The sequence below is a fragment of the Apium graveolens genome, chromosome 9 (genome assembly GCF_009905375.1).
Source record: "Apium graveolens cultivar Ventura chromosome 9, ASM990537v1, whole genome shotgun sequence".
NCBI classification, from domain to species: Eukaryota; Viridiplantae; Streptophyta; class Magnoliopsida; order Apiales; family Apiaceae; genus Apium; species Apium graveolens.
The window spans coordinates 182,018,423-182,090,511 of NC_133655.1; positions in this window are offsets into that span (position 1 = coordinate 182,018,423).

Genomic DNA, 72,089 nt, shown 5'->3' on the forward strand with positions numbered 1-72,089 from the left:
AGTATTACACACACGAATTTCCCTTGTGACAAGGTTGAAAATAGCAAGGACCCAATGATTATGCTCATTCAACCATAGTGGTATCAAAACAAACTCCACAGATGACCACGAAGTACCATAGGGCATCGAAGATCCATTAATAATATCTAAAATATGCTTCCTTGAACAGATTTTCGACTCAACAATATTGTCACAATCAGGAATATCAGAATAAAGTGATATGTAAATAGATTTTAAACATATTCTTCGCGCGAAGTCTAGTGTCCAGCCACTCATAATTCTCTGCACTTAAGTCTAACTCTAGAAGCTTCCCAATATCTTCATCAAATGAAAAAATTGAAACCACTTTTTCAACTTTCAAATTACCAGCAAATGTTTTTGAGCTTGAACCAAAATGTTATAAAACGGAGATCTCAGAAAGGCAGGAAGCCTAATCTATCTTTTGGGCAAAGGAGTGGTAAAACTAGAATCCCCAACACAACAACTTTAGATGCATGCTACAAACAAAATTAAATCAGGAAATATAACTAAATCATTAGAATAAGAAAACATAAATGAAAGCCAAAATAAAAGCATTCTTAGAAAAATTGTAAAAATATAGAAAGTTACCATTCCTGCATCTTTCATATCGTCATGACTAGATTTCTTGAAACTAGTTGCCAAATCATCCATTCCCTCATCACATATGGAATTATTCAAAGCCTCTCGTGAAACTTCAAGAATTTTATCATCAACATTGTCACGGTCAACTACAGATAAATCTGTACCCGACGGATTCTTACACAATGTTGCAACTTCAACTTCAATTCCTGGCACATCTGCAATAACTAAAATAACATCTTCTGCACCTTCAACTTCAACTCCTGGAACATCTGCAACAATTGAAACAATATCTTTTGCAACTTATTTAGATTTACTTTCACTTTTTACAACAGCCTCCACATCACTTGCAACTTCCCCCACATCATATTTATCAAATAATTCATCAAATTCTTCATTGGGTAATGCATCCTCAACAACTTCTTCAATATTGTTCAACATTTGTCCAATAGGAGCACCCTGATTAATTTTTCCATATGAGGACCTATTATCAAACTTTGTCATCTCAAATTCATTTCACTCAACGTATTAGGAGACATTTCATCCACAAAAACACCTTCAACCCCAAGTCCAATACAAATATCAGCCATTTTATCGTCACATAAAACTTCATTTCTGTCATTCGTTATATGTTCGACCTCGTCACCTTTTTCACAAAAAGAACCATCAATTCGTCCACCAGTTGCTCGAACAACTTCATTATCTGAAACCTATTTTTCACATTTCAAATGTAAATTAAAATTTATTCCAAGCTATAAATAACAAAAAAAAGAAAATAATAAAGTATCAACCTCATTCTGAACATTAACTTCATCTACGAAGCTATCAATATTCTCAGCTGGAGTATCTTTATCACCATCATCATTATCAACACAAATCTGCAGAAAAAAAGAAAATACAACAAAAATAAATTTAAAATAAGGGGACTATAAGTAACACAAATTCTACATTAAAAACTTAAAACTAACAAATAACAACCTCATTTCGAATATTAACTTCAGATATAAATGGATAATTATCTTCAGCAGGAGAATCTTGATCACACTCATCATCATCTACCCAAACCTGTAAATATAAATATATATATAACCATATATTAAACTAAATATGCACTATATGACACTAATTGTACAATAAAATGAAACTAAATATGAAAATACATAATGTCTACATACCTTATTCAATAAAAGAGCACGAAGCTTTAAAATTTTAGAATCAAAGTACGAGCGCTGTTCAGCAACAATAACTTTAACTTGCTCAACTTCAGAATGCAATTTCTTCTGAATAGACTCAAGTCTTTTTAGCTGCTTTTGCATTTTCTTCACGGAATTGTTTAATGAAGAAGAAACAGGATTCACACGTCTTGCAACAGGTTTAACAGAATCGTCATCAGAAATATTAGCACCAATTGCATTCAAGGTAACATGAACATCATTCTGCACAACTAAATTATCCAAACGCAATTCTTCAATCTCTCTTGAACTTGGAGACAAATGTCTAAGTTGCAACTGTTCATGAAGAAAAAATTAAATATATCGCCAAAAAAATAAATAAAGGAGAAATGTAAATGTATAAATACATATATATATATACCTCCTCTGATCCGAGTGACAATAGTCTGGAAATTCTTCAAAATTACCCAAGTAATCATTACTCCAATTAAGGCAACATGGAATGCTAGCACCACTATTAGTACAATACTTTCCGTTGAGATATGGACAACACTCATAAAGCCCTAGCTGAAAAGCATATGGGTAACCACAAAGCCTATAGTAATTGTCTTTCGAATTTGTATTTGGACCATTTTTAAGGGACTCTAAAGTCATAATAAAAACATCATTTCCGAAAGGAAACTCATCAAACTTATTAGCATCCAGTACATCTAGATCACATTTAGGAATATGGGTATTTTTCGTAGAAATCAAAGAAAATAATGTAACAAATACAACTTAGCCATTTTTACAGCATCTCCATTACATGTCCATTTTTTAGCAAAAAACGATTCCATAATAGAACTTTTAAATATTGGATTCACGCCATCAAAGAAACTGCTTATAAAATATTATCCACCTTTAAACAACTCTTTTTATCAGAATTACCAAAACACCTAAGCCCAGTAACAGTAGCATATTCAGCAATGCCAAACTTCAACGTAACACCAGCGACACCTAACCAAATCTCATCACTATTTGGTTGAACTAATTGCCTAACTAACAAATGGTGAATAAGCTAATTCTGAAGTCTAAAGTTAGGCAAATTCAACAAATGGCCAAAGCAGGAATGACTAAAATCACCAAGTCGATCATCAAAAAGAATAGTACGTAACTCAGTCATAGGATCGTATTTGTTAGTAGTAACAATTTTCGCGCCCTAATACTCAACAGTTAACTCATACTACATACCCTACAAATTAAACAACACTAAAAAATAACACAAAAAGTTGCACACAAATTAACAAATAACATACATACACATAGAATGTAAACATGACAATAACAAAATAATTAAAATATATACCTTAGGTGGTGGTATAAACCCTTTAGCAACACGAATTTTACATTTCTTCTTCTTGAATGGAGATGAAACCCTTTTTCCCCTTCTTTTTTTCTACTCTCAATTTAAATTTTGACATCGATTGCGAAGGAGATGCTTCCGACGCAGCAAGACACAACCTAGTCTTAACCATGGCTATAAAGGAAGCTAAAAATAAAACCTAATTATAAACAAAAAATATAATAAACAACTTATTCATAGACTCAAACATAGCATATAGTATGCTATGTCAAACATAACAACAAATAAAACAAAAAAATCACAAAATCAGGGGAAAGATATGTATAAACATGCAACTAAAAAATAAAATCAAAAGCAACCAAATGTACAAAGCCTTAAACCACAGCTAAAATAAAAAATACAGGTAAAATAGATGTTATAGAGAGAGAGAAAGACAGGGGGAGAGAGAGACAGAGAGAGAAAGACTTACAAATCCAACGGAACAAGTAAAAAAAATGGAGAGAGATCGAAAGTCGTAGAGAAACGGAAGAGAGAGATGAAGAAAAGTTGAGAAGAAACAAAAGAGATATGAAAGTGGGAGTGTAAGAAATGGGTTGGGTTATTGCAACATACAATTGAAAATTAAATGTTCCACTTTTTTAAATAAACGGTATATTTTCAATAAATAAGACATGGGGTATTTTTGCAATTTAATACCTACAATTAAGTATTTTTGACATATTCCCTTTAATTTAGATTGAATTTAAATTATATTAAAGTAATTCAAATTATTTATTATATTAATTAAGTATGACTTAACTAATTAGATAAATAATGATATTCAAATTTACTAATACTAATTGTGAAATTCAGTTGTTAAATAATTAAGTGTGACTTAATTATTATACAAATAGGAATTTTGAATTAATAATAACTCCTAATTACTTAAGAGTTATAATTCATTTTTCTACTCTCTATATAATATCTCTTGTGACTGATTTTTAAAATAAGACTTTTACTAAAACCCTAGCCATCAAGAGAGAAGATGGAGAGAGCAAGAAAAAACGAGTTTGTGCTAGTAGACATCCAATCCTTGAGTTCAAGCATTCGTGTGGATACCGATAGAGCATAGATCATGAGAGCGAAATGCGTTGTGATTGAAAAATATTTGTATCTCCATTATTTTACCAATTTGTAAAGCTTCTTAAGGTAAACAATACGATCTACGAATTGAATATCTGTTTTTCACATGGATCCTACGGTGGGTTTCGAAAATTCTGGTTTTTCACGTTTTTAATTACCTTTTCTGTTGCGTTTATGTGCTCAAAACCCTTCAATGGCATCAGAGCTACTTGCAAAAAGTGTTTAGTTCATTTATGTTTTATTAGTTTTACGATGATAGTATGTATACAATCTTCCATGACTGTTGTGCATGCGATTTTGTATATTTTACATGTTTTTATGTTTATATATGCGTATGTATGTATATATTTTGAACATATGATATTCATGAGAGTTATATAATCATATGATGACTATGTAATCTGCATATATACTGATAGATACATGTTTTATGTTTGTTCTTATTATAAGAATCATATTTGATACGATTCTGAAACGGATACAACGGATTTGCTGAAATCTGGGTCTGGTGTCCGATTTTCGCAAACAAATACCCTATTCGATAGGTAATCGAGCGTCTGAACAAAATGGATGGTTAAAGCCATTACCAACTCGTATGTAAGGCATTTGACGCTGTTTAGACCATGTAATCTGCGATTTAATGTTATCAGATTTAATTTCGAATTTTCTAATTTTTTTCATATTTGGTTTTTATGATTAGATCATGATGGGTATGATATGTTAAGATCAGATTATGTGTTCTAACATGTTCTTATATGTTAATTGAGCATGGTGGATGGTTATGGCTTATGACCTTAGGTTAATGGTTTTGTTTTATTTTAAAATATGGCTTGCATGTCGTTCGATCTTGTAATTATTAAATCTCGAATATAACTCGAGTTCTTCTTGTAAGTTCATTAGATTAGTTTTATATTTCATTCTCGTAAGGTACACGAAGACATGAAGATTTTAAGATCAAGGAAGGGTAATCCCACATGGAGGCCATCCAAGGAAGCAATACAAGAAAGAAGATATGTAATAGTTAGCTGTATGTTAGATATATTTGATAATATCATGTCTAATATGATTTGTGTTTAGTTTTCAGATCTTACTTAAACATGACAAATCAGTACTTAACTGGATATCAACACTTATAATGAAGACAGAACTTAAGTTATCAGTACTTAAGGTTCATGAGATATTTATCAGAAGATAATATCAGGACTTAAAGAAGACTTTCAGATAAGAAAGGCAGCTGATTGAAAGGAAAGAAGATCAAGACAAACGTAAGAAGAGATATGCATGAAGAAGGAATTCTATGAAGAATAGAATACTTGGAAGAAAAGATATCTGATTGATATATTTTAGGAAGCGGAATTACATTCCATATCAATTAACGATTATCTTGTAACTGTGTAGTATATAAACACAGACATAGGGTTTACACTATATGTGTTATCATTACCGAGAATAATATTCATTGTAACCCTATCAGCTCTCGTGATATTTTGCTCATCACTGAGAGATGACAGTTCTACATTGTAACAGAGTTTAATAAAGTTTGTTTTCTGTTACTTGTGTTCTTTGAAATCGATTTGTAACAGAGACCAATTGAGTATCTCTAGCAATGAGACTCTCTTGGAAATGCAAGAAAAGCTAGATCTCTCAGAATCTGATGAACTGGAATTCCACAGGCAGCTCCAAAATCAGATTGATGAAAACAACAGAAAGCTTGGAAGAAGATCCAGACCTTCAAGAAACTAGAAAAATCTGCTCAGGCTAGAGGAGCATCTTGAAAATGACTGTGAGCCAAACCTTGTACATTTTGATTATTTGAAGCACTTTCAGTATTATCTGCTTATCTTTAAAGCTGTATGTTTAGGATGTTTTGTTATCATCAAGTATCTCTTAATTTATGGCTACAATTCCAGCGACATAAATCGGGGGAGATTGTTGTGCATATGTTGTGTATTTGATGATTACATAAACAAAACATCTAAGTAGATTTTACTTAGTGAAATAATGTAGCACTCGACGGATAAGAATTATAGTCCCGACGGATAACTCATTATAGTCCCGACGGATGTTAACTCATTATTCATCGAGTGAGTAGCTTATGTAATAATAAGTCTGTAACACAGTTCTGTATACATCTTTGTATAGATTCTGTAGTAGCTTATAAGTCATGTTGACTTTATCTAGATATGCAGAATAGGTTGATTAATTGTATATAAATGATGTCTTGTAATTCTGCATATGTGAAATGAAGTCAGGTGCCAAAATAGCTACCAACAGATGATTAACAAAGCCATCGACGGATGATCAAATGACTATCAACGGATGTTTAATATAGCAGTCGACGGATGATCAATGTAGCCATCAATGGATGTTCAAAAAGTCGACGGATGATCATATATCCAATGGATGTTCATAGAATCCAACGGATGATCATATAAAGAATTCAAACAGCAGTTGAACAGTGAAAGCTGAGCACAGCCGTCGAGATGTATACAAATCTACTGTGGAAGCCCATTAACTGGGTAATAGAGGATCAAAAGCAGCAAAGCTTAAGACTGATAGTTTTTATATTTATTCAGTCTTTTTGACTTTGTAATCTTGATAATATATAAACCAAAAACGTAGCAAATAGAAGAATAATAGTTGAGATACAAAAACAAAGAAATCTTTGTAAGCGGAATCATTAACATTTCCCTGTATTCTCAGTAGTTCGATTTGTAAGCAGCTGTGAGCATTCTTGCACACAGAGTCCTCTCGATATATAATATATATCTCTGGTGGAATTGTTTAAATCCACCAGAAAGTTTTTAAAGACTCTTGTTTTTAATTACTTATGTTTTGATTCAATTAAGTTTCTATTCCGCATTGTGCTAATCAAAACACTTATATCTATATTCGAGTTGAACATTCTTATTTCGAGAAAAAGGTTCAAGAATTCCATTCAACCCCCCTTCTGTAATTCTTGCTATATTGTTAAGGGACTAACAATTGGTATCAGAGCAAGCTCTTAATCTACAAAGAGTTTAAAGATCAAAATAATTCAGCAAGATGAACAAGAAAGACGTTGGAGTCAAGATTCCTTTTCTTGATAAAGATAATTACCATCATTGGAAGGTAAATATGCATCTTCATATGCTTTCTCAAGATAAGACCTATGTGGACTGCATAGAAAGAGGTCCTCATGTTCCAATGAGAGCTGTAATAGGAAACGAGCCATCAGTTCCCAAGCCAAGGCACGAATGGTCTGATCCTGACATTGAACAAGCCAGGAAGGATAAAAAGGCCATGAACATTCCGTTCAATGGAGTTGATGCAGACATGTTTGATAACATTATTAACTGCAAAACTACCAAGGAAGTCTGGGATACTATACAGATAATCTGTGATGGCACTGAGCAAGTTAGAGAAAATAAAATGCATCTCCTGATTCAGCAATATGAGCATTTTCACAATGAGGAAAGTGAGTCACTCACTGACATTTTCAGTAGATTCCAAAAACTACTAAATGCTTTTAAGTTGCATGGAAGAGTCTATCAGACTAAAGACTCTAATCTGAAATTCCTTAGATCTCTTCCAAAGGAATGGAAACCAATGGCAGTCTCATTAAGAAACTCACAAGATTATAAAGAGTTTACTTTGGAGAGACTGTATGGCATCCTGAAGACCTATAAGCTTGAGATAGAGCAGGATGAAAGGATGGAGAGAGGAAAGAAGAAAGGAGGATCCATTGCACTAGTTGCTGATTTAGAAAAGGAGAAGGAAGTGAAGATGGAAGCTGTTGAGTCAACTTCTAAGGTCTGTGAAAGCAAGGGCAAGGGGATTGCAGTAGAAATTAAAGATTCATTGAGTCAAGATGACATGGAGGACATTGATGAGCACCTAGCATTTCTTTCCAGGAGATTTGCCAAGCTCAAGTTCAAGAAGAACTTTGGAGCAGCCAAGCCAAATAGAAACATGGTGGATAAGTCAAAATTCAAATATTTCAAATGTGGCTTGGCAGGGCATTTTACAAATGAGTGTAGAAAGTCAGATTCCAGTAAGAAAAGGTTTGAGTCTGTGGATTATAAGCAAAAATACTTTGATCTATTCAAAAAAAAGGAAATGGCTTTTATTACATAAGAGAATGACTGGGTAGCAGATGATTTGGATGAAGATGAAGATGTCAGCTATGTCAATCTAGCCCTAATGGCCAAGTCTGATAAAACAGAGACAAGTTCCTCAAGCAATCAGGTAATCACTACAAACCTTGCACATTTATCTAAAGCTGCGTGTAATGATGCCATAAATGACATGTCTACAGAATTATATCATTTACGTGTTACACTTAAGTCTCTTACTAAAGAAAATGCTAAAATCAAAGAAAACAACTTGTTTTTAAGTGAGAGGAATAATGTGCTTGAGTCTCATTTTTTTGATTTTGAGAAACTAAGGATTGCGTGTAAGATTGCCAAGGAGGAATTAACTGAGTCCTTGAAAAAGGAAGAGATTTTAAAGAAGCAGCTCGAGCGTGAACAAGAGGTGATTAAAGCATGGAAAACATTCAGGGATGTCCAAGCTCAAATCACCAAAGTTCAAGGAATTGAGTCTTTTTGTGATGAAGCCTTGAAAAAGAATAAAGAGAAACTAGAACCTAATTTGGTAGATGGTTTGCTGACAGATGTAGACTCGACGGATGATGAGGACTATCCGTCGGATAACAAAAAGTGTTATCCGTCGAAAGATGAAAATCCTCATCCGTCGGCTGTGAGCAAGCCCATTAGCAAATCCAAACTAATCAAGCTAAATGAGAAGTATGGGTCTGTTTCCAAGAACTTTGTTTCAGGAGAGTCAAGTCAAGTTAAGAAGGGAAAAAGGGCTAATGTTGGTCACATGACTGTCAAACAACTAAGTGACAGACTTAAGAAAATTGAGATAAAAACAGAGACTAAAAGGAAAAACAACAGGAATGGTAAAGTAGGGATTAACAAACACAATAACTACACACATGATAAATATGCTCCTAGAAAAATCTGTGTCAAGTGTGGTAGTGTAAATCATCTGTCTGTTAATTGCAAATCTGCCATGCCTACTTCCATGTCTGTACAACCTCAATTTCCTAACATGAATGCCATGTCTCCTATGCCTGTTAATGTTATGTCTACACAGAACATGAATGCACAGTTTGCTAATATGCCATTTGCACCTAATCCTTATTATGCTGCATATAGCTTGCCACAAATGCCATTTAACATGCCTTACTGGAATAAGATGTTTACCCATAGCATGCCATTTCTTGTTAGTCATAATATGCATGATAATTCTGTTGCAATGAATGGTTTCAAAGGCCTAACTCAAATGACTAAGGATGAATCTGAAATTCCCAAGTCAAGTGAAATAAAGCCTAAGAAACAGAAAAAGAAAGCTAACAAGGCAGGACCCAAGAAAACTTGGGTACCAAAATCAACTTAATTTGATTTTGATGTGTGCAGGGAAACAGAAGGAATCTTTGGTACTTGGACAGTGGTTGTTCAAGACACATGACTGGTGATTCTACCCTGCTCACAGAGTTTAAGGATAGAGCTGGCCCAAGTATTACTTTTGGAGATGACAGCAAGGGTTATACGGTGGGATATGGCTTGATTTCAAAAGACAATGTTATCATTGAGGAGATTGCTTTAGTGGATGGTCTCAAACACAATCTGTTGAGTATCAGCCAGCTTTGTGACAAAGGCAATTCAGTAACTTTCAACAAAGAAGCCTGTGTTATGACTAATAATCAAAGCAACAAAGTGGTTCTCGCTGGTGTGAGAAGAGGAAATGTGTACCTAGCTGATTTCAACTCAACTAAAGTAGAATCTGTAACTTGTCTTCTCAGTAAAGCAAGTCAGGATGAAAGTTGGCTATGGCACAAGAAGCTATCTCATTTAAACTTCAAAACCATGAATGAGTTGGTAAAGAAAGAATTTGTAATAACCCCAATTTTTGAGAAATTTTTGAAACCCTTATGAATAGTGTTTTTGCTGAATGAGAAAACTGTTCATGCCACGCTATGTAGGGGTTCTGTTATTGATCTTATGGGATATTATTAGTACTCTATGTGGTATATAAGTGTATGTAAAGATCGTCAGAATCCAATTCTGAACACTTTGATTTTTCCCGGAAATCCACTAGATACGGAGAGAATTGAGTATAAGGTAACAGGATAAAAAGGATTTAAATTAAAGGATTATAAGAGAGGATCATAAAAGGAATACAATATATTGAGAAAGGTTAAGGGAACCTAAGTAATAAGATCCCGGGTATGATCCCTCAAACGATAAACGAAAATGAAAGTTAAGCAAACCGTATAACAGATCAGTGATCATTAGGCAAACGATTAGGAAGTTAATCAAAGGGATTAGGGGGAATGATGTCATCCAACCAATAGAAAGAGGACAAGGAAGGGAGGATGACATCATGAGGATGACATAAGCATGACATGGGAAGGAAGGAGATGTGGTGACTTTTTAACCACACAAAAACCAAGGGCAACTAGGTAATTCACTAAAGCAAACAACAAAAATCAACCAACCAAGCAAATCATTTCATTTCACCAAGCAAAACACAAAAATATCTCTTCTTCTTCTTCAAGCTCTCGGGTTTTTTCTTAAAAAATGAAAGTCCAAGCTCCTCCACTTACTATTTAGCAAGGTAATTATCTAAGCTTCCCCATGGATAGTTACATACTTCCTATAAGTTTAAGCTTCTAATTCCAAGCCAATCTTTTTCTATAAATCATGAAAGAAGATGGTGAATAGTGTTTTCAAGAACTCAAAATTTGTGTTCTTGAAGTTTTGTTTAGATTAAGCTTGGATAAGGGCTTTAAAGGTGATTCCAAGCCATTCTCTTGATTCTCCACTCTCCAAGGAAGGTATAAACTACAAACCCTAGCTTTAGTTTTGAGTAATTAGGATTGAATGTGTTTGATATAGCATATGTGAAGCATGATGCTTGATTGGTTGAAGTTTGGTTGAGTTTGTAGAGATTAGTTGGTTTTGTTGCATTGTTGGAGTTGTAAATCTTGGTAATTAGTTAAAGAACCTAAGTAAAGCTTTTAGTTCATGTGAGGAATAAGTATAAATGGTTAATGTGGATTTGTTGGGGCTGTTATGATGTGGTTTGGAGGGATATTGGTTGTATGATTGATTTGGGGTTGATTTGTGGTTGGTATTGAATGGTTTAAAATTGGGAAAACGCGTAAACATAGTCGTCGTAACGCCCAATTTTCTTTAGACTGTTTTGTGCATAACATTAGGACCCGAGGACCCCCTGCTAGATTATGACCACTGCCATGTTTAGATAGCTCATGTTACGAGCTTCGTTTTGATATGTAGTTCGTTCGATTCCGATGCACGGTTTAGGAGAAACGACCGTTTCAAGTAACAGCGTTTCGCGAACGATACATTTCCCCTCGCCTTACTTTGAAACATAGGTTAAAGACCTTAAAGGACTAATTGAAGTATGAAACATTTATGTAAGGTGTAATAAGCAGTTGGTAAGACATCCGCGAAGGAATCGCTTTAAAACTCGTAAAGGTTAAATTATTAAAAATGGTGGAGCCGAGGGTACCCGAGTGACTTAAGCAAATCAGTGAGCGCAAAACAAGCGTTAGAGTCTAAGTTAGTTAAAGTATAGATTTACAAGTGATTTTGGTTTAATTCCAACTTACTTGTTGTTTATAGGTTACCAGACTCGTCCCGAGCCATTCGTAACCCCAGTCGCCCAGGCAAGTATTCTATCCGTTATACTGTTGTTGTGATGTATACATTTGTATATGCATGATCTTGCGATAAATGCATATTGGTTAATTAGCAAATGTTGCGATATATTGAAGCCTGCTGATATGGTATATATATATGCATGCCTGTCTCATATTCTTGAGTTATCTATCTGTTGGTTCAAGTGCTTATTCGTTGCATAATACCTATGCTAGAGATAAGCGGTATTTGCATATACCCTTAGTATAGGGACCCAAAGGTGAAAACATTTTCTAAAACCGGGAGTCGAGGATTCCGAGTAGATTTTATATATATATATATATATTTATATATATATATATATATGGTTATAGTTTTTAAAACTATTAATCGAATAAGGTTTATTCGATAACTTTAACTTTATTTTATTATTGAATATTATTTTGAATATTATTCGAAGGCGTATGACTCCTTTATATTAAATAAATATTATTTTGAATATTCATTCGAGGGCTTATGACTCAGTTTATATTATTTAATGAATATTATTTGAATATTCATTTGAGGATCTATGACTCCGATTATTTGCTGAGGTATATTCTTTATTTTATTAAAGAATAAGGTGTCAATAATCAAACTTATTTTCGATTATTCAAATGAAGATAATACTTTCATATAAGTATATCTTTGGTTATTTAATACTCGTTTCAAGTATAAGTTTTAATACTTCTACTTCAATTATTTTTATAAAGATTATTCTTTATGGGAATATTATTTAAATAATAATATTCAGTCATTTTCTAAATATTCTGGGGACTGATTTACTTCATTAAATCAGCTTTACTCCAAACACTCTTTAAAGTGTTTTCGAGTCTTTAAAATGATTTTCAAAAGTTAGAGCGGATCCCAAAACTATTTTTATATTTAAGATCTTCCTTTTAAAAAGGGGATTTAAATACTCGCTCAAAACCTGGGGGATCCGGCTCGGTGGTGTGTTTTATATTCGCAACAAGGTTGCTGTCTTGGTAAAAGAAGTTTTTGATTACTTACCCAATATTCGGGAAGTAAAATTCTTGGAACAAGTTAATCCATTAACAGGCATCGCCTGGGAAATATCGGTGAGTTTTCCTTTCCAACTAGGTACGACTTCTTGGTGGAGCCGTATCAACAAGTTTCTACTTGGGGAAAGGGGGAAACGAGCTTTACGTTTCAGAGTCATGGATTTCATCTGAACTAGGAGTGGCGTAAGTGGTCGAGTAGCGCCGGCCCAGCCTTATTATATTGGCCCAAATGGCCTGGAAGCTCCGCTAAGGCGGTCCATTCCTTAGGAGTTCAGTGTTCGGTTGACAAGTAAATCCGACAGGTTCTCCTCTACATGTAGAAAATGGTGGGGTTGTACTACTACGACTGATCATCGTAAGTGGTCTTCCTGGCGCGGTAAACTCCCGTAATGAGTTCATCATCCAATTGGATATTTCTGCAACACTACCCAAAGCACTTCGATAGAAAGGCTACGGTTGGGCGATTGTTGAGTGTTGGCAGGGTCAAGTTTTCAAAATAATGTTTGCATCAAATGAAGTATCTCATAACTTCATTTTATTTTGATGATATTTTAAAGGTTGAATCTATTCAAGTATTATCTTGTAGTCTCGTCTATGTGATGAACTTTGGAAACTAATTATAACTTGAATGGTGGTAGTTCAAGTAGTATTTGGAAAAGATATAAGTATATTGGAGTATTTTGTAACTTCATCTTTTAAACTTATATCTAGTAAATGATTATCTTATGCATGACAAAGATTTTCAGAAAAAACGTTGAGACAAGGTTAGATATATGAGATCACCTTGCAACGATATTTTTATACAGTTATACACTGGAATTCTGTGTGTATTATGCATGGAAGAGGACTTCCAATATTTTGAAAAGTATATATGTATATATACTGAATATTTTGCGACTTTATCGCATTAAGATATCAAACTTGGTTCATTTCTTTTGACCAAGACTTTCATGAGTATTATGAGTAGGCTCATATATTGTAAATCATTATACATATTATTTTGGTGGGCTTGCTGCTCACCCTTGCTTTATTTCTTCATCACACAACAACAGTTAGGAAAGATGGCCAGACTCCAGCAGACCCAGCGCAAGCGCGTGGGAAGCGTCCTGTGTCTTCCCGTTGATGTTGTAGCTGCTATAGCTGCAGAGGTAGATCTATTGTAGATCAGACCATCTACTTTTGAGAATCAATTATGTATAATTATAACTTGTGGCAGATAATGGCAATTAACTGTAAATTTATCAAGTAATCATTTTGGGTTGTAATAACTTTTAAATTGTGGATTCAAAGACTTGTACTTATTTAAATTTCATCTCTGAGACTATAACGGGTTGTGGTGTATGTTAGTGTGGGGTCACAGCATAAGGTTATTTATTAATTAAGTGAAGTGATATTGTGGAAAGAAAGACCGTGACGACTCGGATCCCCGACCCCGGATCTGGGGGTGTTACAGAAATGGTATCAGAGCTAAGCGTTATAAACCTCAGAGATGATGGGACGTTAAGATAATAAGTTAACTAAGATAATAAGAACTCTTGCCAAGTTCATAGTCGGGCTACCTAACGTAGTACTGACAGTTAAAACCCTTATGGGAACCCTTATAAATATCGTGATAGGAGCGTAGTTCGTTATCGTATATGGTAGCGGGACTCCGAACCCTGAGGTTGAGGAGCAACAGCGCGATGATGTTTTATTACTAATTGGAGATCGGATTGTGGATCCGATAGAGCATCCTAACGCAGGACCGGATGATGTTGATATTGAGGATGTTGTCCTAGAAGGGATAGTTGCTGAAGAGGATCCCATGGAGGATCCTGACTAGAATGGATAAAGGACCACTGATGAATTGATGACCATGGTTAGGTCAACTACCAGAGGTAGGATTGGTCGATCACTACCGGAGGTTCGTTCAAGTTTGTAAAGATAGTAGCCCCTTTAACGCGGCTTACTCGTAAGACTGAGAAGTTCGAATGGACAAAGAAATGCGAGAACAGCTTTCAAGAACTGAAGCAGAGGTTGGTGATGGCCCTTATGCTGGCGTTGCCGGATGGAAAATGAGATTTTGTGATTTGTAAGTGATGCTTCGCATAAGGAATTAGGGTGCTTCTTATATAGCACAGCAAGATAATCGCGTCTGCGTCAAGACAATTAAGGGAATTTAAAATTCGATATCCCCGCCCATGAGCTTGGGCTCGTGGCAATAGTTTTTCCCTAAAGATTGGAGGCACTACTTGTGTGGAGAGAAGTGCAAGATTTACACAAACCATAGGAGCTCTAGTACCTTTTTACGTAGAAAGAGCTCAACATACGCCAGAGGAGGCGGTTAGAGCTAATCAAGAATTATGATTGGGAGATTCTTTATCATTCGGGGAAAGCCAATGTGGTGGCTGATGCCCTTAGTAAAAAGGAGAGACTCAAGATGATAATGTCTTTGGGAGAGTTTATAAGAGATTTTGGAAATAGTAGTGAAGGTAACCGGAGCCGGTACCGAAAAGCTGTTTGAGATTGCAATAGAGACCGAATTATTGGAAAAGAGCATACGGTGCCAGAGAAAGGTGATGAATGAAGGCAGAGAGCCAACAAATAAATATGAGATTAATACCGAGAAAGATGATAAGGGAATAATGAGGTATTCCTATAGAATTTGGGTTCCGAAAAGTTCAAGAGCTTAAGGATGAGAACTTAGATGAGAGCCATAGTTTGAGGAATAAGATTTAGGGCAAACCCTGAATGTGATAGTCAGGGAGGTTGCCATCAAGAAAGAAAGAACCCATAATATAATAGAGTGGAAAACAAGGTTTTTAATGTATAAGATAACCCCAATTATGGGGAGTAGGATGAAACATTTCATACTAAGGAAACAAAAAGTCGAGCGAGATAAGGAGACCCGAGACGGTACTCCTATATGACAATTCATGGACCTGTCTAAAAAGAACTTAGACTATTATCCCCAACCACCACCTTGAGGAAACAATGCGGTAGGAAATTCTTTCATGACCTTTAAATCGTTAAGCTCTCAGAGTTCCAAGGAACAGGTTGACCTAGTCGAGGCAAGAGCCTGGCTAAAGGAAATAGAGGAATCATTTGAGATTCTGAATGATTGACAAATCACAAAAGACTGTTTTTGTCACTTACCCTCCTAAGAGAGAGACCACCCGCTGGTGAAAGACCAAGGAAGGCACGGAGTAAGAGATTATAATAAACTGATTTAAGTTCAGTCAATTGTTTTCGGGAAAGTAATTCCCAAAGATAAGGAGATAGTGTAAAAGCTTTAGAGCCAGAACAAAGGCAGAAGAGTATGATGAATTATGAATCTAAGATGTAAAAATTGTCAAGATTCGTTCTGAGGACACGAATACAGAATGACGGGATGTTTGAAATCAATGCTTATGTTGTGTTGGTTCATGAAATAATGATAAGAGAAAGGAAAATAAAAAGAAATTGAAGTGGAAAGGAATATAAAGGCAACAGAGTTTGAGGAATGATAAGGGAGTTGGGTATGGGGAAACCCTAAAGACTCATATTAATAGAAATAGAAAATTATATGATCGTCAGGATGAGGGTGATTCACCATGAGTTAAAGTTGATGGTTGAAGGCATACGATTTATGTACATTTTATCCCCTGTAAGTTGGGAGGATTTGAGGAAACCTTGAGATAATTCGAAGGATAAATAATGAGACGCGAATAGACTGAGGAGACAAGGAAGTAAGAAATTAAGAAAATTGGATGAAGGAAGTGACCTTCAAGAAGGTGAAGTGTAAGACCGGTGGCTTGATACCCAGGAAGGGAGACGCCAGATATGAAAGATATCCCAACATTGAGATGACTGTTGAGATAAACAACAAAAGTAAATAAGGATTTATTAAGAAGAAGTTCACGTTGAACGCGACCAATATCTTCCAGATCATCCATGTGATCATTACCAAATCAGGAAAGAAAAGCAGATGACCATTGTTATCTTTTGGAGGCCATATGGATTGACCTCAATTTGAATAATGATGCTATTATGAAGTTAGGTATAGACTATCGAGGTGGGAATGATTGAATAAGACACCCTTATCAGGGATATATGACTTGATTTATCCACGGAAGGATGCAGGTACCTTTTAAAGGTGGAATTAAGGATTGAACATCGGTAACTTAAAATGAATCCTAGGGGAATGCATAAAGGTTGGCATTTCATCCTTAATAGGGATAGTATGAGTTTTGACAGTATGAATTGGGAAGGATTAAGGTAATAACAACCTTTAAGGATCAGTGGAGAAATTTTTCAGAAGTATATAGACAATGATTCTGGTATTAATAAATGGTATCTTGATATGCCCTGTATCTAGGGAATACAGGAGGAACGATTCAAGGATAACCTTAGAGGTTTTACAAGGAGAAAGGAAATATTCGAAATTCTCAAGAATAAAAATGTTGATAAAGGAAATATGACATTGACTATAAGGAAAATTTTACTATCAGGAAAGGCCAAAGAGGTGGCCGACACTTTAAAGGTAAGTGGATAATTATAGGCGCGGGTGCCAAGAGAATACAGTGATGATGGTTAAAAATGTGAAGGTTGAATTATGGTTAGGAAGATTGACATTCCTTCTGATGACTGTGCAATACCCAACCGTAATAGTAGTTGGCAAAGGTTTAATTCGTGTAATCGCCATGAACGGGCTATCTATCTTAGGAGGTCCTATCTTGAGATAAGCCAGGACCATGTTTCAAAAAGGACTAGACGAACCTTTGAGTTAAGTCTTCTATTTAAGGCATATGATTAAGAATGGTATTAACCTGCTATCGTTGCTTTGATTGAAACTCTTCTGCAATTTTACTACTTCATGTCATGAAAGTACGTCAGAGTTTGGAGTGTTCTTCATGAATTGTGATTGGTGGTTATGTTAACTCCTTAGGAGAATTAGATACGAGATGTATGGACTCCGTATGGTTAGCTATTAAGACTTCATGGAAAATGAATGACTACAGTAGGTCAGTGGTGGACCATAGTAAGGCAGCAATGATTCTGCGAGTATTGAGCTGATTACAACCGTGAGAGTTGTATTGGAATGGGTGTTGAGATTGAGTACCACTAATCGGGTAGTGGTAGTGTATAAGTTATCATTGATAGACTAATTAAGTAGAGTATCTACCTAGTGAATTATTATTCTTTCTTATCAATAGAGAGTCGTATTATTATACGAGGAAGGTTGCGGTGCAAGCATAGAATTCAAGTAACGATGATGTCTAGAATGAGATCCCAGATTCGATTTTCGATGTCGAGGGAGTTTCAAAGGTAATTGTGTATAAGCTCGAGGAAGAGCATGGGTCCATAGAATGATGGACGGGATAGCGAAAATATTTAGGCACGTGAAATGCGATGCTATAATACTTGATGTTGATATAAATACATATATGTTTTGTTCTTCTATGACAAACCTCTATAGTTCAGAGGTAGATTCCAAGCCAGATATTTTATGGCAATAAACATTTTTTTTATGAATATACAATTCTCTTCAATTCGTTCTTTTCTCTTCTTTTCATTTCATGTAAACTGAGAAGAACAACCCTTCCAGAAGGGGAGGTATTGCCGAATGACTATCTATCTCTGTGATAGAAGCCTAGTAGGATACCAGCTATTGTTTAATTGCTTGTCAAGTACTAAAGGCTGGCCACCTTCTGTACTAACTATGCGATATAACAAGTGTTCATGATTATAGTGATCTCTCAACAAATTCCTTTACTTCTATTTGATTGATCAAATTTTAGAAAATATAAACAACTGAAAAAGGAGTAATAAAGTGGTGGTAGTATGCGGAATGGGGACACATTCGTGATACTAAGGTTGACGTGGTTATTAAAAGGTTATAGAACGCTAACGAGCAAAAGTATAACCAGTATAATATTAAGAACGGAAGGTGATAGCGATTACGAACTGGAAAAGAATGGGTATTGAGAAGCAAAAGCTATAATGATTAGAAGCTATGATGAGAGTCTGTGTAATAGACTTGAAAGAATTTGGAATGATCACTTAACGCGGATTAAGTTATCTTACGACAATAGATCATATGTCATTATCGAGATGTCGCCTTATGAGACCCTTGAGGGAAGACAATGTCGATCTCCCTTATGTTAGGTTGAAGTTGTAGAGCGCAAGATGCTCAGACCAGTAGTGGTCCAAAGGACCAAGGATATAATAGATCTAATCAGAGGATGGCTGGTAGTAGCCCAAGATGGACATAAAAAGTATGTTGATTTGACACAAAAGGACAAGGAATGGGAAGTAGGGGACCTAGTGCTGTTATAGGTATTCCCTCAGAAAGGATTGATGAGGTTCGGAAAGAAAGGAAAGCTAAGTCTACAATTTGTTGGACCCTTGGATATATTAAGACGTTTGGGAAGTTAGCATATGAGCTAGCCCTAACCCAGAACATGTAGCTAGTCATAACGCGTTTCACGTATCAATGTTAAGGAAGTGTAATTCAGATGCCAGATAAATAGGGGCATATGAGCGCATAGATATGCAACCCGACGTAACCTATATGGAGCAACCAGGAAGGGTTATAGAGTGAAAAGGAACGAGTGCTTAGGAGAAGGGTTATCAAACTAGTACGAGTTTGATGGTAGAACCACAATGTGGGAAAATTGACTTGAGAGTTAGAAAGTGCAATACTAAGAAAGTATCCCTATTTATTTCTATCCGATTCCGGGACGGAATCCTTTTAAGGAGGGGAGACTGTAATAACCCCAATTTTTGAGAAATTTTTGAAACCCTTATGAATAGTGTTTTTGCTGAATGAGAAAAATGTTCATGCCACGCTATGTAGGGGTTCTGTTATTGATCTTATGGGATATTATTAGTACTCTATGTGGTATATAAGTGTATGTAAAGATCGTCAGAATCCAATTCTGAACACTTTGATTTTTCCCGGAAATCCACTAGATACGGAGAGAATTGAGTATAAGGTAACAGGATAAAAAGGATTTAAATTAAAGGATTATAAGAGAGGATCATAAAAGGAATACAATATATTGAGAAAGGTTAAGGGAACCTAAGTAATAAGATCCCGGGTATGATCCCTCAAACGATAAACGAAAACGAAAGTTAAGCAAACCGTATAACAGATCAGCGGTCATTAGGCAAACGATTAGGAAGTTAATCAAAGGGATTAGGGGGAATGATGTCATCTAACCAATAGAAAGAGGACAAGGAAGGGAGGATGACATCATGAGGATGACATAAGCATGACATGGGAAGGAAGGAGATGTGGTGACTTTTTAACCACACAAAAACCAAGGGCAACTAGGTAATTCACTAAAGCAAACAACAAAAATCAACCAACCAAGCAAATCATTTCATTTCACCAAGCAAAACACAAAAATATCTCTTCTTCTTCTTCAAGATCTTGGGTTTTTTCTTAAAAAATGAAAGTCCAAGCTCCTCCACTTACTATTTAGCAAGGTAATTATCTAAGCTTCCCCATGGATAGTTACATACTTCCTATAAGTTTAAGCTTCTAATTCCAAGCCAATATTTTTCTATAAATCATGAAAGAAGATGGTGAATAGTGTTTTCAAGAACTAAAATTTGTGTTCTTGAAGTTTTGTTTAGATTAAGCTTGGATAAGGGCTTTAAAGGTGATTCCAAGCCATTCTCTTGATTCTCCACTCTCCAAGGAAGGTATAAACTACAAACCCTAGCTTTAGTTTTGAGTAATTAGGATTGAATGTGTTTGATATAGCATATGTGAAGCATGATGCTTGATTGGTTGAAGTTTGGTTGAGTTTGTAGAGATTAGTTGGTTTTGTTGCATTGTTGGAGTTGTAAATCTTGGTAATTAGTTAAAGAACCTAAGTAAAGCTTTTAGTTCATGTGAGGAATAAGTATAAATGGTTAATGTGGATTTGTTGGGGCTGTTATGATGTGGTTTGGAGGGATATTGGTTGTATGATTGATTTGGGGTTGATTTGTGGTTGGTATTGAATGGTTTAAAATTGGGAAAACGCGTAAACATAGCCGTCGTAACGTCCGATTTTCTTTAGACTGTTTTGTGCATAACATTAGGACCCGAGGACCCCCTGCTAGATTATGACCACTGCCATGTTTAGATAGCTCATGTTACGAGCTTCGTTTTGATATGTAGTTCGTTCGATTCCGATGCACGGTTTAGGAGAAACGACCGTTTCAAGTAACGGCGTTTCGCGAACGATACTTTTCCCCTCGCCTTACTTTGAAACATAGGTTAAAGACCTTAAAGGACTAATTGAAGTATGAAACATTTATGTAAGGTGTAATAAGCAGTTGGTAAGACATCCGCGAAGGAATCGCTTTAAAACTCGTAAAGGTTAAATTATTAAAAATGGTGGAGCCGAGGGTACCCGAGTGACTTAAGCAAATCAGTGAGCGCAAAACAAGCGTTAGAGTCTAAGTTAGTTAAAGTATAGATTTACAAGTGATTTTGGTTTAATTCCAACTTACTTGTTGTTTATTGGTTACCAGACTCGTCCCGAGCCATTCGTAACCCCAGTCGCCCAGGCAAGTATTCTATCCGTTATACTGTTGTTATGATGTATACATTTGTATATGCATGATCTTGCGATAAATGCATATTGGTTAATTAGCAAATGTTGCGATATATTGAAGCCTGCTGATATGGTATATATATATGCATGCCTGTCTCATATTCTTGAGTTATCTATCTGTTGGTTCAAGTGCTTATTCGTTGCATAATACCTATGCTAGAGATAAGCGGTATTTGCATATACCCTTAGTATAGGGACCCAAAGGTGAAAACATTTTCTAAAACCGGGAGTCGAGGATCCCGAGTAGATTTTATATATATATATATATTTATATATATATATATATATGGTTATAGTTTTTAAAACTATTAATCGAATAAGGTTTATTCGATAACTTTAACTTTATTTTATTATTGAATATTATTTTGAATATTATTCGAAGGCGTATGACTCCTTTATATTAAATAAATATTATTTTGAATATTCATTCGAGGGCTTATGACTCAGTTTATATTATTTAATGAATATTATTTGAATATTCATTTGAGGATCTATGACTCCGATTATTTGCTGAGGTATATTCTTTATTTTATTAAAGAATAAGGTGTCAATAATCAAACTTATTTTCGATTATTCAAATAAAGATAATACTTTCATATAAGTATATCTTTGGTTATTTAATACTCGTTTCAAGTATAAGTTTTAATACTTCTACTTCAATTATTTTTATAAAGATTATTCTTTATGGGAATATTATTTAAATAATAATATTCAGTCATTTTCTAAATATTCTGGGGACTGATTTACTTCATTAAATCAGCTTTACTCCAAACACTTTTTAAAGTGTTTTCGAGTCTTTAAAATGATTTTCAAAAGTTAGAGCGGATCCCAAAACTATTTTTATATTTAAGATCTTCCTTTTAAAAAGGGGATTTAAATATTCGCTCAAAACCTGGGGGATCCGGCTCGGTGGTGTGTTTTATATTCGCAACAAGGTTGCTGTCTTGGTAAAAGAAGTTTTTGATTACTTACCCAATATTCGGGAAGTAAAATTCTTGGAACAAGTTAATCCATTAACAGGCATCGCCTGGGAAATATCGGTGAGTTTTCCTTTCCAACTAGGTACGACTTCTTGGTGGAGCCGTATCAACAAGTTTCTACTTGGGGAAAGGGGGAAACGAGCTTTACGTTTCAGAGTCATGGATTTCATCTGAACTAGGAGTGGTGTAAGTGGTCGAGTAGCGCCGGCCCAGCCTTATTATATTGGCCCAAATGGCCTGGAAGCTCCGCTAAGGCGGTCCATTCCTTAGGAGTTCAGTGTTCGGTTGACAAGTAAATCCGACAGGTTCTCCTCTACATGTAGAAAATGGTGGGGTTGTACTACTATGACTGATCATCGTAAGTGGTCTTCCTGGCGCGGTAAACTCCCGTAATGAGTTCATCATCCAATTGGATATTTCTGCAACACTACCCAAAGCACTTCGATAGAAAGGCTACGGTTGGGCGATTGTTGAGTGTTGGCAGGGTCAAGTTTTCAAAATAATGTTTGCATCAAATGAAGTATCTCATAACTTCATTTTATTTTGATGATATTTTAAAGGTTGAATCTATTCAAGTATTATCTTGTAGTCTCGTCTATGTGATGAACTTTGGAAACTAATTATAACTTGAATGGTGGTAGTTCAAGTAGTATTTGGAAAAGATATAAGTATATTGGAGTATTTTGTAACTTCATCTTTTAAACTTATATCTAGTAAATGATTATCTTATGCATGACAAAGATTTTCAGAAAAACGTTGAGACAAGGTTAGATATATGAGATCACCTTGCAACGATATTTTTATACAGTTATACACTGGAATTCTGTGTGTATTATGCATGGAAGAGGACTTCCAATATTTTGAAAAGTATATATGTATATATACTGAATATTTTGCGACTTTATCGCATTAAGATATCAAACTTGGTTCATTTCTTTTGACCAAGACTTTCATGAGTATTATGAGTAGGCTCATATATTGTAAATCATTATACATATTATTTTGGTGGGCTTGCTGCTCACCCTTGCTTTATTTCTTCATCACACAACAACAGTTAGGAAAGATGGCCAGACTCCAGCAGACCCAGCGCAAGCGCGTGGGAAGCGTCCTGTGTCTTTCCGTTGATGTTGTAGCTGCTATAGCTGCAGAGGTAGATCTATTGTAGATCAGACCATCTACTTTTGAGAATCAATTATGTATAATTATAACTTGTGGCAGATAATGGCAATTAACTGTAAATTTATCAAGTAATCATTTTGGGTTGTAATAACTTTTAAATTGTGGATTCAAAGACTTGTACTTATTTAAATTTCATCTCTGAGACTATAACGGGTTGTGGTGTGTGTTAGTGTGGGGTCACAGCATAAGGTTATTTATTAATTAAGTGAAGTGATATTGTGGAAAGAAAGACCGTGACGACTCGGATCCCCGACCCCGGATCTGGGGGTGTTACAGAATTGGTAAGAGGTATTCCTCTAGTGGAGTTTTTAAAGGATGGACTGTGTGATGCCTGCCAAAAGGGGAAGCAGATCAAAGCATCATTTAGGAAGAAACTTGATTCAACAATTGAAGAGCCTTTGCAACTGCTTCACATGGACTTGTTTGGACCAGTCAATGTATTGTCAATCTCAAGGAAAAGATTTTTCCTAGTAATTGTAGATGATTTCTCAAAGTTCTCTTGGACATATTTTCTAAAGTCTAAAGATGAGGCTAGTGAAATCATCATCAATCACATAAGGCAAGTCAACAATCATCCTGATTTCAAAGTTAGAAGAATCAGGAGTGATAATGGAACTGAGTTTAAGAACTCTGTCATGAGAGCATTTTATGAAGAAAATGGGATACTGCATGAGTTTTCAGCAGCAAGGACTCCACAACAGAATGGAGTAGTGGAAAGGAAGAACATATCACTTATTGAAGCTGCAAGGACAATGCTTGAAGAATCTAAACTACCAACATATTTCTGGGCTGAAGCTGTAAGTACTGCATGCTACACTCAGAACATTTCTCTGATTAATCAAGCAAGATGCATGACTCCCTATCAATTGTTCAAGAACAAGAAGCCAACTTTAAACTTTCTTCATGTCTTTGGCTGCAAATGCTATATCCTGAGAAATAAAACTGATCAAAATGGAAAGTTTGATGCTAAAGCAGATGAAGGAATTTTTGTTGGATATACTGTTGGTAAAGCATATAGAGTCTACAATCTAAGAACCAACATTGTTGTGGAATCTATACATGTTTTGTTTGATGATAAAAAGATTGAAAGACTGGAAGATGGAGATTACCATGAGAGCCTCAAATTCGACAATGTTGAGATGGTTAGTGATGAAAGTGATGATGAGAGTGATCAAGAAATAGTGTCTAAGGATAATGCAGACAAATCTACCACCAATGAAGCACAAAACTCAACATCCGTCGAGTTGCATAATGCTTCATCCGTCAGAAGGCAATCTGTGTTATCCGTCGGAAGACAACCTGCCTCATCCGTCGGTACTCAAAATTCATCATCCGTCGGGTTATCGAAAGGAGCAGGAGGTCAAGACAGATCACCTACAGAAAATTCTCCTTTCTCAAATCAAAGATCCACAAACTCAGGGGGAGTTTCTAGCAATCAAAACTCAATCACACATCAAGACAGTCATGAGGCCTCTTCATCTAGAGCTAATCTACCTCAACAAAGGAAATGGACAAAAGATCACCCCTTTGAGCTTATCATTGGTGATGTTTCTTTTAGAGTTCAAACAAGAAGAGCAACTCAGGAAGAATGTCTATACAGCAGCTTTCTGTCAAAGGAAGAACCAAAGAAGGTAGAAGAAGCTTTGTTGGATCCTGATTGGATTTTAGCTATGCAGGAGGAGCTAAATCAATTTAAAAGAAATAATGTGTGGAAGCTGGTACCCAAGCCTAAAGGAAAGAATCCAATAGACACCAAGTGGGTATTTAGAAACAAGATGGATGAAAATGGCATAGTAATCAGGAATAAAACTAGATTGGTTGTTAAGGGTTATTGTTAACAAGAAGGAATAGATTTTGATGAAACTTTTGCTCCTGTTTCAAGACTTGAAGCCATCAGAATCTTCTTAGCTTATGCAGCTCATGCCAATTTCAAGGTCTATCAAATAAATGTCAAAAGTGCTTTTCTGAATGGAGATTTGGAGGAGGAAATCTATGTTAGTCAGCCTCCTGGTTTTGAAGATCCAAATTTCCCAAATCATGTCTACTATCTTTTGAAAGCACTTTATGGACTAAAGCAAGCACCTAGAGCCTGGTATGATACTTTATCAAAGTTTCTTTTGGAAAATCACTTCACAAGAGGTACTGTAGATAAAACTTTATTTTTCAGAAATGTAAATGGCTCTAGTATACTTGTTCAAATTTATGTAGATGATATTATTTTTGGCTCTACAGATGAGAAACTTTGCAAAAAGTTTGCCAAATTGATGCAAAGTAAGTATGAAATGAGTATGATGGGAGAACTAACTTACTTTCTTGGTTTGCAAGTTAAGCAAGTTAGTGATGGAATATTCATTAGTCAAACTAAATATATTTTTGATCTCTTAAAGAAGTTTGATCTAATAGATTGCACATCTGCAAAAACTCCCATGGCCACTGCAACTAAGCTTGAACTAAACACTACTGAAAAGTCTGTGGATATTTCAAGTTATAGGGGCATGGTTGGCTCACTTCTGTACTTAACAGCTAGTAGGCCAGATATAATGTTTGCTACTTGTTTATGTGCTAGATTTCAGGTTGATCCTAGAGAATCCCAGTTGATAGCTATTAAAAGAATTTTCAGATATCTCAAGGGAACACCAAAACTTGGCATTTGGTACCCTAGAGATTCTGGCTTTGATCTAACTGCTTATTCAGATGCAGATTATGCAGGTTGTAGAATTGATAGAAAGAGCACAACAGGAACCTGTCAATTTCTAGGAAACAAGCTTGTGTCCTGGTTCAGTAAAAAGCAAAATTCAGTTTCTACTTCTACAGCTGAAGTTGAATATATTGCTGCTGGCAGTTGCTGTGCACAGATTTTATGGATGAAAAATTAATTGCTAGACTATGGTTTGCAAGTTGAAAGGATTCCTATTTTTTGTGATAACACAAGGGAAATTGCCATCACTGAAAATCAAGTGCAACATTCAAGGACAAAGCACATAGACATCAAGTACCATTTCATAAGGGAACATGTAATCAATGGTACTGTGGAGTTACATTTTGTTCCAAGTGAGAAGCAACTTGCAGATATCCTTACCAAGCCACTGGATGAATCCACCTTTTCAAGGTTGGTAAGTGAGTTAGGTATGCTTAATTACTCTTAAATTTATCTGAGTTATTTTGCAAGTTGTAATGTAGCTAGAAACTTAGTTGTTTTTTTTGGGTCTTGGATGAAATTTTGGCAAGGTCAAAATTTGCATATCGACGGATGACCCTTATCCATCGAGTTTAGTCATCCGTCGATATACTACTTGCTAATAAAAGTCAATTATTTTTCTGGAATACTTTATGACTCGACAGATATCAGTTTATCCTCATCCGTCGAATTGTCTAAATCTCAGCCGTTAATTCCCTGAACATTATCCATCGAGTATACTTATAGTTTATAAGCATTACACGACGGATAATGGGTGGAATTTTTATAGTTTACTTTTAAACGGCTATTTTAGGCAATTTCTATTGGTTAATTTACTTTTCTTTATTATATTTGTCAGTTATTTTTGAGATAGTATAAAAGCTTATTTCATTCCAATTATTTTCTTTTATCATTCTCAAATTCAACTGTTGTTATTTCATTCTCTCTTAAGCAAATATTCTCTTTCTCTTCAAGCTTTCATTCTCTAACAATGGCACATGTAGTAAAAATTATGTCTCAAACTGGGTTCATTTATGAGAAGAACAACTTCACTGTATTGGTCAATAAGGGTATTCAGCAATCAGAGGACTATCACAAGATGATGGACTTTGTGAAGAACTGCAAGCTAAATTATGCCATGCTGGAATCACCCACAATCTTCTGTGAAGTTGTTGAAGAGATGTGGACCACTGCAATCTACAACTCTACTGACAAGACCATCACTCTAACCATCAAAGGTAATGAATTATGTATCAATAGTGATGTGATAAAAGCATGTTTCAAAATTCCTGATAATAATGTGACTTCACCACACACTGACACTGATATTATCAATATGCTTAATTCCATGCATTATGCACTTCCTACTTCTAAATTGAGTGATATTAGAAGAATGGGTCTTAGGAAGGAGTGGAGTTTCATGTGTGATGTAGTTACTAAGGTTTTCTCTGGAAAAGTCAGTAATTTTGATTCTGTGAACATTTCCATGCTTAACATGCTATACATGCTAGTTACAGATAAATTTTACAATTTCAGTGACCTTGTTTTGTTTAAGTTAGGTTTTAAACTAGGTGAGTTAGCTAAAAGAGGAAAGAATGTGTATTATGCTAGATTTTTAATATTATTGGCTAACCATCTATGTCAAGAGATTGTACTTGAGAACCCAAATAACAAACTGGCTTGTTGGGTTCAAGAGAGAAGACTCATTACAGATTTGAACAGAGCCAACCATCACAGGGATGTGCCAATGTTCTATTTTCCTGTAATGCAGACACCTCAGGTAAGTGAGGTAAGTTCATCCATCCCTACAACTGTTCCAACCTCCTCAATTTCTTTGAGTTCAGAAATAGCTATGGCAACTGTGACAATGACTAAATAGTTGCCTACCAAAGCTGCCAAAACTACTGCTATTTCTTAATCCAAATCAAAGAAAACCCCCTCTGGTATCTCTCAAAAGGTACCAGTTGAAAAATCCACCAAAGCAAAAGAGGGGAGTATGAAGGAGGGTAAGTTAGGTGAGGGAAGGGGTGAACATCAAAGAAACCCCAAGAATAAGGATGGAGAGTTGAGTTAATCCCATCCTAGCCACACTGCAGTTTCTCAACAAACTGCAGTGCTTAAAAAGGATAAAAGCTCACTTCTAGCTACATCCTCCCAAAAGGATGCATTTATTGAACAAAGCTCTCAGCCAAGAGCACAGGCCAAAAGGGTTAGGGACACAAGCTCACCCCAAACTTACACAAGAAATAAGAAATCTAAAACCTCTGTGGATGCACAGGGCACACACACAGTGCAAACTGGTGCTAAAGACACAGTCCCTGCACTCTCTCAAATTCAGTTTGATGTGGCTCCAATAAATGTGGAGTCACAGCCAAAATCTCTATTTATAAAAGCATCTGAAACATCATACTCACCAACAAACTCTCTGAAAGTGGATATGATAAACACTTCAATTCCTGATTCCCCTTCTTTAACTCTGTTGGGGAAGCCAAAATCTAGTGCAAGTGAACATCATCTTTTAGATGATTTGTTGGCTCACTTGCCAATTCTTTCAGATTCTATTGTGACATCTGTGCCCCAAATATCTTCAATCAACACAGAGTCAACAATAGTTTCTCTTCCCACCTCATTCATTTCTACTCTCTTGATGGATATTGCTCATCCGTCGAGTAGTGATTGTATCCCGACAGATAAGCCTAACAGCAGTTATCCGTCGGATAACATTACCACTCACTCGACGGATATCACTTATCCGTCGAGTACCTCTGCACAACTTCAAACTTCAATTATTTCAAGTGCAGAAGATTTAGTGGTTGTACAGTCACTCTTAGGACTGAGAGAGGATAGTGTATTGAGTGAGAGGCTGGGTTGCTCCCAGGCAAAAGGAGAGGAAAATAGTGAAAATCAGCAATCCATTTATTCAGGATTGACAAAAGTGAGTGAGAAGAGTCCCACCTTAGTAGGTGAAGGTGAGGGTGTGAGGGTGGGACACCAGGGTGAGACCCTGATGCAACAAAAGAGAGATTTGAGAGAAAAGCAGGTACAGAAGCCATAAGGGTGGATCCAGCCATTGCTAGTGACTCAATGATTGTGGATGATGCTGAAAAGGAAAGACAATTTCAGCAACATTTCAAAGCTGTAATTGATAACATTTCCTTGGATGCTGACATTTTTACTCACCCTGTGTCAGCTATCAACTCTTGGATGCTCAGGGCAATGTGGAGGCAGAACAGACTTTGAACTTAGTACACACCTCAGAATCTCTTCAAAGAGATAAAGCTGCTGTCAATAGGATGCCTTCTCAATCTGGTGAGCCATCTGAAGAATTTGAAGTAAATTTTAATGATGATGACTCTGTTTCTTTGGATGGAAGCATGAACTTAGGGGGAGATGAAGGCCCAAGTTCTGTTTTAAATTTACCTGAATGGGCATGGACAAAGGAATCTACACCAGGACAATTTGGTGTATCTTTGGTTAAGCAAGTTATGGCTATTCAAAAGGCCCTTCAGGAAACTTCAGATGCTGGTACCAAGGCTATTCTTCAAGCTCACCTAGACTCTTTACATCTCATGAAGATCCAGCAATTAAGACAGAATCTGAGTGTGGATGAACTCGAAAAGGATATAGCTGACTTGAAGACCTATAATTCTGAGAAGCTGGATTCAGTCATGCCATATGGTACCATGCAAGATCTATTACTGAGACTGAGGAGAGAATCAGATTCTGAAAAGAAGCTGGCCAAGCTGGAAGATAGAGTTCAAGTTATTGAGAATTCAGTGGCTACCCTTCTTCAAAATCAACAGACTCAGACAAATATTCTCATGCAACTGGCTAAAGCACAAGGTCTAACTCCTCAACTTGATGATAACAAAAAGGGGGAGAGAGAACCAAGTGAGGGGAGAAACTTCAAGTTCAAATCAGCAAAGTAATTGTACCTTCAATTACTGTTTCCAAGCCACCAGTTGCAGATGGTATAGATCTAATTAAAGCAGCAGCAACAAATTTGAAAGTTGCTGAGAAAGGAAAGTTGAGTTTGATCAACTGGAATAAGATTGATGAGGAGATACAGAAAAAGTTTGAACTTGTCAAGGAGCCAGTTAAGTCAGCCATCCATCACTCTCAACTCAAGCAAATCAGTGTGAATGAGATGAGCATAAATTATCTGGAAAGAGGATAATCTTCCTGCATCAAGTCTACAAAGGCTGAAATAATTCTTAAACCAAGGGCAAACTATCCAAAATCATCTTTGAAGAACCCCTTGGACACTGTGTATGAGACACCTATGCCTGATGAGAAGAAGCTTCTGTCAAGATCAATTGTCTTCTACAAAGATCTAGCTGATTCAGCCTCCAAAAGGAGAATTGCTAAGATATTCAGAAATGGAAAGGAAATTTGTGTGGTAGCTGGACATCCACAATTTGCCCAAGCAAAAAGAGAAGAAAAAGCCAGATTAAAGCAGGAAAAGAAGCAAGCTGCTCTAGATGCAAAGAAGACTAAACAAAAGAAAGAGCAGATTGCTATCTTGGCTAAGCTACAGGCTGTGAATTCATCTCAACAAATTCCCTCTCAACCATCTGAAGCTGCTAAATCAAAGAAGAAAATTGAAGAACAGAAGAAATCTTCAAGGAAGAAAGAATTGGCTAGAAGAACAAAAAGGAAACTAGATATTATTGACAAGGAATTGGAAGATCAATTTCCTAAGGAACCCACACCAACTTCAACTCAAGCATCAAAGCCCTCTGTGGTATTTGAAGACATAAGGGTAGTGGATCCCTACAGGAATATACATGGTGATCCTATTGTGCCAAAGGATGAGCCAATAGAGTGGGATAACATACCAATTCCTAACTTCAGCTTACCAATCCTTAGCAAGCCAAAAAGGACAAAGTCAAGGGCAGTCAAGAAAGTGAAGCTGTCACCACTCAAATCCAAATCAGTAGTTAAAGCTCAACCCAAAGTCAATAAGGGAGACTACTTGTACTTGTGTGACATCAAATAATTTTCAGATCTAAACCTCTATCTGGATGAACTGGATGAAGTGAGGGGAATTGATGCATACAGGAACCTACCTGAAAGGTTAGTGTTCAAGTACAAAGGAGGAAAGGAGATTGTGTGGCCTCTTCACAGGATTCTTCAAGAAAGCCAAGCTGTACTGATTAAAGTTTATTTATCCTTCAAGAAGAACTTTGGGTTCAATGTAACTGCAAGAAGACTAGTATTGAAGAAGATTGAAGAACCAAGGAGTATTAGAGCTAAAGATGCACTTCCAAAGATCCTAATCATCCCATACTCAGGGAGAAGAGTGCATCTAAGGCCCTACTGGCTAATGGAGTTCATAGATGACAAAGGTGTGAGAAGATTCTTTAGGTTAGAAGACCAATTGAGTATCTCTAGCAATGAGACTCTCTTGGAAATGCAAGAAAAGCTAGATCTCTCAGAATCTGATGAACTGGAATACCACAGGCAGCTCCAAAATCAGATTGATGAAAACAACAGAAAGCTTGGAAGAAGATCCAGACCTTCAAGAAACTAGAAAAATCTGCTCAGGCTAGAGGAGCATCTTGAAAATGACTGTGAGCCAAACCTTGTACATTTTGATTATTTGAAGCACTTTCAGTATTATTTGCTTATCTTTAAAGTTGTATGTTTAGGATGTTTTGTTATCATCAAGTATCTCTTAATTTATGGCTACAATTCCAGTAGACATAAATTGGGGGAGATTGTTGTGCATATGCTGTGTACTTGATGATTACATAAACAAAACATCTAAGTAGATTTTACTTAGTGAAATAATGTAGCACTCGACGGATAAGAATTATAGTCCCGACGGATAACTCATTATAGTCCCGATGGATAACTCATTATAGTCCCGACGGATGTTAACTCATTATTCATCGAGTTAGTAGCTTATGTAATAATAAGTCTGTAACACAGTTCTGTATACATCTTTGTATAGATTCTGTAGTAGCCTATAAGTCATGTTGACTTTATCTAGATATGCAGAATAGGTTGATTAATTGCATATAAATGATGTCTTGTAATTCTGCATAAGTGAAATGAAGTCAGGTGCCAAAATAGCTACCAACGGATGATTAACAAAGCCATCGACGAATGATCAAATGACTATCAACGGATGTTTAATATAGCAATCGACGGATGATCAATGAAGCCATCAACGGATGTTCAGGAAGTCGGCGGATGATCATATATCCAACGGATGTTCATAGAATCCAACGGATGATCATATAAAGAATTCAAACAGCAGTTGAACAGTGAAAGCTGAGCACAGCCGTCGATGTAATAACCCCAAATTTTGGAAATTTTTGAAACCCTTATGAATAGTGATTTTGCAGATTATGCTGAATGAGAAAACTTTTCATGCCACACTATGTAGGGGTTCTGTTATTGATATTCTGAGATTTTATTAGTACTCTATATGGTATATAAGTGTATGTAAAGATCGTCAGAATCCAATTCCGAACACTTTGATTTTTCCCGGAAATCCACTAGATACGGAAAGAATTGAGTATAAGGTAACAGGATAAAAAGGATTTAAATTAAAGGATTATAAGAGAGGATCATAAAAGGATTATAATGTATTGAGAAAGGTTAAGGAAACCTAAGAAATAAGATCCCGGGTATGATCTCTCAAACGATAAACGAAAACGAAAGTTAAGCGAACCGCATAACAGATCAGCGGTCATTAGCCAAGTAATTAAAAGTTAATCAAGGGGTTAGTAGATGATGATGTCATCACACCAACAAGAGGAAGACAAGTGTAACAAGATGACATAGGAAAGGTGACATAAGCATGATATAGGGGGGAAGGAGGTGTGGATGAATGATAACCACACAAAGTTCAAGGTTAATAAGGTAATTAACCAAAATCTAAACAAAAACAACCAAGGCAAGCAAAACAAATCACAAACACACCAAGCAAGCAAAAAATTCATTTCCTTTCTTTTTCTTCATGAAGCTCTCGGCTTCTTTCTTAGAAAAAGGGAAGTCCAAGCTCCTCCACTTGCTAATTTACAAGGTAATTATCCTAGCTTCTCCTAGTTAAGTTACATATTTCCTAGGAATCTTAGCTTCAAATCCTTTCCTAGCATTTCCTATAAATCATTCAAGAAGATGGTGAATAGTACTTTCTTGAAATTAATTTTTGTGTTCTTGATTTCTTTGAAAGATCAAGCTTGTAGGAGGTTAGATTAAGGCTTCCATGGGCATTCCAAGGATCTTTCATGGATTAAAAGCTTCAAGGAAGGTATAACTCTTCATTATCTTAGCATTTAGTTGTTTGGTATAAATGATTATGATGATGGAATGAGAGATTAAGTGTAGTAGTTGTTTTGTCATGTTGAGATCTTAGTTGTTAAGTGCTTTTGTTGATTTTGGAGTTAAAGAGTAGCACTAGTTGTTCTTGATGATTCATGGTATGATTTAGGCTTGGTTTAAATGGTTTAAAGTGGTTGATGAGTGATATTGTCATATGGTTGTATTGGGATTGATTGGTGATAGTTTGGTGTTGAATTGGTTTGGTAAAATTTTGGGAAATCGCGTAAACATAGCCGTCGTAATGCCCGATTTACCGTAGACTGTTTTTGTTCTTAACATCAGAACCCTTGAACTCACTGTTAGGTTTTTACCATTGCCATGTTTAGATAGTTCATGTTACGAGCTTCGTTTTGATATGTGGTACGCTTGAATTCAATGTACGGTTTAGGAGAAACGACAGTTTTAAGTAACGATGTTTCGCGACCGAACCATTGCCACTCGCCTTACTTTGAAACATAGGTTAAAGACCTTAAAGGACTAAATGGGATTATGAATCATTTATGTAAAGTGTATTAGGTAGTTGGTAAGACACTCGCGAAAGAATCGCCTTAAAACCCTTAATGGTTAATTTATTAAAAATGGTGGAGCCGAGGATACTCGAGCGACTTAAGTGAAGCGTTAAGCGCAAAGCGAGCATTAGAGTCTAGAGTGGTTACAGTATAGATTCATAAGCGACTTTGGTTTAATTGCGACTTATATGTTGTTTATAGGTTGCCAGACTCGTCCCAGGCCTTTTATTACCCCCAGTCACTCAGGCAAGTTTTCTACCCGTATAAACTGTTGTTGTGATGTATATGTGTATATGCATGATCTTGTGATAAATGCATATTTGTTATTAGAAAATTCTTGCGATATATTGGAGCATGTGATATGGTATATATGCATGCCTGTTTCGTATTCTTGATTTATATATCTGTTGGTTCAAATGCTTATTAGTTGCATAATATCTATGCTAGAGATAAGCAGTATTTGAGTTTACCCTTAGTATAGGGGATCAAAAGGTGAACATATTTCTAAACCGGGAGTCGATGTTCCCGAGTATGTTATATATATATATATATTAAATATATATATATATATATATGTTGATATAGTTTTCAAAACTTCTAATCAAATAAGGTTTATTCGATAACTTTTATTTTATTAAGTGAATATTATTACAAATATTCATTCAAGGACTTATGACTACTTTTATTTTATTAAATGAATATTATTTTGAATATTCATTCGAGGGCTTATGACTCAGTTTATATTATTTAATGAATATTATTTGAATATTCATTTGAGGATGTATGACTCCGTTTATTTTATTTAATGAATATTATTTATAATATTCATTCGAGGTATTACGACTCCGCTTATTATTTAATAATATTCTTTATTTTATGAAAGAATAACGTTTCGATAATCAAACTTATTTTCGATTATTCAAATAAAGATAGTACTTTCGTATAAGTATATCTTTTGTTATTTAATATTCATTTCAAGTATGAGTTTTAAAACTTCTGCTTCGAATATTTTTAATAAGAATTATCTTTATGAGAATATTATTTAAATAATAATATTCAGATATTTCGAATATATCGGGACTGATTTATTTTAATAAATTAGCAATACTCCAAACATTCTTAAAAATGTTTTCGAGTCTTCAGAATGATTCTTAAAGTTAGAGTGGACCCCAAAACTCATTTTTATATTTAAGATCTTCCTTTCAAAGGGGATTTAAATACTCGCTCAAAACCTGGGGGATCCAGCTCTGTGGTGTATTTTACATTCGCAACGTGGTTGCTGTTTTGAGAAAACAAATGAATTGATTACTTACCCAACGTTCGGGAAGTAAGCTCATCTAATTGAGTCGGCATAAGCGACAGGCCGGGGTACGGTCTATCAAAGTGTAAGTGGCTGGGTGGCAGACCATCAACGCGTAAGAGGCCGGGTGGCGGTCCAGCACAAGGTCCTTATGTGGCCAGGGTGATGACCGGTGGGGGATTCATCCATGTACTAGTAGAAAAGGTTACTTATTGGTATCTTTGCCTGATCAGCAAGATATCGGGTTTATGCCAAAATTCTTTTCCTTTCCAAATTTATGGAATATTGCAACTCTGTTCATACTTTACATGACAGAGGTTTTCAAGAAATGTATGGGAGATATATATGAATATATTTATATATCGGGACTTAATGAAGCATCTCGTAACTTCATTATTTATAATGATATTTCAAGGATTGAATCTATTCAAGTCTTATCTTGTAGTCTCATCTGGGTGATGAACTTTTGAAACTGATTATAACTTGAACGGTGGTAGTTCAAGTAGTATTCGGATATAAGTATATTGGAGTATCTTGTAACTTCATCTTTTAAACTTATATCTAGTAAATGATTATCTTGTGCATGTCAAAGATTTTCAGAAAAACATTGAGACAAGGTTAGATATATGAGATCACCTTGCAACGATATTTTTATACAGTTATAAACTAGAACTCTGTGTATATTATACACGTCAGAGGATTTCAAAGATTGTGAAAAGTATATATGTACATATACTGAATATTTTGCGACTTCGTCGCATTAAGATATCAAACTTGGTTCATTTCTTTTGACCAAGACTTTCATGAGTACTATGAGAAGGCTCATATATTGTTAATCATTATACATATTATTTTGGTGGGCTTGCTGCTCACCCTTGCCTTCTTCTTTCATCACACAACAATAGATAGAAAAGATGAACAGGACCAAGCTCCCGATTCGCAAGCGATTAGGAAATGTTCCGCAGTTTCCTATAGGCGTGGATGTCGATGTAGCTGAGGTAGGAACTACCAATAGGCTAGGCTTTCAACTTTTGATGTACCAGACTTATGTATCTTTATCAATTGTAATAATGGCAAAGAAATGTAAATTTATTCAGAAACCCTTTTAAGGTGTATTGGCATATAATTGTGGAATAAAACGACTTGTGATTATTTTTGGATATTCATCTCTGAGACTATAAGTTGTGGTGTGTGTGTTTATTGTGGGGTCACAGTACATAGTAGTTGATTATTTATTAAGATTGGGTGTTATTCAGGGAAATAGAACCCGTGACAACCCGGATCCCCGACCCCGGATTTGGGGGTGTTACAGTCGAGATGTATACAAATCTACTGTGGAAGCCCATTAACTGGGTAATAGAGGACGAAAAGCAGCAAAGCTTAAGACTGATAGTTTTTATATGTATTCAGTCTTTTTGACTTTGTAATCTTGATGATATATAAACCAAGAACGTAGAAAATAGAAGAATAATAGTTGAGATACAAAATTAGAGAAATCTTTGTAAGCAGAATCATTAGCATTTCCCTGTATTCTCAGTAGTTCAATTTGTAAGCAGCTGTGAGCATTCTTGCACACAGAGTCCTCTCGATATATAATATATATCTCGGGTGGATTGTTTAAATCCACCAGAAAGTTTTTAAAGACTCTTGTTTTTAATTACTTATGTTTTGATTCAATTAAGTTTCTATTCCGCATTGTGCTAATCAAAACACTTATATCTATATTCGAGTTGAACATTCTTATTTCGAGAAAAAGGTTCAAGAATTCCATTTAACCCCCCTTCTGTAATTCTTGCTATATTGTTAAGGGACTAACAAAGGACCTCACAAGCCAACTAAACTCGCAGTTGCAGTTGTAGGTGAAGCAGCAAAATCTGTATCAAAGGAGAAGAGTGATTACACTGCTGAAGATATCGCATCAATTGCTAAGGATGCTAAGGTACGACACTTGCAGCATAGTGCCATTAATAATGTAATGTCAAACAGGGTAATTAACTGCAAGACTGCAAATGAGATATGGGATGCCTTGGAGACAAGATGTCAGGGAACTGATTCGATTAAGAAGAACATAAAGACTATACTCACTCAAGAGTATGAACACTTTGACTCAAAGCCTAATGAGTCATTGACTGATTTATATGACAGATTCGTCAAACTCTTGAATGATTTGTCACTAGTTGATAAGGAGTATGATCTTGAAGATTCAAACCTTAAATTCCTGTTAGATCTTCCTGAAAGTTGGGATTTGAAGGCCACAATTATAAGAGACAACTATAATCTTGAAGAAACAACTCTTGATGAAATTTATGGGATGCTCAAGACTTATGAACTTGAGATGGAACAAAGAAGTAAGAGGAAAGTTAAGGACAGTTGCTCTTAAAGCTGAGGAAGAATCCCCCAAAGCAGCTACCTCAAGGAAAGGTAAGGGAAAAGCGCTCATCACAAAGTCTGATACTGAGTCATCAAGTTCTGATAGTGATGATGACTCAAAAACTGAAAACTTGCCTGAGATGGATGCTGGTGAAGAGATGATGAAGCTATGTGGTCTTATGGTGAAAGAAATCAAAAGGATTGCATATAGAAAGTTCAGGAAGGGAAAGAAGTTTTTCAGGAAAGGTGCAAGTTCTGATAAGAAGAGTTTCAGAAAATATGAAGGCAAAAGAGGGAAGTCTGACAGAGGAGATTACATAAATGTCAAATGCTACAACTTTGGTGAGAAAGGCCACATATCTCCTGATTGCAAGAAAGTGAAGAGTGACAAAGGCAAGGCTCTTGTCACAAAGAAGAAAAGCTGGACAAACACTTCAGATTCTGAAAGTGAGGTGAACTATGCCTTGATAGCAAATGCTGATAGCAGTTCTGAAGCTGTTGAGTTAAAGGTACCTCAAACTACTTATGCCTTTCATACTGATGACATTAATGAGTTGAGAAGATATCTGAAAACCATGTTCATTAGTTATAAAGATCAAACTTTAACATGTGAAAGATTAACTTCTGAAAATCTTGCTTGTAAAAAGAGGAATGATTATTTAGAAAAAGAGTTAGTCATGTTCCATCAAACTCAGAAAGATATAGAGATGATGCTTTCTATGTTAGGGATGAAGTACTTAAAATGAATGAATCTCTAAAAACTGAGTTAGAAAAGGAAAGAGAGATTATCAGGACTTGGACTAACTCTGGCAGAACAACTCAGAATTTGTTAAGTAGTGGAAACTGGAAAGAGGGCTTAGGTTATGGAGATGACAAGAATCATAAAAGAACTGTAAAAATTAAGCCTATAGTTGTTAAACAAAAGCCAAAAGTAAAACCTGTTAAGTTTGTAGCTGTAAAGTCTGAAACTGAGAAATCAGAAGTTAAAGAGGAATTAACTTCTGACAAACTAACACAGGAAAAGCCAACTGAAGTTAACGTAGGCTTAATGACAAAGAAGCAACTTAAGTATAAGCTGAAAGATGTTAAGAATGTAAACAAGGTAAAGTCACCTAGGAAAAATAGGAATGGAAAGGAAGGTGTAAATAAAAGTAATAATTTTAAGCTTGTTCCTAATGCTCCTAGAAAAACATGTCATAACTGTGGAAGTTCTAACCATCTGACTTCTTTTTGCAGGAAGAATAAAAAAATAAACTCCTTACCCTCAAAGTCAGGAGTTAAGAGTCAGTCTGTTAGATATAGGACACAAAATCCTTGTTTTTATTGTGGTAGTTTATGGCATTCCATTTATACTTGTAAGGAATATCATAGTTTGTACTATGATTATTATCAAATAAAACCTTCTTTAAAGAAAGTTAGCATTGTTCCTTCTAGTGTAAGTTCCGATACAAAGTCTGATAGTGTAAATGCTGATAAGAAAAATGTTAACATAAACTCTGATACTAAATCCACTGCAAATGTTAACAAACTTAATAAGGCCAAAGGATCCAAGCAAGTCTGGGTCCTTAAAACTAATCATTAGTGGTCTTTGTGATTGTAGGGCAACAGGAAAAACATCCTAGTTCTGGACAGTGGATGTTCAGGACATATGACTGGAAATAAAGCCCTGCTATCAGACTTTGTGGAGAAAGCTGGCCCAAGTGTTTCTTATGGAGATGGTAACATTGGAAAAACACTGGGATATGGCAATATCAATCTTGGGAATGTCATCATTAAAGAAGTAGCTCTGGTCTCAGGACTTAAATACAATCTGCTGAGTGTTAGTCAAATTTGTGACAGAGGTTATCATGTGGATTTCTTTGAAGAATACTGTGAAGTTGTAAGCAAATCTACACGAAAAGTTGTTCTGAAAGGATACAGGCATGGTCATATTTATGAAGCCAAGCTTTCAACAAGTACTGATGGTTCTGCAATCTGTCTGTTAAGTAGAGCATCAATTGAAGAAAGCTGGAATTGGCACAAGAAACTCTCTCATTTAAATTTCAACAATATAAATGAACTAGTCAAGAAAGATCTTGTGAGAGGACTGCCAAAATCAGTATTTGCTCCTGATGGCCTTTGTGATTCATGTCAAAAGGCAAAACAAAGAAAATCTTCATTCAAGAGCAAGACTGAATCATTAATTCTTGAGCCTTATCACCTACTACATGTTGATCTATTTGGTCCAGTGAATGTCATGTCTATTGCAAAGAAGAAATATGCTATGGTCATAGTGGATGAGTTCACCAGATACACATGGGTGTATTTCTTGCACACAAAAAGTGAAACTGCATCTATCTTGATTGATCATGTCAAGCAACTGGATAAATTGGTCAAAGATTCTGTGAAGATCATAAGAAGTGATAATGGCACTGAGTTCAAGAATTTGATCATGGAAGAGTTCTGCAAAGACCATGGAATCAAGCAGGAATTTTCTGCTCCTGGAACTCCATAGCAAAATGGAGTTATTGAAAAAAAGAATAGAACTCTTATTAAAGCTGCATGAACAATGCTTGATGAAGCAAAGCTACCAACCTATTTTTGGGCTGAAGCTGTGCAGACTGCTTGTTTTACTCAGAATGCAACACTCATTAACAAGCATGGAAAGACACCATATGAGATGGTGAAGAAAAAGAAGCCAAATCTGAAGTATTTTCATGTATTTGGATGCAAGTGTTTTGTTCTTAAGACTCATCCTGAACATCTATCTAAATTTGATTTAAAAGCTGATGAAGGAATTTTTGTTGGATATCCACTTTCCATAAAAGCCTTCAGATTCTACAATTTAAGAACAAGGGTTGTCATGGAATCTATCAATGTCTCTTTTGATGACAAAAAGATTACTGGACTTGAAGATTTCAGTGATCATGATCAGCTGAGATTTGAAAATAAAGACTTAAATTCTGATACTGAAAATCCTGACAGTCTAAATCCTGATATTGCAAACTCAGATGGATTAAACTCTGATGTTATTGAAACTGTGGTGACTACGCCAAAGGAAGATGCACCTGTGTAGGGGGAGCATACTGAAGATACAACCACATCTCAAGAAGCATCAGAACAACTGGCTCTTCAAGTTCTGATTCATCAAGTTCTGATTCATCGATAAGCCGAGTTCTGATAATTCTGAAAACTTAAATGTTGAAGGATCCAACTCAGAGAGCATAGTTTCAGGGGGAGCATCAGAAAATGTTGATGAAGACAACATGGATCATGGGGGAGCATCCAGTTCTACAGAAAATCTTCCATCTGTAAGGAAGTGGACTAAATCACATACACCTGATTTAATAATTGGAAATCCTGATGCAGGTGTCAGAACTAGAACAACTACTTCAAGTGAATGTCTCTATAATTCTTTTCTTTCTCAGACTGAACCAAAGAAAGTGGAAGAAGCTCTTCAAGATGCTGATTGGGTGCAAGCAATGCAGGAAGAGTTAAATAAATTTGAAAGAAATAAAGTCTGGACCCTAGTGCAAAGACCAAAGAACAGACTTGTTGTTGGTACAAAGTGGGTTTTCAGAAACAAAACTGATAATGATGACATAATTACAAGGAATAAAGCAAGGCTGGTTGCAAAAGGATATTCTCAATCGGAGGGAATTGATTATGATGAAACATTTGCACAAGTTGCTAGATTGGAAGCCATAAGGATATTTTTGGCTTATGTTACTCACAAAAAGTTTACCGTCTTTCAAATGGATGTGAAAAGTTCTTTTCTCAATGGAAAATTGGAAGAGGAAGTATATATTGAACAACCTTCAGGCTTTGTAGATTCTAAATTTCCAAATCATATCTACAGGCTTGATAAAGCACTTTATGGCCTTAAGCAAGCTCCAAGAGCATGGTATGAGACTTTAGCTCAGTTTCTTCTGGAAAGCGGATTTAACAGAGGAACTATTAACAAAACAATGTTCTACCTCAACCATGAAAAGGACTTACTTTTGGTGCAGATATATGTTGATGATATCATTTTTGGTTCTACAAATGATAGACTTTGCAAGAAGTTTGCCAAACTGATGCAGTCAAAATATCAAATGAGTATGATGGGGGAACTTAGCTATTTTCTGGGCCTTCAAGTCAAGCATAATGAAGAAGGCACTTTTATTTGTCAATCCAAGTACACCAGAAATTTGCTGAAGAAATTTGGAATGCAAGATTGTTCAAGTGCATCCACTCCCATGGCCACTGCAACAAAATTGGATAAGGATATTGGTATATCAGTAGATATTACTGATTACAGAGGTATGAATGGCTTTCTACTCTATCTAACTGCTAGTAGACCTGATATCATGTATGCTACCTGTCTTTGTGCAAGATTTCAAGCATATCCAAGAGAACCTCACTTAACAGCTGTGAAAAGAATTTTCAAGTATCTTAAGGGAACAGCTGATCTGGGATTGTGGTATCCTAGATAATCAGACTTTAAGCTAATAGGTTACTCAAATGCAGATTTCGCAGGATGCAAAATTGGCAGGAAAAGCACAAGTGGAAGCTGCCAATTTCTTGGAGGCAGATTAGTTTCTTGGTTTAGCAAGAAACAAAAGTCAATTTCCACATCAACTGCAGAAGCAGAGTACATTGCTGCACGAGGTTGTTGTGCACAGATTCTTTGGATGAAGAATCAGTTACTGGATTATGGGTTAACATATTTTAAAATCCCTATTTAATGTGATAATTAAAGTGCTATTGCTATGACAGGTAATCCAGTTCAACACTCAATGACAAAGCACATCAGTATTAGGTACCACTTCATAAGGGAACATGTGGATGAAGGTACAGTGGAATTGCAATTTGTTCCAACAGATCAACAACTAGCAGATATCTTCATAAAATCATTGTGTAAAGCTACTTTTACAAGATTGGTAAATGAACTTGGAATGGTTTTAGGTTCTTTCTCTAAGTCTGCTTAGTTTATGATTCTGTTTCATCAGACTTTATGATCAGTATTTATAGATATTACTATCTTTGTGTATTCTGTGCTTAATTGAAAATTTCTTAGGTACTGATTGTTGTCTGATGTGAATTTCTAAACTCTGATAGTGATATGCATGCTTCTGTGACTATTCAATCCAATGAGGATAACTATGCTAGATGATGACCTAGTAGTCTTTAATAAACTAAAGATCCCATGTTTGAAGTAATTGTTTATGTGGAAATCTCTTAACACAAGCAAATTCTGATATTGAGCTTAGTTGAAGTTTACTTTGTGTATCTTATTACTAAGTCAAAAACTAGAATAGGGCTTCTTATCTGTTAAGTTCTGATGTTAGTAAATCTGGTGGATGTACTAAATGCTGATAAGCCTCACTTATCAAAAGAAACTAGTCATAAAAATCAGGTACTCCTTTGAGATCTAGAGTAAAAATGTGGAAGGGAAGACCCAAGTGCATTGCTGGTATTAAGTAATATGCATCGGAAAAGCAAAATAAATATTTTCTTGGTGACTTTTTACACTCTATGATTACTGGAGAAATACTCTGATAATAGCATAAATTCTGATAAGCAGTCATGACTCGCTTACACTGAGAAGCCACTGTAAAATGGAATTTCAAAAGATGCATAAAATGAGCACAAAACAGTTGAGGTGGATTCATGAATGAACTCATTCTAAAGTAGACTTCAGAATCATGACAGATTTTGAGCAAAGTTCTCAGTTATGCCTTATTTCTAAGATGTACTGAAGTGAATCAGACTTTAATCTTTATCTGATATTTAGCTTACAGCACACACATATACTCCATATGAATGATGAAAATTACTGTGGTGATAAATGTTCTTTTAGATGAATAGATTAAGTGTCAGTTGCATAAATTCTGAGGACAAGTTCTGATGGAAGTTCTGATGATTAAGTTCTGAAGAGACGAAATCAGAATTTGTGTGAAGAATTACAGAAATAGGCATTCACCTTTCGAGTTAAGGAATCATGTTCTGATGACTGTTAAGTTCTGATATAAGTCTAAGTTCTGATATTAAATCATGATTCTTTACTTGACTTATTTGTGGTTAAAATCTGAAATAGTCTTATTTAAGATCAGAATATGTTTGGGTGAGATATTAACAGTCAACATAATTTGGGTTAGTGATACTCGTCTATGCACAAGTAATTTTTACTTGTTTCGTGTGCGTATTAAATCCTGTTTTAAGCTTCCAATGGCTGTTATTATTCTCATCAGTCTAGGGAGACACGGTATAATTATTTCTACCTGTAACCATTCAATTTTCCTTGCGTCTCTTAGTATTCTATTGGTTATATAAACCAACACCTCATTCCAGCCAACACATCTCTCATTTTCTCTCAAACTCACTCTTTTTACATCCTCATCAAAAACATGGTTCATTTCAACTTGGTCCTGAACTATGACACTTTTAAAATAGAGTTGAGCTGTACTGAGTGGAGGCAGGAGTGGCATGTCACTGCCATTCCTGATGATATCTGGGACTCAGTTCCCCAAGAGGTTCTCACAGACCTCTTATTCTTCTATATGGACTATCATCGCCATCTTGAGCGTCTAGAAGAGGAAAGGAGAGAAGCTCTCCGACAGCAAGAACGGATCATTCGTCTTGCTGTTCTTTTTGTTGAGAGTAGGAAGAATAAATAATTGTTATCTACCTGTTTCTCTTCACCGTCAGCTTTGTCTGGCTTCTTAGCTTAGGACTAAAGCTATTGATGTTAGGATTTGTAGCTTAGGACAATCTTGTAATTTTAAGCATGTAATTTAAATTTCATGAAATGTATTTGCTCAATATATTAATGAATTTTATATTTTTGCAAGATTTTGTCTCTGAGTCGCTTCATATTCTGATAATATTATAAATCCTGATACTAACCATATTCTGATGACCTTTTTAGCTCTGATACAAATCAAGTTCTGATTTTGACGTGGCAGTATTTATTTACTTGGTTTATTAATGGTCATTCTCTCATTGGTCATATTTTTACAGAATATTGGTAAAGCCGTAATAATAATTTATTTAGTGGGAACAGTTTTAAAATTTAAAATAAAACTGAACGTCCTTGATTAATGAGATTACTTGGTAAGTGGAACGGTTTTTCCTTGAAAAACTGTATGTGATAAGTAATGATTACTGAATACCCGTGCCCATTAATTTTCTTTTACTGCTGCATGTTTGACAGGTGTCTCAACGGTTATTTTCTTACCGTGTATAAGTAAAAGAAAGAAAAGATTGTAAAATCTTTTATATCCTTTCATATTTTATCTCTCTTTTTTTTTTCTTTTATTCTCTCTCATCTACTGACGATTTTTCATACAGACATTTTCTCAAACACCTTACAGGCAATTTTCTTTCTCACGAATTTCTCATGGCACCCAAGGACATAATTTTTGATGGAGCTACGTTTGTTCCTAATAACTTCTCCGCTATTCTTAGCAAGTCAGAAGCCCCATCTGAACTTCACTTCATTCAGGACTTTCTTGCTAGTTCTGATATTGGGTATGCTCTGACCGAACCTGAAGCAATTTCTGGTACTCAAGTACTGGAGTTCTGGAGAAGCGGTGTATATGATGATGGTGGTGCTCAAGGGTCCCCAAGTATTATTTTTTCATCAGGGGAGGATGAGTATGTTGTGACATTGTCTACGGTTCGACAAGTATTGCAGCTACCTGAGAACTGTGTTTATTCTACTGTTGAAGATCCAGTTCTTCAAAACATGATGGCCAGTCTGGGATATGAGAGGACATTGGCAAAGCTGGGCCAGTTGAAGAGATCTTTCATAAGGAGGGAATGAAGTTTCTTCTTTGATTGCATAACCAAGGCTTTTGCAAACAAATGTTCCAATTTTGATGCAATTCTCATATTCAGCCAACAAATCAGGTATGCTCTCATAAATCAAACTAATTTTGACTATGCAATGCTGTCTTAGGTTTTATTGGGGACAGAATGGATGAAGATAGATCTACTGTTTATTTTTCTAGATTCTGTCAGCTTATCTATAGTTTCTGTTGTGATAATAAGCCCCGAAATGCTAGTGAATTATTTTCATCATTCAGAATAGTTAAAAGAGCTTTTACTGATTTATTATCTACTGATAATAAAAAGGCTGTGTTAAGACCCCTCTTAATTCCTTTATCTGTCAAACAAGCCTTAATAACCTATGATCCCATTAAATACAATGCACTATATCCTGATGTCCAACCATCTGAACCTCATCCATCAGCACCTACCACCTCTACTCAACCACCTCAAAATTCTCCACCTCAAACTTCAGAACCTACAGTGCAGCCTTCATCTTCCAAACCTAAGAGGACTAAGAAAGTACCTCAAACACAACAGAAGAGAAGGAGATTCATTCTGTGAGATGAATCAGATGTTGAAGAATAGGTTCCTGTATTAGAACCTGTTGTTCTAGAAGCTGAGAAGGTCTCTTCTCAGGAGGATGTTGATATTGGGAGTTCTAGGCCCCTAAAAAGGCTTAGAAAGCGTAATTCTGATGATACAGCTCCTACAGTCTCCTCAAAAGCTAAAAGATTCAAAATATTGGCAAAAAGGCCTGAAGATTATGGTAAAGGAATGGAAGCAGCAGCTAAGGAAGGGGGTCAGGAATCTCTGATCTCATAAGACCCTGTTGAAGCTCACAATTCTCCTAGTGCTGATCCAGACCTTCATACAACTCATCAATCTCCAATTCATGCTGATAACCAGGGGCCAAGTGATGAAATTGACATCCATAACTTGGAAGTGCCTCAGGTTTTGAATCTAGAAGCTCCACCAACTCAAGTCACTCCACCAACAACACCAATTCCTGATGCTGATTTTAATCCAGAATTGCCTACAACACCTTCTCTGCATCTAGATACTGAAGATTAGATTTTAGGTGAACATCAGAATATGGCTGTTGATCAGAACATAGTTGGAGATCAACACTTAGAGGATGATGTTGAGGCCTCCATAGCCTCTCATACTATTCTTTTATCAGAGGATGCTGAAGATGTTGACTCTGTAAGTTCTGATGCTGCACATGTTGATGATACTGGTAATGCTGCTACAAATATAGATGCTGATGCAGCTGGTCATTCTGGACATGCACCTCTACAAGCTCCTTCCAAAGCTGAGATTGTCAAAAAGTTTGTTACAGGGGAAGCACCAGTACCATGGAGTGAAACTCCTAGAGGACAGGGTTGGACTAAGGAGTGGAAAACAGTTACCTTTGTTCCTACTGAAAAGATTCTTGCTGATCACTTGGCAAAAGCTGATGAGATGCTAGTTAATGATGATTTCAAAACACAGCTAAGAGTTACTGCACTTAGTACAAGACACCTTGAAGGTCAACAATCTGTAACTCATGCCAAGGTGGACAAGATTCAAGAAACCTTAAATCAGCAAGATACAGTTGTCAAGTTAGACAAGAAAAGGTTTTTCCAACCTTCCTTTGACAAAATTACCAACATTGAGAAAACCCAAGAGAAGCAACAATCTCAGATTGATGAAATTTTGAAAAATTAAGCTTCTCAGCAAGATCAACTCAATGAGATCCAATCCTCAGTGGAATTGCTTGTCTCTCTTCTTTTACCTGCTGATGCCAAAAAGGGGGAGAAGGTAATTAAGTCCAAATGCAAACCTGTTAAGACACTGAAGAAAAAGGATGATGGTAATGACCCGGGAAACTCTGGAATGGGTGGAGGTCATGGTCAAGGTGGAGGTCTCTCATCAAGTAGAACTAGAACTACAAGTCAAAGAACAAGTTCTGATACTGGGAGAAGAATAACTTCTGATACTGGTAAAAGGATAAGTTCTGATGAACTTTTGGAACTTGATGAAGAAATTTCAAGACAGTTATTTCTGAAAGAAAATCCAGGAATGGACTTTGAGAGTCTAAAGGAAGAGGAAGCTAGACTTAAGTTAGAAAAAGTCGACTCCAAATCTGAAGCTTCTGTTGTTAAAAAGAAACTTCCTAAGACCAAAGGCATTGTGATAAAAGAAAGGGTAAATCCTGAGGCAACTAAGGCTAAATCACAATTGCAGATATATCCAAGGTCCAAGGGCAAAGAAAAAGTTGGTGAACGTGTAAAGGTTTATGTGCCTCCTATGGATGAAAAAATTTCTGATGAAGATGCTAATCTTACTCTGACTTCAAGGAAGATTTCTAAGACAACCTCTGACATGGCTCAAGTTGTTCAGAGTCAAGATATAGTTAGTTATGATATAACTATGAAGCAAGCAATCTCTGACATAGCTCAAGTTGGCTTGATATCAGAAGATAAGTCAAAGGAAACCTCTAACATTGCTCATGTTAAATCCTCAAAGTTACTCCTACCAGGATTCACTAAAGCCAAACAGACTCAACCTTTGAAGATTGCAACAAGTCGTTTTGAAGCAAGAGTGGTTACTGGAAAGGAAGCAAGAGATAAATCTGGATTGGGTAGTGCTTATGAAAGAAGAGTGCAAAACATAACCAATGATCCAACTTCCTTAAGTGAACCAGGTGTTGGAGCAACTCCTAAAAGATTGAATCAACTTGAATCTGTACAGATGGTTTACCATACCTTCTTGAAAGAACACATCTTGTTATATTTCATGACAGATGGAAGGGTTTACCATATAAGGGAAAATGCTATACCACTGAAGTATTTTGAGGAACTAGAACATGTTTTATTCTTACTTCAAGAGAGGGACAAATTAACCTAAAGTGCTGTAAATTATTTGAAGACTCAAATTCAGAGACAGAAAAAGCTTTATTCTGTGAAGTTTGGCAGCACATACTGTCCCAAGTACAGAGATCACAAGGGTGATATTGTTGATATGAAGCCTAATACTGCAAAGATCAGAACATATCTTGGTATTAAGGGACTTGAATTCAATCTAGAGTCTGACAAAGCCTATGTCATCAGACTAGATCGGGAGTTGAGAAAAGCTAAAATTAATGATCTCAGATATGCTATCTTCCAAACTGGTGAAGATACTGTAGAGCTTAAAGATGCTAAAAGGAGGATGATTGATGAACTCAGATATGCTGAGAGATGTTTGTTAAAGAACTATCTCAAAACAACTCCTGATATTGAAGAGATCAGAAAGTGAAGCCAAGTCAAGATCTACAACTGCTCAAATTCTGATGTGTGTACAGACTGAAGTTGTTATCAGAAGTTAAAGTTGGTAAAGCTTTAAGGACTGTAAGTTGTAGTTATCTAGTCAAATTCTCATGCATTTGTACTTAATGTTTTTGACATCATCAAATATCTGTTAAACTTGTATATTATGCTAATTTACAAGTTGTGGGAGATTGTTAGATATATTTGATAATGTCATGTCTAATATGATTTGTTTTTAGTTTTCAGATCTTACTTAAATAGGACAAATCAGTACTTAACTAGATATCAGCACTTATAATGAAGACAGAACTTAAGTTATCAGTACTTAAGGTTCAGGAGATAATATCAGGACTTAAAGAAGATTTTCAGATAAGGAAGGCGGCTGATTGAAAGGAAAGAAGATCAAGACAAACGTAAGAAGAGATATGCATGAAGAAGGAATTCTATGAAGAATAGAATACTTGGAAGAAAAGATATCTGATTGATATATTTTAGGAAGCAGAATTACATTCCATATCAATTAGCGATTATCTTGTAACTGTGTAGTATATAAACACAGACATAGGGTTTACACTATATGTGTTATCATTATCGAGAATAATATTTATTGTAACCCTAGCAGCTCTCGTGATATTTTACTCATCACTGAGAGAGGACAGTTCTACATTGTAACAGAGTTTAATAAAGTTTGTTTTCTGTTACTTGTGTTCTTTGAATTCGATTTGATTGTGCTATACACTGTATTCAACCCCCCTTTCTACAGTGTGTGTGACCTAACACTGTATTTATTTTCCACCTTAGATTGACCTAGATCTTTGTCATTAGCCTGATAAAGATCATATAGGATGAAGCCATAACCAACCACATTTAATTTATCGCACTTTACATATATATGCTCATATGATGAATGTATGTATAGAGTAATTTATGAAGATGCATGCTTAATTAGATTAAGGATGTATATATTAGATATGATACCCATGCCATGCTTGCTAAACAAGATAAAATATGTAACGACTCAAGATTTTAAAATGAAGGAGATTCTCGTGTTTATGAAACACGAAATAAAATACATTTTTTTTTTGTTTCTAACATGGGGCGATTTTGTCAAAAGCGAGTTCATTGAGCTTGTAAGGTTGTGGGTTTTAAGAGAGACCGTTGTGACTCCCTCACTACCTGGAAATCAAAGACGAATATTGATTTGAAGTATTTTATTCAAGGAAAAATTGGGAATCTCTTTATGATGGGATCATGATCGTTTTAATATTAACAAAACCCTAAAGTTAATATTAAGTTGATCAGATGCCTTCCAATGAGACCATTGCATTAACCCCTGGATCGATAAGGAGTGGGTTCACAAAAGTAAAGTACTCCCATCTATCATGGGAGATGTGTTGAAGTATATTAATACTTTTTGACTATTAGGTTTGACTTAACTAAGTTACCAAAATAGGATTGTGAACTTAATGGCATAGAGTTTGGCGAGATTTATTAGATAAATATGAACAAATGTTGTTCCGCCAAGATATCCAAGATTTATATAGTTGATATAGTTGACAAATGTTGTCTACCAAAATAATCATGTTTTAGGAGGAAAGCCAAAGCTGACCTAACGCATTATGAAATATGGATCTTGGCTCAATAGAAAAGATATAGAAGATATTCTTTCCGAATTAATAGTTAGGGCTATTTATTTGATAAAAATAGTTGGAGATATATATTATGAATATATATATATATATATGAATAATTACTTGAACATAATTTAATGATCATCTATAGACTAATCCATTTTATGTACTTTAATATTGTAGATATCAAATGACAAATAACAAAAATGACTTCTCTATGTAATAGTCCTTGAGAAGGACAAGCTGACATGAAATAATTTCCTCGACTAACATGGGAACTTGAGGATTGTCCTCAGGTTCAAGGATGTCACTCAAACCCCTCCGTTATTTCTTCTAGCTGAGAATGAAATATATGCTGAACAAAATGCTTACCTAATGCAAATTGATTATGCAACTGATGTTTTATGTCTCATGCTTGTAATTATGAATGATGAGCTTTAGAAGCAACAAGATCATAATGATGCTTATGATATGATTGAGCACCTTCAAAGGATGTTTGAAGGATAGGCTCTTCAGAAAGTTTTGACAATAAGAAGGCACCGTACTTTTGCATTAATGGGAGAATGATATTCGGTTGGACCACATGTTCTAAAGATGATAGGTATATGTACCTTGATATTTTGGGTTTCAATAATGGTCTAGAGACTCGGCTTGATTTGATCAAACAATCTTTGAACAACTTCTTTTCTCAGTTTGTTAAGAACAAAAGGAATGGGATAGACAGAACACTCACTGAGTTGTTAGGCATGTTTAGTACTGCTGAAAATAACACGTCAAAGGCATGAATTATGTCCATATTGATGGTGTACACATGGAATACAAATGGGAAAGGAAAGTGGACAGACAATGTGAAGATTTGATCTTATTCGGTGCCAAACCAAAGTCCAATCCCAAAGGGATTTTGAAGCCTGATAGTGGTGTTGCTAAAGGATATGATTGTCACCTTCTGTGGAAATAACTGGATGATTGGAAGTTAAATTGTCGAGCTTGCTTGGAAGATCTAAAGAAGAAGACCGACAATGGTCAAGCTTCAGGTATCGAGTTAGAATTAGAGCAAAAGTTGTTGCTCTAGTTGAAGAAACTCAATACCTAATTTTTCCCATAAGGCGAGATTGAGAATTTGATAAATTGTTATTACTTGCCTGCCTTTAGCGGATACATTAAATTAATTTCTTGTCAGGACAAGAAAGGTGTTGTTTATTCTATTTTAATGATAAGGCTTACAATGTTGCACAATTAGTTAACAATTTATATGTTTTAAGATGACTCATATCAAACATTACCTCTAGCATTGTCGTTAAGCCATATTAATGGGAAACGCATTTTTGAGTTACATATAGATGGATATTTGGATAAGTTTAATTTTGAATCATACGGAAGATGCGAACTTTATCTCACTGGAAAAATGACTAAAGCTTCTTTTACCTGATCAGGTGAAATGGCCACCGAATGATTAGGACTTATACATAATGATGTATGTGGTCGAATGTGTATGATGGCAAGGGGTGGCTTATACTACTTCATAATATTTACTGATGATTTCAGTAGATATGGATATGTAATTCTTACGAAAAATAAATCTGATTCTTTTAAAATGTTCAAAGAATATAAGGCCGAAGTAGAAAAGTAAACAAGAGAAAAGTATAAAAGTTTCACGATCAGATCATAGAGGAGAATACTTAAGTATCAAATTCAAGAGTTTCTTGAAAGAGTGTGATATTGTATCACAACTTACTCCTTCCGAAACACCTCAATGTAATAGAGATTCTGAGAGGAGAAATCGTACCTTGGTGGATATAGTGCGATCGATGATGAGTCAAGCAGATCTTTCATTCAGTTTCTGGGGTTATGCTCTAGAAACGGCTGCATATACACTTAACCAAGTTCCAACTAAAGCGGTTCAAAATACTCCATATGAGATATAGACTGATAAACGTCATAGTATGTCATTTATGAAAATTTGGGGACATGAAGCGTTTGTAAAATGTTTAGCCTCTGACAAGCTTGGACCAAAATTAGATAGATGCTATTTTGTGGGATACCCAAGTGAGACTTGGGTATAGTTTTTATAATCCTTCCGAGAACAAAGTGTTTGTTGCTCAGTCCGCTGTATTTCTTGATGGAGAACTACTTTCTAAGAAAATCAGTGGGAGGACAATACATCTCGATGAAGATCGAAAATCACATGATAACATTGAACCAGAGTTGGAATAAGATCAAGATGTACATCAAAATGCTAAAAGTAATCATGTTCAGGAAACACAGATTATTCATAGATCTAGTAGGATTTACCATAAGTCTGGGAGAAATTATGGATTTCTTTTGACTCAAGATGGTGATGTGATGCTTATGGATAATGATAAGCCTCTCACCTACCAAGATGCTATGAACAATCCAGACTCCGAGAGATGGCTGGAGGCCATGAAATCCGAGATGAAATCCATGTATCAAAATAAAGTATTGACTTTAGTTGATCCACTCGAAGGAGTAAAACCTATAGGGTGCAAGTGGGTTTTCAAGAAAACTGACATGGATGGTAAAGTCCAGACCTAAAAGGTGCGACTAGTGGCAAAAAGTTTCAAACAAATTCATGGTATAGACTATGATGAGACTTTTTCACCAGTTTTTATGGTCAAGACCATTAGGATTTTGTTAGCAATAGTTTCTTACTTTGACTTTGAGATTTGGCAAATGGATGTCAAAACTGCTTTCTTATATGAGAGCCTTGAAGAGGATGTATATATGATACAACCTGAGGGTTTTATCAATCCAAAGTTTGCTAAGATGGTTTATAAGTTGCTTCTATCTATTTATAGATTGAAGCAAGCCTCAAGGAGAATGAATATTTATTTTGATAAAATAGTCAAAGTGTTTGGCTTTATTCAAAACGAAGATGAACCATGTGTTTGCAAGAAGATTAGTGGGAGCCATGTAACATTCCCAGTATTATATGTAGATGACATATAACAGATATGGAATAACATACCTTCTCTACAGGCTGTTAAGACTTGGTTTAGAAATAATTTCTCGATAAAAGACTTAGGCGATGCTACCTATATATTAAGGATCAAGATCTATAGAGGTAGATTGAAGAAATTAATCGACCTAGTCGGAGTACAGATATTGATAAAATATTGCTTTATTTTAGGATGCAGGAGACAAAGAAAGGATATGTTTTGATGTCTCATGGGATAATGATCTCAAAAGATAATTTCCCCTAAATTATTAGATGATAAGGGCCGTTTGAGAAAGTTCTATATGCTTTAGTAATTGGATCTATAATGTGTACAATGATATGTATTAATCCTGATGTTTCGTATGCATTGAGCATGATGAGCAGATACCAGTCTAATCCAGGAGAGGTTCACTGGATAATTATCAAGAATATTCTTAAGTACTTAAAGAGGACTAAAGATTTATTTTTGGTGTATGGAGAAGATAGGGAACTAGTTATAAATGGTTACATTGATGCTAGTTTCTGAACCTAATTTTTGGACAGATAAGGATGATTACATGTTTATGTCTGCTTTGTGTTTTGTCTAAATATAAATAATGTTAGCAGTAGTAGTTCACGGCAAGAACATTGATGATTCTATAATCGAAGCCGAATATATTGATATTTTTGAAACAACCAAGGAGACCGTTTAGGCATGTCCTTAGGCGATATCACCTTATTAATGAGATTAATTATCAAGGAGATATAAATGTAAAGTGCATACTAATGATAATGTTGCAGACCCACTGACTAAGGCTTTGTCGCATTAGAAGCACAATGGTCATACTAGTTCCATGAGTATTAGATACATGGGTGATTGTCTCTAGTGCAAGTGAGGGATTGTTAGTGTTTGTGCCCTAGAGACAACACTACGATGTTTTAGTTTAAGATATTTGGACTATTAATATTTATGTTCTATCGATTATTCTTTTTATAATTTATTAATTCTTAATTTAGTGTGATATAAATGTTAGATTAATAAATGTCCTTCGAATATGATATGAATTCTATACCTCAAATGTGACGGACCCACATTACTAACTAGCAGAAATATGCATAATATTTATTAAACAGTGAAGTACTACAAATAGTTAAAATATTAAAGCTACAAGCCTTAACCACAATCCCTGGATTCACAAGAATGAGTTTGAACAACATCTAACATCTTTTAATATTACAGACCAAAATATCTTATGTCAAATTACTACCAAGTTTTAAACCCAAAGTTTATAAACATTAGGGAACTACTAGTTCCCTACTAGCTCCAACATCTAACAGTAGGTATACCCCGAGGTCCCACATGTCTTACGCGCGATTTGCTTGAAACGAACCATCTTCGGGTTTCACTGAAGGGATAACATCAATAACAATATTAATGAGTGAAACGCTCATCAAGTGAATAAAAGTGTATAAAAATTAGTCATAAGCTCGATAAATTAATAACAGAAAGTAAATCAACATTATGAAATCTCAAAACTAAGTTCAAGTCTTTAATAAGTGATGGAATTGGAAATCTGCACGGTGCTATGAGAAATGAGGGGTGATCAGTATGACGGCCTCAACCTCGGTGTCAGGGGCTGACGTCACCAAAATATAACAAACTACGATTATAAATTACTAAATAAACTTTATTATAAAATACGACCCCAAACCAGGAGCCGATGCATGTTCAAGTATTATTTAGGTTACAATACAAAACTAACTTATTCCATGATCCGACACCCTAACTTATTACAGCAACTCATCAGACCTCAGGGTCTGATACAAACTACCTCAGAGGAGCCGGGACCGGAGGGGGATGACACTCTACTCTGACCTGGTCTTCTAGACATCTGCAATAAATAATTACAAAACAAGCTGCAAGGGTGAGCAATCAATTGCTCAAGAGTACCTCTATATGAATAACAAGTAAAATAGTGTATAGAAAACAATATGGGAACATATATCAAAACTAGTTTACGAAAATAGGTATAAACTGGATATCAAAACTAGCATGCTCTGAAAAACAATATCATCTGTAGTGTGCTATGTTAAAATATCAGAGTCAAATTTTAGCATGCCATTTTCTTTCCAAAACCACTGTCCCATTACTGGAACCATAAATCATTTGTCCCATTACGGGGACCACAACTATTTGTTCCGTTACGGGAACCATTAAACTAAAATCAGAAATAAAAATTGGATGAATCTTAGGGACAACTGATCAGTCTATCCCACCATAATTTTTTCCGGAACTCAAAGACTAGCTAGGTCTCTATTATGCTGGAATAAGCGGCCTACCAGTGCGCACATCTGACTTAGCCTGTTACGCAACCATGCTGGGTCGTTACGGGCCTCTTACGCAGCCATCCACCATCTGATTTATTTTTATCCAGTTTTCAAAATCAGTAACACCTATCTCTTTTTAAACAATTACAATACACATTCTAAAATCCTTTTCAATTTAATCATAATCTAGAGATAGGTATTTTCAGAAGTTACTTTTTCCCCAAAACATCAGTTAGTAAAATATATTTAAATATGGGAAATACGTAACTTAAAACATTCTGTTCCAGTACATAATTTAAATCAATAATTATTCATATATTGAACTGTAAAAGATTTGTTCAGGGGTACTTGCCTTGTGAAGCTCTGCACCAACACTGGATTGACTCTAACTGACTTCAACTACTGGGTCCTTCCACTCGAACCTACAGAATCGAAACAATCTAGGTTAAACGACCGATCATGCTTGACTTGTCCTCACTAAACACATTACCTAATGATACGATTCTCGACTCGCAAATATATGCAAAATAATAATATACATATAGTAATGCACGTAATAGTACACATAACAATTAGGGTTTAATTAGTATCGGTTTGCATTTAGAAATAATTTTTAGAAAAATTTTGACAGCGACTCCTCTATTTATAGACCTACCCGTCGAAACATTAATCAATGCCGAATCTCAACAATTCACAATTTGCAATTCATAATTCCATATTACTCGTCTCGCAAATATTTATTCGTGTTTTGAAAATAATTTATACGATCACTTTATTTATTTAAAATATTCAGGACTCAGAACCAAGTCATCACCGTCCACCATCCGCTCGTAAATTGTCATCGCGGTACAGAGGCAAAATTTCGCGGGTACCCGAGTAATTTCCCGGGTTTCCAACGCGAAGTTCGCTGATTAATAAAATTTATTTCCCGCACGAAATATTGATATCACGAATTTTACTGAAATAAAATCCTGCAGAATTTTTTTGTTAAAATCATTATACTATTCCAATTCGCAAACTGCAAAATCAGAACACAACCAAAACAAAGGCCACACAGCATCACAACACGCGCGAAGACGCGCCACCACACAGACTGCACACACACACACTGTTACACTCATGGACACACATAATAACACACACACACACGATACACATATACACACAAACATGCATATATATATATATACATTCAAACTAAAACAAAAACAAAACCAGGAGGCTCGCCGGAATCACCGGCCCAAAAACTCACCGGCGCAGAAGAAAGAAAACCGGGAATAAAGGAAGAGGAAGAGAAAGAGAAGATAAAGAGAGATGGAAGAGATGAAAGGAATATGTCCTAAGTCCAATCATGTATGTGGATTTAGGAATAACTTTTATGTAATCTGTTTTGATTTCACTGATATTAATAAAAGACTTGTTTTGTTTTTATTACGGGTTTTATCTATTTAAATGTTTAAATAAGATATAACATAGTTAAGAGTAAAGCTTTTTATGGATTATGATGAGATCATAATAGTGAGACCTAAAAAGATGATAACTCTAAACTTAAATAGTTCCTGGTCATAAGATTACTAACTGGTAATTAATAATCCGCAAAGATCGGTACATACCATGCTTGCTTCATTATGAAGGATGTCTGTTCTCATAGACATTTGTGTGGTGACACTATAGCTAGTATGTAGGTGCTTATTATAGAATAAGTTCACTGAATATGACTCGCACAGCTGAACAACTGATGGAGTTCACTCACGTGTCAGCAGTTGTTCACATAGTGATAGTTGTACAAGTATCCTTAGACTTGAGGTCATCATAGTCATCTTGTGTACACTGAACTATGCTTTGGTTTAGTTCTTAGTCTCCAGGGACAATTATTAGGGCTCTTCTGGGTATAGGAATTTGTACACGAAGATAGTGTATGATCAATAAATGATCTACCCCTTCCAGTGAAGGAAGCGAATGTTCAAGGCTGATCCACTTATGCTAGTTCAGGAATCTCTGGCCAGAGTGAATGAAATTAAAAAGGAGTTTCTAATGTGCATAGAACTACGCATAGTAAATGGTAAGCAAGTGATTGAATTAGATAGGCTTGACACGAGATCCATGCCTTGTATTTAATCGGGACATTGTAGGGTAGAAGGAGTTTATTGTACGGTAACTATTCACTGAATAGGTTCTTGGTATTCTAAGCAGTGAATTCATATTATCCGGATAGTCGCGATATGCTGAGAAGTATCCCTCACGATGTAGAATAAATATGATTAATTAATTAATCATATTTAATAAATTAGAGAATTGATATAAATAATGATAAAATAGTTTTATTATTATTTATTTCTACTACCGGCTTAATATTGAACCTACAGGGTCACAGCATAAAAAGAGAATGATTTAATGGTGGAGGAATTAATTAATAATGGCTAATAATTATTTATTTGTGAAATAAATAATTAATTGGCAAATTGAATAATTGATTAAATGAGATTTAATTGATTATAAATTAATTAAGAAAAGTTCTTAATATTATTAATTAAAGGATTTAATTTTTGGAAATTAAATCAAGAGAGAGAATTATTTCTAAAGTGTTTAGAAAAAGGATTAATGATTAAAAGGTGTTTTAATTATTAATGAGAATAATAAATGGGATAATAATAATAATATTTATGGGAAAATTTCAGCTAAAAATTTTGCCTATAAATACACTATTATAGACCCTATTTTATTCTAACCCACAAAGAACCCGAAAACCCAAAAAGTTTGGAAAACTCAATTCTCTCCACCTCCTTCCTCCTCCTTAACATCGTTTTCTTGGTGGATACCGGTGGAGTGCTTCACACTTGAGGAGCAACTGCTAAGGATCTCTGATCGTTGTCTCCGAATTATTTTAAAAGGTTAGATTCGATCCCTCGAATTTTATTCACGATTTATATGCTTTTATTTGGATTTTGTATGTGTAAAAGTGTTTTGTCATGACCCCGCTGCGTTAAAAATCCAACATTGGTATCAAAGCAAGGTTGTATGCATATAGATCTGTGGTAAAAAATTCAGAATTTTATGTGCTTGTATGAATTAATTATGATTTTTACAAGTTATATTATGGATTAATTTTGTCTGATGAGAAATCGTTTCTCAGAATAATTTTGAATGTTGATCTGGGTTCTACAAGTGTTGTAGATCGTCTGGGTATTTTTTCATAATTTTAGGATGTATAGATTTTTTATTATGAATTTTTGAAGTTCTTACAATTAAAATTCGTAATTAAATAAGTAAATATATGTATATATTGTATATATATATATATATGTTTGTATACTTGTTGATTGTTGCTTGTCCATCTGTGGTCTGCTATTGTCTGTGTTGCACGAGGAAAAGACAGAAGCACAGAGATGTCAGGCGCGCGCGGCGATCGAGGAAGAAAATGCGGCGGCGGCTGCTGAAAAAAAAATAGGGGTGTCACGCATTCTGGGAATGCGTTACACACCTGTGACGCATTCACGGAATGCGTTACACCCTTAAATGGCTTAACAGGTGTGTAACGCATCACCGGAATGCGTTACAGGGCTTGTAACGCGTTCATGTAATGCGTTACAGCCCGTCTGTTGATTTTAAAATTGATTTTCTGGGAGTTTCGTAACTCCGTTTTGGGCGTGCAATATACCGTTGGATTCGTTTTTCCGAGACGGATCTAATGGAGTGATCAATTTTAGTTTATATAAAAGTTTTGAACTGTTTATATTCCATGAACTGTTTTAAAGCTGTTTTTGATCGTTTGAATTGATTTTAAATGCTTCTTGTGATACATAGAGATGTATATTGCTTGTTCTAATGTGCTAGATGATGTAACATGCCTACCTTGATGTTTATTCATGTTGATATATGTGATATATGCTTAGTTTATCATGCGATGATAGATTTAGATGAACTTAAATAAACATAAGGCATTTGTTAGACAACCTAGTATAGTGAAATTGTTTCATAACCTTAATAATAATATTATGAATACAATCATGAGATTCTTGTGTTTATGAAACATGTAATTGAATATGAATTTTCGATATGAGAGAAAGGATGATTCTGTCAACAACAGATTTCTATCTGTAAGAAAGGGTTATTAAGTGACGCCTCTTGACAATGCTCCACCCGATCTGGGAATCATCTGATTATTGATTATTGATTTGAAATATTTAATTTAAAAGGAAGAATCTCTTTATAATATGATTATGATTGTAACGTAATATAATCCCTCTAAAATTAAATAATATCAAGTAGTAATTGGCCAATGACACAACGGGCTTGTGTCGGTCATAGCCTTCCAACATGGTAGAAAGTAGTTCTTATTTTTGAATCATTGTCATTTCGTGCCACAGCCGAGGGCTTTGATTTCGAAATAAGAAATACTTGTCTATCACATAGAGATGTGTACATTGAATAAGAATCTAAAGGTCGTTACGTGCCACAGCCGTGGGCCTTTGGGGACTGATTCAATTGTACGGAATGTTGGGTTAGACTTGACTTAGAATATTGAGTTTGTCATGCCACAACCGTGACTCAGTTATTCAAGAGGCTAAAGTTTGATTAGGGAATAACATTAGATGTAATTGACAAGAGTTGTCTGCCTATTGAACATTACATGGCGTTTCGTGCCACAGCCGGGGTTGTGTAATGGAATGTAGGATCCATATTCCCACTAGCATTATGAATGCTTAATTTTTCATGTAGGGGGTTGAATAAATTAGGAAAACTAGTGGGAGCCACTTATGAATAAAGACCCGATTCATATAGTGTTTTGAAATGAAATCGAATATTTGCTAAGTGTTGTTATGTGTTTATCATTTACAGATTTACTTTGTACGTTATGTCTTCTGCACTATCACTTAGGAGCATACTAGATGCTCACAAATTGACTGGTCCTAATTATGCTGACTGGCGTCGAAACTTGAGAATTGTTCTCAGGATTGAGAAGCTGGAATACGTGATTGACTCACCTAAGACTACTGAACCTGCTAGTGATGCACATAATGATGAACATGTTGTGTATCGTAAGTGGATAGATGATGCAAATGTTGCTCAATGCATCATGCTAGCTTCCATGAACATTGAGCTACAGAAGCAACATGAGCATATGGATGCTCACACTATCCTCATGCATCTACAAGAGTTGTATGATGTGGCAGGGAGGACAGCTCGATATGAGATATCGAAGGAGCTGTTCGGTTGTAGGATGTCTGAGGGATCATCTGTGAATGACCATGTACTTAAGATGATCAATTTGATTGAACGTCTTGGACAACTTGGTTTTGTCATGGATGGGGAGCTGAGCCAAGACCTGGTCTTGCAATCGCTTCCGAGTTCGTTCTCGCAGTTTGTTGTGAACTTTCACATGAATAAGTTGGATGTCAGCCTGCCTGAACTCCACAACATGTTGAAGACTACAGAATCGAATTTTCCTCCTAAGAAGAGTTCTGTTCTTCTAATTGGTGAAGGTTCCAATCCTAAGAAAAGGAAGAGGAACCCTTCCAAGAAGAAAAAAGTAGGTGAGAAAACGCCGGTTCCACCAAAAGCTGAAGACCCCAAGAGCAAAGTTGTTTGCTTTCACTTTAACAAGGTGGGGCACTGGAAGAGGAACTGCAAGGTTTACCTTGCAGAATTGAAGAAGAAGAAGGGTAGTGAGACTACCGCTTCTGATTCAGGTATGTTCATGATAGAAATGAATATGTCATTAAATAAAATTTCTACTTGGTTATTAGATACCGCCTGTGGTTCTCAAATCTGCAATTTGTTGCAGAGACCAAGGAGAATTAGGACTCTTGAGGAAGAGGAGGTGATTCTACTGATGGAAATGGAGCAAGAGTTGCTGCTGTAGATGTAGAATCATTTCATTTACATAGGCCTACGGGCAAGACTATTGTTTGAAATAATTGTTATTTTGTTCCCTCGATTGTGAGGAATATTATTCCCATGTTAGACTTGGCTGGATTTTCATTTATTATTGAGAATAATGAATGTTCTATTCTTAGAGATAATATTCTTTATGGACGTGGTACTTTAAATAATGGTATGTATAAATGTGACATAATTTACTTCAGATTGAACAAACTAATAAAAGAAAAGGGATGATGAAAATCTCACTTCATAGTGGCACTACAGTCTCCATTTAGTGGACATGGAGAGAGGGTTGCAGATTTGCTAGGAATGGTACACACAGATGTATGTGCACCAATGTCTACGCAAGCCATGGGTGGATTTTCATACTTCATTACTTTCTTAGATGATAGATCTAGATTCAGATATGTGTTTGATGAAACACAAGTCAGAGGCCTTTGAAAAGTTCAAAGAATATAAGTATGAAGTGGAGAAACAACTAAACATAGTATTATAAACTCTTCGATCAGATCGAGGTGGTGAATACTTTAATGGAGTGTTTCTAGATTATCTCAAAGTAAATGGTATAGTCTCCCAGTGGACTCCTCCAGATTGGTATCTGAAAGGAGAAATCGAACTTTGTTAGACATAGTTCGGTCCATGATGAGCTATGCGAATCTTCCAGTATTCCTATGGGGTTATGCATTGGAAACCTTAGCATATTCACTGAATAAGGTGCCTTCCAAATCTGTTCCTCAAACTCCGTATGAGATATGGAAAGTAAGGAAACCGAGTCTTAAACACGTTAAGATTTGGGGATGTCCAGCTTATGTCAAGTAAGTTGACCTAGATAAGCTGGAATATCGATCCGTAAAATGTAGTTTTGTGGGATATCCTAAAGAGACTTTAGGGTATTACTTTTACACCGATCATCGGGTGTTTGTCTCCAGACATGTTACCTTCTTGCAAAAGGAGTTTATCCTTGAAGGAAATAGTGGGAGCAAAATTGAACTTGATGAAGTTCAAGAAGCACAAACTACTACGGATCAAGTGGAAACACCTGTTCTGACTGAACAACCTTTTATGGAACAGCCCATTCATAGATCAGGGAGAGTGTCTCGCCAACCTGAGAGGTAATATGGCCTTGTCATTGAGAATGACAATGAGTTGTCGATAATTGATGATGACGACCCTGTAACCTATAATAAGGCTATGAGTAGTGTTGACTCAGAGAAATGGCATAGTGCCATGAAATCCAGAATGGAATCTATGTATACGGTATACAAAAGATAGATTATAGCAGATGGCTAGGTGGAGACCTATAAGGCCAGGCTTGTGGCAAAAGGATTCAAACAAAGGCAATGGATTGACTTTGATGAAACTTTTTACCTGTAGCCCTGTTAAAATCAGTTCGGATTTTGCTTGCGATTGCTGCTTACTACGACTATGAGATCTGGTAATTAGCCAGATGGTTCTCTTTCCAAGGGAAATGAAAACCTAGTGTGTAAGCTGCTGCGAACCATATGTGGTTTAAAGCAAGCTTCTCGAAAGATGGAACATTCGTTTTGATGAGACAATCAAAGAGTTTGATTTTATCAAAAACGAAGATGAACCATGCGTCTGCAAAAGGGTTAGTGGGAGCGCGGTAACATTTCTTGTATTGTATTGAATTAGAGTTGACACACATAACAACATAGCAGACCCACTCACAAATCTACTTTATGAAAGTCACTTTGATCGTCATAAAGACAAGATGGGTATTAGATACCAGAGTGATTGGCTTTAGTACAAGTGGGAGATTGAAAGGAATATGTCCTAAGTCCAATCATGTATGAGGATTTAGGAATAACTTTTATGTAATCTGTTTTGATTTCATTGATATTAATAAAAGACTTGTTTTGTTTTTATTACGGGCTTTATCTATTTAAGTGTTTAAATAAGATATACCATAGTTTAGAGTAAAGCTTTTTATGGATTATGATGAGATCATAATAGTGAGACCTAAAAAGATGATAACTCTAAACTTAAATAGTTCCTGGTCATAGGATTACTAACTGGTAATTAATAATCCGCAAAGATCGGTACATACTATGCTTGCTTCATTATGAAGGATGTCTGTTCTCATAGACATTTGTGTGGTGACACTATAGCTAGTATGTAGGTGCTTATTATAGAATAAGTTCACTGAACATGACTCGCACAGCTGAACAACTGATGGAGTTCACTCACGTGTCAGCAGTTGTTCACATAGTGATAGTTGTACAAGTATCCTTAGACTTGAGGTCATCATAGTCATCTTGTGTACACTGAACTATGCTTTGGTTTAGTTCTTAGTCTCCAGGGACAATTATTAGGGCTCTTCTGGGTATAGGAATTTGTACACGAAGATAGTGTATGATCAATAAAGGATCTACCCCTTCCAGTGAAGGAAGCGAATGTTCAAGGCTGATCCACTTATTCTAGTTCAGGAATCTCTGGCCAGAGTGAATGAAATTAGAAAGGAGTTTCTAATTTACATAGAACTACGCATAGTAAATGGTAAGCAAGTGATTGAATTAGATAGGCTTGACACGAGATCCATGCCTTGTATTTAATCGGGACATTGTAGGGTAGAAGGAGTTTATTGTACGGTAACTATTCGATGAATAGGTTCTTGGTATTCTAAGCAGTGAATTCATATTATCCGGATAGTCGCGATATGCTGAGAAGTATCCCTCACGATGTAGAATAAATATGATTAATTAATTAATCATATTTAATAAATTAGAGAATTTATATAAATAATGATAAAATAGTTTTATTTCTACTACCGGCTTAATATTGAACCTACAGGATCACACCATAAAAAGAGAATGATTTAATGGTGGAGGAATTAATTAATAATGGCTAATAATTATTTATTTATGAAATAAATAATTAATTGGCAAATTTAATAATTGATTAAATGAGATTTAATTGATTATAAATTAATTAAGAAAAGTTCTTAATATTATTAATTAAAGGATTTAATTTTTGGAAATTAAATCAAGAGAAAGAATTATTTCTAAAGTGTTTAGAAAAAGGATTAATGATTAAAAGGTGTTTTAATTATTAATGAGAATAATAAATGGGATAATAATAATAATAATATTTATGGGAAAATTTCAGCTGAAAATTTTGCCTATAAATACACTATTATAGACCCTATTTTATTCTAACCCACAAAGAACCCGAAAACCCAAAAAGTTTGGAAAACCCAATTCTCTCCACCTCCTTCCTCCTCCTTAACATCGTTTTCTTGGTGGATACCGGTGAAGTGCTTCACACTTGAGGAGCAACTGCTAAGGATCTCTGATCGTTGTCTCCGAATTATTTTAAAAGGTTAGATTCAATCCCTCGAATTTTATTCACGATTTATATGCTTTTATTTGGATTTTTTATGTGTAAAAGTGTTTTGCCATGCCCCCGCTGCGTTAAAAATCCAACAAGAGAGACGAGAGTGAGAGAGATTTGAGAGGTGAGAGATGAGAGAGATTCGATTGAGAGAGACCAGGAGCATGGCTCATTTGGGGGGAGAAATAACAGGGAAAGAGGGAAAAAATAAGGCGTAGACACATATCAACACAGCACCCCAAGGCTTCCACGTGTCCCTGGCCCTGATTTACATAACTATTTGATTCGTTTCTGGTTAAAATAACGCGCAAGCTGCCCAGAAAAATTCACCGAAAAATTACGAGTTTCATACCCAAAATTCTTAAAATATCCGAAAGTTAATAAAATAAAATTTTCAAAAATTTTAAACTGTTAGGTCACACACACACTGTAGAGGGGGTGAATACAGTGTATAGTACACTCAAATCGAACTTTAAGAACTTAAGTAACAGAAAACAAACTTTATTGAAACAATAAACTCTGTTACAGTATGGAACTGTTACCTCTCAGTGATGAACAAATATCACGAGAGCTGCTAGGGTTACAATGAATAATCTTTTCTAATAATGATAACACTTATAGTGTAAACCCTATGTCTGTGTTTATATACTACACAGTTACAAGATAATCGCTAATTGATATGGAATATAATTCTGCTTCCCAAAATATATCAATCAGATATCTTTTCTTCCAAGTATTCCATTCTTCACAGAATTCCTTCTTCATGTATATCTCTTCTTATGTTTATCTCGATCTTCTTTCCTTTAATCAGCTACTGTCCTTATCTGATTGTCCTTCAGCACTTAAGTTCTGATATCTATCTTCTGATGATTATCTCCTGATAATATAAGTACTGATATCCTTAAGTCCTGACTTCCAGTATAAGTACTGATCAACAGTTAAGTACTGATTTATCCTGTTCACGTAAGATCTGAAAGCTAAACATAAAACATATTAGCCATGACATTATCAAATATATCTAACAATCTCCCCCAACTTGTAAATTAACAAAATATACAAGTTTAACAGATATTTGATGATGTCAAAAACATTAAGTACAAATGCATGAGAAATAGAGTAGATAACTACAACTTACAGTCCTTAAAGTTTTCACCAGTTTCAACTTCTGATAACAACTTCAATATGTATAAATATCAGAATTTAAGCAGTTGTAGATCTTCGACTTGGCTTCTTCATTTTCTGATCTCTCTGATGTCAGGAGTTGTTCTGAGATAGTTCTTCAACAAACATTTCTCAGCATATCTTAGTTTATCAATCATTCTCCTTTTAACACCTTTAAGCTCTGCAGTATCTTCACCAGTTTGAAAGATTGCAGCTCTGAGATCATTAATCTTTGCTTTTCTTAACTCCTGATCTAGTCTTATGACATAAGCTTTGTCTGACTCAAGATTGAATTCAAGTCCCTTAATACCAAGATACGTTCTGATCTGTGCAGTATTAGGCTTCATATCAACAATATCACCATTGTGATCTCTGTACTTTGGAACATATATGCTGTCAGACTTAACAGAATAAAGCCTTTTATGTCTCTGAATCTGTTCTTTTAAGTAGTTTGCAGCAGTCTCTGTTATTCTGTCATCCACTTGAAGTAAGAAAAGTACATGCTCCAATTCTTCAAAATACTTCAAAGGAATGGCATTTTGTCTTATATGATAAACCCTACCATCTGTCATGAAATACAACATGATGTATTCTTTCAAGTAGGTATGGTAAACCATCTGTACAGATTCCAGTTGATTCAATCTCTCAGGAGTTGCTCCAATACCTGGTTCACTCAAGGAAGTTGGATCATTGGTAGTGTTGTGTACTCTTCTTTCATCAGCACTTCCCAATCCAGTTTTATCTCTAGCTTCCTTTCCAGTAACTACTCTTGCTTCAAAACCACTTGCAGTAGTCTTCAAAGATTGAGTCTGTTTTGCTTTAGTGAATCCTGGTAGGAGTGTCTTTGATCTATTTTCTGATATCAAGTTAACTTGAGCACTGTCAGAGGTTACTTGCTTCTTCTGAATATCAGAACTTACAATTTCTTGACTCTGAACAACTTGAGCCATGTCAGAGGTTGTTTTAAGAACTTTTCTTGTAGTCAGAGCAAGATCATCTTTTCCATCAGTAATTTCTTCTTCCTCAGGAGGTACATAAGGCTTGATAGGTTCACCAACCTTTTCTTTACCCTTGGATCTTGGATCTATCTGTGGTTGTGATCTAGCCAAAGTTGCTTCAGTATATGTCCTTTCTTTGATCACAATGCCTTTAGGTTTTGGAAGTACCTTTTTACCAGAAGCTTCAGATTTAGATGTGACTTTCTCTGATTTAAGTCTAGCTTCTTCTTCCTTTAAACTTTCCAAGTCCATCCCTGGATTTTCTTGAAGAAATAACTGTCTTGACATTTCCTCATCAAGATCTAGAAGTTCATCAGAACTTATCCTTTTACCAGCAGCAGAACTTATTCTTTTCCCAGTATCAGAACTTGTTCTGTGACTAGCTTGTCTTGATGTAAACCTTCTACCTTGACTATGACCACTACCCATTCCAGAGTTTCCTTGGTCATCTTTTCCATCATCCTTTCCTTGCAGTGTCTTGTTGGTTGTGCATTTGGACTTAATTACCTTCTCCCCCTTTTTGGCATCAGCAGGTAATAAAAGAGAGATAAGTAGTTCCACTGAGGTCTGGATTTCAGTAAGTTACAATTGCTGAGAAGCTTGATTTGTCAGAATTTGATCAATCTGAGCTTGTTGTTTCTCTTGAGTTTTCTCAATATAGGCAATCCTGTCAATGATAGGTTGAAAGAACTTTTTCTTATCAATTTTCCAAACTTGTTCTTGTTTGATAAAGTTCTCCTGAATCTTGTGTAGCTCTGCATGAGTATTGGAATGAAGACCTTGTAGATGTTTAGTACTCAATGCAGTGACTCTAAGCTGGGTTTTAAAATCATCAGAATTTAACATTTCATCAGCTTTAGTCAAGTGCTCAGCAAGATGTAAAGCATTTGGAACACATGAAACTGAGTTCCATTCCTTAGTCCACTCCTGACCTGCAGGAGTTTCACTCCAAGGCACTGGTGCATCCCTGATAACAAACTCCTTTACCAGTTCAGACTTAGGAAGAGTCGGTGGAGGAGTATGTCCTGAAGGACCTGCTTCATCAGCATCTACAGTTGTAGCAGCTTCACCAGTATCTCCAACTTTTGCAGCATCAGAAATTAAAGAATCAGTATCTTCTGATAAGACAACAGTGTGAGTAGCAATGGAGGCTTCAGCATCCTTTAATTGCTGATCTGATACTAAGTTCTGATCAACAGCCATATCCTGATGCTCACCTAAAATCTGATTTCAGAATCCTTCTGAGAAGTTGCTTTCTCAGCTTCAACCATCACAGGTTCTGAAGAAAGAATTTGTTCCTCAGAATCTGATTCATCTCTCAAAGTAATTCTCCTCCTCTTTTGAGGTGTTTGAGGAACAGTCTTTGTTCTCTTTGGCTTAGAGGATGTAGGCTTCACAGTAGGTGCTGAAGAAGAAGGTTGAGCAGTCTGTGAAGTGGAGAGATATGATTTGAGATAAGTTCTGAGGGTAGGTTGAGTAGAATGAGAGGTAGGTACTGAGGTTGATGGATTTTGGGTGGTGGGAGGTGGTTGGACATCAGAGTAAACAGATCTATAAGTATCATGATCAACATTTACCAGGATCTGTTTTACAGACTTAGGAATCTGTAATGGTCTAACCACTTTCTTCTTAGTATCAGCATTTACCAGGTATTAAAGTATCATTTTACAACCTTAAAAGGTGGGGTTTGAGTGCTGACTAAATGAGGTTCATCAGTACAGTAAGTGTAAATAAGTTGACAGAATCTAGCAAAATAAACAACATCTCGATCCTCTGTCATCCTATCCCCAATAAAACCAATTATTCTAGTTGCAAAATCAAAATGAGTTTGATGGATAATAGCATACCCTATGTGCTGACTCAGAATTGGGATAACATCAAAATTTGAACATTTGTTCCCAAAAGCTTTGGTGATGCAATCAAAGAAGAAACTCCATTCTCTTCTGATATTAGCCCGTTTCAACTGTCCAAGTTTCGTCAGACTCTTTTCATATCCCAATTCAGCCATTAACTCCCGAAGGGCTGAGTCCTCTGGAACTGAGAAAGTACAATCCTCTGGAAGATGTAAAGCCCTGCGTACTGTACCAGGAGTGACTACAAAAGATGAATCACCCACTTGGAAGATAATACTGGGAGTTCCACGGTTACCACCATCATCAAAAACGCCAGTCCTCCAGAACCTCAGAACTTGTTGACTTGAAAATAATTCAGGCTGAGTTAAGGCGTATCCAACCTCACTATGTGCAAGAAGATCTTGCACAAAGTGCAATTCAGATGGAGCTTCAGCATGATCAAGAATTGCAGCATAGTTGTTTGGAACAAACTTTGCTCCATCAATGATTAAATCCTTTGGTGCCATGTGAAAAAATTGAGAATTAAGTATGCCTGATAGGTGTTTGATATAATGTCTGTATAAAAACAACGGAAAAATTAAAGTGAAGGAGAGTAAAAGTAAGAAGAGAGATAAAAGATGAAGAAATTAAAAAGATTACAGAAATCTTCTCTCTGCTGTACTTATACAAAAAAATATTACAGAAATCTTCTCTCTGCTGTACTTATACAAAAAAAATATTACCGTTGGACACCTGTCAGACATGCAGTAATAACGGATAGTTACTGGGCTCGAGAAAACAGGAATGATTACTTACCCAGTTGCCTTGTTTCAAGGAAAAACCGTTCCATTAATCAAGAGAAACAGTTTTAATTCAAAATTTAAACCGTTAGCACTGATTGAATTATTTTTCACTGCAACATTAATATTATGAAAATAAATCATGTTAAAAATGACCGAGATAATTTCGATGAATAAGTGCTGACAGAGAATCAGAACTTAAATAAAAACAAAATTTAAATGGTCATCAGAATATCAATCAGGATTTATCAACAGAAGATAAAATAACTCAGAGACAAAATCTTGAAGTAAAAACAATTTTCATTAATATATCAAGTCAATACATTTATGAAATGGAAATTACATCAATACAAGATTTTCCCTAAGCTTCTAATCCTAACGTCAACAGCTTTAGTCCTAGCTAAGAAGCCTGACAAAGCTGATGATAAAGAAGAACAGGAAGAAGACGAGATTAAGTCATCTTCCTCTTCCTATCTTCGACGAACAAGATGGCGAGTCGTATGATTCGCTCTTGCTGACGGATAGCTTCCCGCCTTTCCTCCTCCAATCGCTCCAGATGGCGATGGTAATCCATATAGAAGAATAGAAGGTGAGTTAGCACCTCCTGTGGGACAGAATCCCAGATCTCCTCAAGAATGGCTGTTACATGCCACTCCTGCTGCCAGTCGGCACAACTTAGCTCCATTGTGAAGGTTTGGTTGTTCAAAAACATGTTGTATCGAACCATTGTGTTTTTGATAGAAGAAGGAGGATAAGTGTGTGAGAAGAATGTGATGGAAAGACTGATGTGAAGTGGTTGCTTATATAGGCAAGAGAATGCCAAGAGACGCAAAGATATTTAATGCTGACAAGTAGAATTAATTCTACCTCGTCTCCCTAGACTTTGAAAAAGAATAACAGCCATTGGAAAGAGTTATCATGGTCTAGACCGCACAAGACACAAGAAACAGTGGACTGTTCAAGGACAAATACCATTAATCCTAATCATAGTGACTAATACTCTTCCACTTCAATATATTCTAGTTCGAACTGAGACTGTTACCAAATTTTATTCACAGATAAGTCAAGTAAAGGATTAGACTGAGAAATCAGAACTTAGACCTATACCAGAACTTAACAGTCATCAGAACATAATTTCTTCACTCGAAAAAGGAATGCCCATCTTAGTAAATACTCATACAAGTTCTGAGTTATAGACGTCAAAACTTAATCATCAAAACGTGTAACTGAGAACTTGTCCTCAGAATATTTGCAATAATGACACAATGACTGTTTATCTAAAATAACATAGACCACCAAAGAAATTTTCATCATTCAGATGGAGTGATTAGTGTGTGCATTAAGCTAAAAACAGACAAAGAGTAAAGTCTGATTCACTTCAGTACATCTTAGAAATAAGGCATAACTAAAATTTTGCTAAAGATCTGTCATTGTCCTGAAACCTACTGAAGAATGAGTTTATGCTTGAGTCCACCTCAACTGTTTTGTGCTAATTTTATACATCTTTTGAAATTCTATTTTACAGTGGCTTCTCAGTGTAAGTGAGTCACGACTGTTTATCAGAATTTATGCTATTTTCAGAGTATTTCTCCAGTAATCATAGAGTGTGAAAAGTCACCAAGAAAATATTTTGCTTTTCTGATACATATTTACTTAATACCAGCAATGCACTTGGGTCGTCCCTTCCACATTTTTACTCTAGATCTCAAAGGAGTACCTGATTTTAATCTTTGATCTTTTTGCTTTTTCTTTTGATAAGAGAGGTTTATCAGCACTTAGTACATTCAGCAGTTTTTGTCACACCCCCAACTTAAATAGCAAAATAATTATGGCTATTACATCATTTTAATAAGTATTACACAACCAAAATCCAAGATCTTACAGTTTAGGGTTTGAAACAGCCCAACACTACCAACTATTACATCTGATTACAAATACCGAGTCCTCACACAACTATTATTACTTATTCTACCTGAGCTCGAACATAAGCGTCAGCATCACAGGTCTTACGGGCAGTCTGCTTGAATCTAACCATTGCTGCTAGCTGTAATATCAAGGGTAAAGCAAGAAGTGAGCCAAAAGCTCAACAAGTGCTAACATTACAACGCAAAGCATAAATCGAGATATACCTTTAGGAATGACAATGGAATAACA